This window comes from Setaria viridis, chromosome 1 (genome assembly GCF_005286985.2).
Source record: "Setaria viridis chromosome 1, Setaria_viridis_v4.0, whole genome shotgun sequence".
In the NCBI taxonomy this organism is placed as follows: Eukaryota; Viridiplantae; Streptophyta; class Magnoliopsida; order Poales; family Poaceae; genus Setaria; species Setaria viridis.
In genome coordinates this window covers 5,522,524-5,590,725 of record NC_048263.2, presented here as the reverse complement: position 1 = coordinate 5,590,725, position 68,202 = coordinate 5,522,524, and the positions used below count along the sequence as shown (strand labels likewise).

The following is a 68,202-nucleotide window of genomic DNA, read 5'->3' as shown; positions in this document are numbered from 1 at the left end:
AAAGATGCAAATCTTTCTCCCAGGCTACCGAGCAATCATGCAGACTCGAAGGCCTAGTTTACATTTCATCACTCTTTGGCCCATAAGCCGACCTGCGTGTCGCCGGGTGTGTATCGGGCCAGGCCCATAACTCCAGTACTGTGTTAACTTGCCGTGTGGGTGGTCGGAAGGAAAGGCAAGCATGAACACAAACCCTAAACACTATTCCCCTTTATTCCTTCTCTAGCTCGAGGCGGCGCTGCCGCGCTCACCGCCGTGCACGATGCCGGCTCCTTTCCTCCTACCAGTCGCGAGACCATGACAAATTGGCATCAGAGCAAGGTTCTAACCGTTGTGACTTGAGTCGATTGGGAGCGAATCGGAGGAAAAAATTTTCTTCCAATTCGCCTTCGATCCCGTAAATTCCAGACATGGTGACCGTATCCTCGCGAGGAATTGACACTGGCGCCTCCTCCAGATACCTATCCGCACAACTCAACCTTAAAAATCAATCTCAAACACCGCCAGCGCCACCAGTTCAAACCCTAGATCAGCAACACCACCACCACCTCCACCGCTACCACCGCCACCACCACAACATCGACAACGAGGGAAGAAGGCGAGAACACCGACGTTGACGTTCAGTATGACAACCGCTGAAGAGAAGCTCGACTTGGTGATCACCGAGGTGAAGGCACTGCAGGCAAGCCAACTCAAGCTTACCTCCACAGTGAACTCCCTCGACACCTAGAGCGACAACGCAGACAAGTTTTCTGCCGGGCTGAGCAAAGAAATCGAAGATCTCACCTTGCGCATGAAGGCGTTGGAGGCAACCACCTCTACTGCCTTGCCACAAGCCCCACCGCGTGAGGAAGAGGGGCGGGCCAGCAGTCACCGCGTCGACATACATCACCAGGACGTGGAGTCTCTGATTCCCCACTCCACCCTGGTCAAGGGTGAGCATTGTATCCCAAAATCTTAAGTTTGGTTACTGATATTCCTGACACCCGTACTAGAAGGAATACAATGCTTCTTAACCATCATGACACTGGAGAGTATAAGTTGCCAAATATAGACTTCCCTAGATTTAATGGTGAGCACCCAAAAGTGTGGAGAGAAGTGTGAAAAGTATTTTTGTTATGTACAATGTTCCTTTGCATGTTTGGGTTCCTTTTGCTACTATCAATTTTAGTGGTAATGCTGAGCTGTGACTGCAAACTTATGAAGCACAGCATTCCATTCATAGTTGGCCTGAGTTATGCCAAGGAGAATCAGGAAAGGGGAACAGCAAAGACATCTCCAGGAGAGGAAATATAAAGCATTCCTTCGCTCATAACCATGCTATATATCACGATAACCACAGTTATACCTGACTTAAACATAGCCACACGAGTTAAGGTAGCAAATACCACGTAGTCGATGTTCAGGCGTAACACTACCTGACGGCTAGACTGAAAAGCCAAATGCAAAAGGCATTTGTGATACAAACTTGCTACTATAAACAACTTTGAGCAGGCAATTAGCATGGACCAATCAACAGCCGACCCCCCACAAATGCGGAAAATCTCACACCAAGACTTGATGTAGGGAACTGAAACCAGCTAGACCAGCTCCCAGTCCCCGTCAATGAAGGGGATGCTGTCGTCTGAGCGGTCCTGCATTTAGAGAATTTGGCATGGTTAGAAACAAAACTTTTTAACATTACATTTTAGTTATCATCGGTAGTTCAAAAAAATGAGAGAATAACTAAGTCGTGGAAGAGTAGCTATATGTAAAAACTGGTAAATATTAAAGGCGGGCATCCTGACAGTCTGATTCATTCATGTACCCAAAGATGCTAGGAATAGAAACCAGAGGGTAGACATTCTATTTCAAACAGACATTGTGTGACTGCTTTATGTACTGAAAATGTTTACTACTGCTAGGATGCATCTGTATCAAACTGAATTATCCATATTTGTTATTCTAATACTATTATTACATGGCTGGCATTCTCCAAAAAATTACTGTCAACATTTGTAGGCGTACATCAAAGAAGATAAAAGGATAGGATCATACCGGCCGAAACATGTCGACAACAATGTCATCCAGACCACCACTGAGTCCCCTTTGCAGCCTACTTGTCCCCATCAGATCGTTGTTATAGTTTAGCTGACTATTAACAGCTTGCTGATCAATTCTGCCATCTTGCAAAGGGGGAACACCACCTGAATTACCACCATCCAGTGTCTGCCTCGGAACCATAGAATTGTCTATGCGAAGGTTTGGCAAAGAAGAGTTGATGCCTGAATTACTAAGCGCAAGGTTGTTATTCAGCATGTCTCTTGAGTTGGTGCTGCTTCTGTATGCGAATGGCACCGCTTCCTGATTGAAGGGCATTGGAAGACCGTTACTAGCTAGTGACGCTACCTGGCTCTGCATTTCATTGCCCAGCAAAGGAATCTGACTGGATGCTTCTGTAAAACTTGAGAGAGGCTCAAGCTTGGGGCCATTTGCACGCAGGTTTGGTTGGGGCATGCTGTCCTTCTGACCAAGTTCATGAATGTTCGATGATGAAACTGCAGTTGGCCAGGTGGTGTTGCATCTTCCAAGGTCTGGAAACTGGGGAGACTCACCAACAAATGAGTTAAATGGGTCGGCAGAAGAAGAGTGCATGCGACCAAGGTGTTGCTGGTTGCTTGGCTCAAGAGACTGTAATGGCAAGTTATTCGTTGGAACCAATGCTGTGCTGTTTGATATATTTGGAAAAGAGTTACCGGAAGGACCAGTAGGAAAGCATTTGCTACTATCCTGCAGTGGCATATGAGCACCCCTGATCAGGTTACCACTGTTCATCCCACCAACATTGCCCAAGGAAGTGCTCATATTATTCTGGGTGTGTCCAATCTGAAGTGGCTGCGAAGGCAGCAAACCATGCATCCCAAATGCAGGAGAGTTCATCCTTGCAAGAAGGTTGTTTGACTGTGAATGGTTAGTGGTTGGGACTGGCCGATATCTCCCATATGCGTTGTAGTGCCTGAAGGCTTCGAGCCCCATGTTAACATAAGCAGGGTTCCTTCCTCCAAATGCAGCAGTTAGATTGGCCTGCCGACTCGCATCAGCACTAAGTCTTTTCAGATACAGCCGATACTTCTGAAATAACAAACCAACAAGAAGAGGATTTATTAAATGTACTTCTAGTTGCAAGAAGGGGGGAAAGTAATATGCTGAATAAAGTAAAGAATGTGGTCTTTACAAGGACTGAAGGACGTGAACTATATAACTTGACAAATATGCTAACAGATGTCACTTTTTTGTTTTCTTTTGAAAGTAAAACAGGCATGTGAAGATAAGTTGATATATTGAAATTTTATAGATAAAGTGAAAAAATACCATGAAAGTATAGTTTCTATGCATTATGAACTATACGTTAGCAAAATTGCAAAACAAAACCTCCTTCAAGATACAGTATTCAAGCTTATAATTGAATAATCATAATGTACAAAAACTCGCTCCATAATAAACATTGCAGAAACGTTATCACGTAAAATTAAATGCTAGGTAAAATGTAAGGAAAGAAATTAAACCTGCAAATGACTCGCAACATTCTCCCTTGTGATGTTCTCAACATTCATGAGATCCAATATTTTCTTCGGAACAGCCTCTGCAATTATAGACACAAATACATGCTGTTATGATTCAAGAATAATAGAACAAATCTGGAGAAAATAATTAGTGAACATTCTGATAACTAAGCTATGAAACAAGAGCACTTACTGTCAATGCCAAGCTGGTTCACAGCAGCCACGAACTTTCGGTGCAACTCAACAGACCACACAACCCGTGGCTTCTTCTGGGTTGAGGAGTCTCCATTCTCATTACTGTCATCAGAATCATCACCGTCGTCTCCATTGTCATCCCTACCCTTGCGTGAAGTTCTCTTGTTGCGATTGACGCCACCATTGTCACCTTCAGCACTAGCCAACTGCAACTTCTTGTCAGAATCATCGTTATCATTGCCATGGTTCTTGGCATCAGAACTCTTCCGCCTAACCACATGCTGCCATATTGTCCTCAACTGCTCAATACGCACTGGCTTCAGCAGGTAGTCACATGCTCCATGGGTGATACCCTTCATGACTGTTTGTGTCTCCCCATTTGCAGACAACACTGAATGATGATACACGGTCAGCTTCAGAACTTAGACATTTTATAGATGTATTGAAATTCGCACGGTGGCCAGGTAATCAAAGAGAAATGCATTCACAATGTTCATTGTACATTGAACCAACGGAAATAATGGACCTTCCTGCAGGAACTAATTGGTGTTCATTATCCTTGCAGACTTTTGTCCTTTCTAACTCTTTTTTAGTGGTCACCCACGTTGGGCATACAGATGTTCTCATGAGACACGTCATTTTTTTCCAAAATTAATGAATTCAATGGCACGTTGAGCAAGCCAAAGGCGGTGAAGATGAATTTCTTAGTAGAATGAGCTTTACTCATAAGCCCACAGTTCAGCAGTCCGAGAGAGGTAAACCAAACTAACCAGATACTATACAAGATCTACTCATTCCACAATGATTTTCAAGAAATGCCATTTTTCAGATCATTGGCTGCAATAATGACAGGAAGAGAAGTAGGCAAACAAGACTTACTAATGACCGGGAGGTCCATCTCGAGGCCCACAAGCTCAAGGAGCTTGAAACCATCCATGTCCGGCATGTGGACATCACTGATCACAAGGTCAAACTGGTCCTTCTTCTCCCTCAACAGCTTCAGGGCTGTGGCTGCCTGCCCAGTTGTTGTCACTGCGACATCACAAGGACATCAAATCCGGCCAGATTAGCGCACAAGTGAAAGGCCGCCGGAAGAACACATTATCCATGTGAGTCAAATCTTCGTAAGAATCACTCGCACGCGGAAAAATAAAGCAGAAGAACATTCCGTTGAAGAAAATCCAACCATTGGAAAACTACAGGCAAAAACCTGCAGAACACAAGATTAGAGACCCACAGAAATTGCACAGCTGGAGGTCCAATCGAGAGACCTTACGGAGAGAAACCAAATTAAGCCGTGTGTGGACACATGATAAAATTCAATCCTTTTTAGAGCAGCATAAAAAACCTGATTTTTTTCAATCAAGAAAAAATGAAACTGAGCTTGACATGACATTACAGAGCATAAATATTTCACCGCGAAACCAATAGGGAAAAAAGTGGGGGGCATAAAGTCAGGATTGCTATTTATGTGAATGCAAACAAGGACCTAAACATCTTTGTAACCTCCTTGCTACGCAAACAACGAAAACCAAATCAAGCAAAGGCCAAATCGTAAAGAAAAAAACGGCACTGAAGATACAATTCGATCAGAGGAGCAAGAATCCAAACATACAGGGAAGAGACAAGAGAGAGAAACAGAGGAGACAGAGGACTAGAGGAGTAGGGCATACCGTGATACTGGCAGCGAAGCAAGAGGTTCTCGAGGACCTTGAGGCAGGTGGGGTCGTCGTCGACGGCGAGCACGCGCATGCCGACGGGGAACTGGTCCTTGGCCCCATGCCCACCGTTGGCCTTCGCCTGCAGCTTCACCTCCTCCACGGTCATCTCCTCACCTCCGGCTACACGAATCCAACAGCACCGCAAGGAATCAAGAAACTTAAGCGCCCGCCCGGATCACCGGACTCCTTGTACGCAAGGGAGTTTCTTGGATCCTAGAAATCCAAGAAAAAGCGGGGGGAAGGCGGATAAAGCCAGCAAGGTCAAAGCAGGGGAGAGTAGCAGCACACGAGAGCAGAGGGAGGGAGAGGAGAGAGAAGGGTGAGGTGAAGAACTCAATAATAAGAGGAGGTGAGAGGAGGAGAGAGGAGGATGGTGAATGGATTGGAGCTCATGCAGTGCAAAGATGGTAACCTTTTTTTCGGCCCCCTTTCGTTTCCTTTTACGCTTCCAAGTTTCTTGCCCATTTATTCAGGCCTTTATATGCTACCCATTCCATCCATCCATCCAACCCGGCGGGTTGGGGTCTTGTGCTTGTTGCCCGTGTGGTGTATTCCGCGTGTGTACGCGCCACCGTCTCTTTTGGGTACGTTTGGAGTCGCCTTTTGGTTTTTCCCATTTTGCATTTGTGGACAACGTTCCTGCAACATATTTCTGTCACGGCAATAAACGCACGGCTGCGGTTTTTATTCTCCAATAGCGAAGCTGCTGCATTTTTTCACATATAAAAATATTAAAATAGTATTTGATGTAGGTTCACCTTAGAATTTAAGATATTTTCGCTTCCCTCGCAAAGGAAGATTTTTTTTTTCTTTGTGTGTTTTTACTTCCTGCATAGATTATAGAAAAATACAGATTTGTACGTTCCAAGAAGTAGGTGATGTCACCTTGAGTTGATGATGGATGTGTTACACATTTTCGTGTGAGCGAGAGAGAAAAGAATTGCGCCGTAAAAACACCGATTTCTTCTCAATTGTTGGGTTTTTTTTTTGGAAGATTGCGGCGACAAAGTGGTGAGGGATAGCTCCAGTTTTGGATCTACCCAAATAAATCAGGTCAGACAAGCATTTCTTTTTCGCCTATAGTTGATGCTGACGTGGTTCGAGCTGGCCAGGCTAGGCCAAGCTCGCCGGTTTATGGGGGCTCGATTAAACAAAGCTCGCGATAAGATTGATTAGTGATGCACGACAGCTCGGCGTCATCTCTGGGATGATTAGCCGGCTTCCACTTCGACGGGATCACAGATCTGTAGCTTAGACAACTCTCGCTTGTATCGTAAACACTGCACACCACTGCGATAGGAAGGAAATCCAGATGTTTAATTTAATCCTTTCTACGGAAGGAAAGCACTTTGCTGTTGCCATCAAGAAATCCTTTTTTTTTTGCTCTAGACATCCATTGTTTATTTCCTCTTCCACTCTCTAGAATTTCCCAAATCGAGGCACGGAATAACAGTACATTTCCTATTTTTAAGTTTTTGTTTAAAAAAAACTTAGCATATTCGATCATACTACGTGCTTTGCTAATCTGCCGTCCAAAAACGCTTAATCAAATACGCGCATGAAAATGGCTGCTGGTTTTAAAATACGAATCTGTCCTTGGGGCGTGTGTATTATATGCCCCCAAGTGCCGTCAGGTACCAGTACATCATTGGCTCGAACACCCTGTGATTGTACTTGTGATAATATTCTTTTCCTGCCATTTTTCTTATAAGTATTCCCTGGCAATATTCTGCGGAATCAACACGTCAACAACTTGCATTTGCCATCACGTACGGGATCTCGTGGCCACAAATGCTCGCAATGTTTCATTAATCTTTTTTTAGTAAAGTTAAAATTAAGCAGCTTGTAATGGTATGAGATACGGAAGTCAATGTCAAGGGCAATGAACTAGACGGATCACAAAGTTATTGAGATTCAAAATGGCCTAAAAAGTAGGTAGGGGTGTGTAGGAAGCGAATGAACCTTGTATTTCACCAGTAGTAGAAAGGGAACTCATAGGCCATATAATTCTTCCAAAAAGAGTTAAATCTCATGATTCGCCTCGTGGCAGCGCGTTTGGATTTGTGATGCTTCTCTAATAGTACCAATTAACCAAAAATTCAATTAAAATGAAACCCTATATATTCGGATTTTTTTTTCATCGTACTGATTACCAAAAAAAGGCTAGTTATGATGAACATTTCATTTGCTGTTTCAGATAAACCCAAATTAGGGTGGTGGCACATTACCCTGCAGTGGCATGTGCTACACATGATGCTCCAAGGTATATTTTAAGGAACCCCACTAACCGAACATATCCAGCCTTACATGCCAACAGCAAAAGCCTCCTCCCCATCCGTCAAAGGCTAGTGTGCCAATTGTTAGGACAGCTAGCTCCCCCCAACACCCGCACACTCGATTCCTGATCTTTTTGTGTGCCTTGTTTCCTTGCCCCTGCTTCTGCTTCGCATGGACCACACCACACCCTGATCCGCTGCCCTTTTGCTGAATCAGAGAGACCAAACCACAAACCCACCACAAAGCTCTCTCTCCATCCCTTCCAAAACCTATGCCTATGTGCAGGCAATCTACCACTAAGTATAGCCCAATGGTCACATCTAATAGCCCATATATTTTGTCCTCATCTTTTGCAGTGCACTCATATGGGTGGTAGAGATCCATGCATGGTTGGGGGTCCCTCTCATGTGTTACAAGTTGCGTGAAAGCCCCCCCCCCCCCCCCCCCCCCCCCCCCCCCAACACACACACACACACACACACACACACACACACACACACTGTGCCCTCTGCTCCCAGCATCAACATGAGTAGCTAGAGTGGATGAGAAAGATTTGGCGATCTCCAACAAGATAGAATGATGGTCATTTGCATGGACTCGCTACTACTGTTGCAACGTCGCTGTCATGAATAGATTAAAAGTTACCTCTCTTGCTATGATAACCTAGATCAAGCATAAACATCCGAAAAATTAGCAACCGGTCTCTTCCAACCTTTTCTTTTTTTGAGGAAAAAAAAAAGCTTCATGTCGAATCAGAATCATGATGCTTCCTCCGTGTAGAATCTCTCAAGATTGCTTGTACCGTCCACCTGTTCCTTACAGTAGGCAATAGGCCAATAGCAAAGAAAAAACCGGATGTTTCAAATTGTAAGTACTTTTGGTTTTTTTTCTAAAAACATAGATTTTCTATATACTAGTGAAAGCTAGGAAATGTTACTCTCGGAGCAAATAATTAAATATAAAATTTCGTGGTAGATGTAAATAATCTCGGATCAGTAACTAGATAGCCAGTGAGTAATTACCACTAATGCTTAGGACAGAAGAGATGTTAAGACGACGCTAACCTCGGAACCTCCCTAACCTAATCAATGGCCGCCGAGACGGTAACATCGCAATTATGCCTCATGATCTCCCCATCCTAATGCCGTGGATACCACTCTAATGACCGTCATTACAGCTTGTTTTCACCGCGAATTAACCGGGCATGTAGTCGATCGCAAGCTATCTCGGCCGATGAAATTCATGGCCGGCGTGGCCTTCGCTTCGCTTGCCTTGGTTTCCTTTTTCTTTTTTTTTTACTGCGACGACTGGATGGCAAGGACCGTGTCTCTGGGTCTGACGCTATCGCGGTCGGCGCCCGTGAAGAATCAGAATCTCAACGGCGGCGACAAAGCAACAGCCCGTACCGCACGCACGCCGAGCACGTACGACGGTTACACGCACACCCTCGCCGCGTCATGGACGACCAAGTACGTGTACGTCGCGGTGAACATTTTTTTATCCCTTCGTGTACGTACGGCGGCGTGCGGTAAAAGAGTAAAGACGGCGCGCCCCGCAGTACAGTCGTACAGACGAGAAGGCGAGCCAGGACTCAGAACAGCTTTCCTTGCTTCCGTTGCAGCGTGCAGTTAACTTTGCTGCGGCCTGCTGCACGAGTTAACTCAACTGCTCGCAGTCTGGGGGTAACTGCGCGGTACTTTTAACTTAACTCGGCCTGGGTTTTGATTAACTGCAGTTTAATGTGGGACAGAGATCGGCTGGTTCTGAAAGGGGGTGTTTGGTTGAACGAACAGTTGAGTAAATATAGATTAATTATAAAATTAATTGTATAAATGAAGGTTAATTCACGAGATGAATCTATTAAATCTAATTAATGGAATTACAATTAATTTTGTAATTAACATATATTTAATACTCCTGATTATTATCTAAACATTCGATGTGACAAGGACTAAACTAGTCCCTATAACCAAACACATCCTGCGATTTACATGAATTGATGGGCCTCCATGCATTTATTTCTCCATCCATCATCACTGCACTGCTCTAGCTTCCAGATCCTGCAGGTCCTATGCATGCGGGCACAGCTGCTTCTTTCTTCTTCCTCTTCATTGGTCTGCACCAGGAGTGATGGCCGGTAACTCGTGGCGAGAAATTTATAAGAAGATGGCTTCCAACTTTTTTGTTATGGGGAAAGATGTGATCAAGTTACTGCTGCTTAAAATGTCTCAGTTAGTGGTTGGTGTAGTACAGCATTGTGCTGTAGATGTGTGTGTTTTTTCTTTTAAAAAAACAGTTGTGTTATGCTTCGTTATATTGCATTGTGAAACCTAATTTGTATGAATATGTTTGCTGACTTTCATATGCTTTTTTGTTCTTGTGGCTCCTACAAAGATTCAAGTCTCGTATGACGGTATGAGTGCATCATGACATAGCCAAACGCTCCTCAATTAAGAAAAAACATAGCCAAGCACTAGTTGGTGGTCTTAAATAAATCCCCAAAGAAGATAAAACATGTCAGGCGCTATTGCTATGAGTAATATTTATATTGCACCGCTCAAAGAAGTAGGTTGTAAGAATCACATTTGCAAAAAAATGAATTCTTTCTTCTTCTTCTTTGCGAAATCCACAAAAGGAGTTCTTCACAATACCACAGTTTTATTGGACCTATATCAATAATGTGCATTGTAGTGAGAATTCCAATCTCAATACCAATTGAAAATACTTTACGTTTATCTTTATAGAGAAATAGGTGTTGTGCTATAGTGGTGTATGCTTCTTGTGTGGGTGTTTTTGTTGGGAAAATAAATGTTGTGTTTTGCTTCGTTATATCGAACTGGTTGAAATCTAGCTTGTTGTGAAGAGGAGATGCTTCCCGGTTTTTTTGATACGATTTCCTGCGGCTCCTACAACGATTTAATTAAGCCTCACATCAAAACATAGACAAACACCAGCCTGCGGTCCTAAATAAAGTCCACAGAGAAGATTAAAAAACATGTCTGGCAGACTGGCACTATTGCCATGTAATATTTACATGCACCCCCACAAAGTTGTACGCATAGGCCTATCATAAAAAATCCCATTCACAAAACGATTTCCTAGCATGCTTTTATTGAGCTTCTCGATAGTGTGTTTTATAGGAAGAATTCCAATACCAATATAAAAAATACTTTAGATTTATTTCCATTTATTTCTGATATAGAGAGAGCGTCTAAGTCCAAATAAATAGGAAAACAGCATTTATAAACGGGGGATTGAATTCACCGTTGTACTTGGGCGTACTGCAACCAGAAGCCTGCAGGTGCGAGCGGGAGTGGGTGGTGGGGCCCGCGCGGGGCTACGCGACAGCGTGGGGGCTGAGCGGGGGGTAAAGATTCCGGGTAGCCCTGGGGAAGATTCCGCACTCAAACACCGCGTGTACTTTGGCGCGGAGGGGACCCACCCCGCGTGTAGGCGTAGCCTTTTCTTTCTTCCCTCTGCTGACTGTCCGTCCGTTCCAACGTTTCCACCAACCATTGGCCCGGAACTATTCCTCCGCTACGCGTACGCACTACCGCGAGTTGGTGTACCTGTACTCCAAATTGAAAAAGTTTCTAAAAGTATACAGTATATTCCGGGGCTACATCATCAGTTCATCACTTGCTACGTAATCAGCGTGTTATAAAGCCGAAACAAGAGCTTGCAAACTTGCTACATAATTGCTCCCTCCATTTTTATTTATAAGGCTATATCAATATTCAAACTTTGCAATATTTGATCAATAATTTGACTACTAATTTTTTATTTTTATAATGCAAATTTTATATGGTTGGATTCATAATCAAATATACTCTACAATGATTATAAGTTTATAACCATAAATAATATAATATAAGATATATGAATGGTCAAAATTTTATTTGGAAGACTCTGCCAAATCATACCATGCCTTATAAATATAGATGGAGAGAGTGGTTGGCTAGGCTCTTTGTGATGGTTTGAGTTGTACAGTTAACAGGGTGTTTACTTTTTCAGATTCACTTTTATCAATTAATTGTATTATTTCTCATCCGGCCTGTGCCAAGAGGAATTCGTAAGAGTAGAGTGCGAGTGCATGCATTCATAAGAATAAGTATATGTCCATATATATTAGCGTTATGTCTAAGATGTGTTTAAAAATTACAACTTTTCTAAAATAGCCCCACCCATATTTAAAATACCATTATGGTATATTTATATTCAGAAAGAAGTTTAAGAAGTCTAAGATGTGTATAAACGGGATGCATGTTGCAACCTTAGTCGGAATGTCTACCTCTACCATATGTGCCATTGACAAAAATGTCCTTGGTATGGGTCACATGACCTGATGGCCTCCCCGGAAAAACCCAAGGCCAAATGCGTCATTTATCGCATTGCCCTGTGAATAAAAAGGCACTTGGGGCAGGATGCGGACGCTGCATTCTTTCACACTTCTCCCTCAATTACTTTCAAGCTTGAGCTCCCTGAGAAGAGCTCTTTTGCCACATGACCAATACTTCTTGCTCAAATATTCGTGATCACACTTCAAGTCAAACATGGAAGTTTTTTTTTGTATAAATGGAAAGAGAGACCTATACCATTTGTGACATACTATACCGTCAACTTGAAATGGTATGCTAACAATGAATATTATGCCGGTCGCATATGATCGATCACGCTCGTATGCGTGACCGTTGCCTGCTTCATTTTACCAATGAAATGATGCAAGGGTGGGCTAGCTTCATCTCCATCCAATCCAATTGGTCGGATCAACCATAATTGGGCGTCGCATGTTGTCCCATGCAACAAGAGCCTTGCCAATTGCCATGGTGCGCTTGCCATGCCCCACTTTTCACCAGCAGGGAGATACAATTATTCAGGCCCCTGTACCACATGGCCACACATGGAAACAGTAGTGGCATATAATTGGGACGAGCACTAGGGCCAGGTCACTCACTGGCGCCGCACGTTGACAAAGGGAGGAGGTACTCCACTCCTCTCACTGTTGTTGGATAGAATGGAATCCTTCACTTTACCACCACTACCATATCTGGAACCATGGATGAATACCGCATGCTACCAAAATTGCACACTAACTAGTAACTAGATGATGATGATGATCATGAGAGTATGAGACCTTTTCATGATTTCGTTGGAATTTTCCGATGCATGAAGCAAGTGTCATTTCCACTTAACACTATCTTGTTATGAAGATAATGCATACTGTAGTTCCAGATAAGGTCACTACTAATCTGAGTTGTAAACAAGTCCTAAACTTTTGTGGTAAATAAAAAAATAAAATAACCTGGCTTTTCACTGAAAATTTTCACTTTGTTCAGATGAATGGAATAAACTAGAGAAAGAGAAGTCGATGGTAGAGGAGGTACTACAAGTCAGTAGCGTGCAGTGACAGTAAAGTTGCTGGCTTTGCTCCTTTCCCAGAAGCAATGGTTTTTTTTTTTACTGCTTCCCCGGTCTCGTCCACGCAGAAGCATCCCTCCACAGAAGCTGCATTTCCCGCAGCCACAATGATTAGCAGGCCGCCCCCACAAAAATCCCATGCTACAGCGCACGAATCTCCGTGCAGCATCGCAATTCGCAGCTGCAGATGTACTACTGATAATTCTTTTTTATATAAAAATCAAAGATGAAGACTGGAGTTTATTTGCAATTCCAAAAAAGAAGTACTTGTTCAACGTACTACGCCTGGAGCTAGCCGCAGTAGATGTCTGGCCTGGCCGGCCGGCACTGTTGCGCCATTGTTGCACGTGATACACGCTAACATGGTTTGGACGATGGAAAAGTGACGTGCTACTTCGTAGTTTTGCACGCTAACACGATATACGCGTGCTGTGCAGCCTCTGTGCGATTGCTTATTGGCCTGCAAGAATTTCGTCGTCTTGTGCACCAACAGTTCAACACCGAGCCACGAGCTGTGTGCACGTACTGTACAGAGATGCTCTGATGTGTCTATCTTCGGTTGTGCAATCTACTGCCACGCATGCCAAAATTTTTGCTACCAGCAAAAAGATATTCCTACTGGTGGTACATATATACCGTGGTTGCAATATGCCCGCTAGCAGCTAAAATTAGCTAGCAAAAGATACTTCCTTCAATCGTAGCGTAGTTCTAACGAGGAAATCTAAGTTGGCACTCTCCTAATTTTTTTTTGTCGCCTATGGATGGCCTCCTCTATTCTTGATAGCTAGGTCCCATCCTTTTCCTCTCCTATCTTCCATGTGACGGTATTCTAATCCTAACGAAACAAAGTGTTTTTCCTTAAGGTCCCGTTTGGTTCATTGGAATTGAATTCCATTCTAATAATCATAATTTAGACACAAATTAATTAAGCTAATATAATTGTATGTGGAATATAGTTGTATATTATAGTTGGTGATATGGGAGAGATACTTATATGCTACACTTCTACTATAGATAAGTGAGTCCAAGAGCGTGCTATAAGAATTGAATTCCATTCTAATAACCATAATCTATAGAATCAATTTCCATCTCCCACCTCATGAATTTAAGATAGGCTTATATCTAAACTTTGGAAAGTTGTGGAATGCCATATTCCAACATAAATTAGCCTACTCCATTAAGTAGATTCCAATTCCATCAAAATGAAGGGATCCAAACGGGGCCTAATAGAAAAAGGAAACGGTCTAGTTTTTAAAGAAAAAGTTGAGTCCAGAACCTTACAGGCAGAAGGAAACTTGACTGCAGGACTCATCCGGAAACCACACAAGGATTTAGTTAGAGCTTAACGAAACACTAAAAAACAACCAACTCGAAACCTGTGTTTTCAAGTACGCAACTAAACAAACCTATTACCGAGCAGATGGGCAACTCACGCAAAAAAAAAAAAGAAACCACACCGAAAAAGCACCTACACCGAATGAAAACTCAAACAACAACACTATAGTATTATGGAATACCGTTACTCCAGTACTAGCAATCATCTAATCTCAACGCATAATGGCGTATAGTACATCATCAACGATGCACTACCACTATTGTGCCGCGCAACTTCACACCCCAATCCAGGAAAAGCGAAAGGCTGAGTAACCACCGGCAGATATGGTAAACTAACCACGAGCGAGTGATGCCCGCACTACTTTTCAAACTGACTCAACGACGACGACCGGCAAAGCAAAAGCTAGCGAGCTGATTCTTTTCCCCTCCCTTTCAGGCACGACCGCATTAATTAACCACCGCTAATTACCGCCCATTCTCCATTATTCCCTTCTTCCACCCTCCAATTTTTTTTTTACCTCGGCACCATCCTCTTTTTCCATCCTTTTCAGGGGAACTCCACCGAGGGAGGGAGAGGCCCCCGAGTCTTTTGACGCGCCACGCCGCCACCCCCTTTCGCGTCCGGGCGAGCCGCGGTGCAGGTGCAGGTGCGGCGCGTTCGCGTGCGTGGGGGAGCGCGCGGGGGCTTTCCCGGCGGCTCGGGCGGGGCGCCGCGGGGCCACCCGGCCGGCGGGTTCGGGTTTGGCAGCCTCGCTCGCGGTCGCGGCGGCAGGCGACGTGCCTAAAAAGGCCCGGAGAAAGAGGTGCGGTTGCTTTGCCAAAAAGGCCGGGGGGGACGAGAGGGGGCCGGGATGCGTCGTGGACTCGTTGGTGCCGACGTGCCAAGCTGCCCTGGCACCTGGCGGCGCCGGCGGCGTTCGCAGCAACGGCAGTCACAACCCACAACTCACAAAGGGAGATTCGCAACGGCAAATTCTTTTGCTGAGAAGGCTTTTTCTTAATCATAAAAACAATTCTTTGCTGAACAAGTAAGATAGAGTGCGACTGCAGCATTTCATTTACTTATATTCGTTTGGATAGGATTGCAAGATGCGTACATCATCTTGGTCACACAAAATTTTTTGCTGACGCCAACACCACGCTTGACCAAAAAGATTGGGACATGTTTGAGTTTTGAGATGTTTCCATTTTCGAACCTGCCGCGAGTAAGGTTTCTTGGGTTGATTAATCGGGCCGCAGACAAGTGCCTTCCTTTCGGCCCACTCACTGGGGTTAAAAGGCCTCTTTCTCGGCCTTTTTTGAGATCCAAAATACGGGATTGATTTGTCTACATGGTCTTCTGAAAACGGAAACAACATAAATAAGCAAAATAAAGCACAGAAAACACTCATTACATACTGTAGTACAAAAGATTTTAATCAACAAATCCTGTTTTATTCGGCCCATCAACAAATCCGCGGGCGTCCTATGGCTGGTCTGATAGACACTCAATTGCACGTGAACCACAAACAAACCAAAATTTATTTGGAGAAAGGAAGGCAATGGAACGGCATCCAAATCATCAACGTAAGCTGCATAATCAAAGGTACAGAATCAAGATTCGTTTCACCCACAGAAGATTTCTTAACGACTTGCCTTCTACTGCAAATCCAAATCGACGACTGTTGGCCACCGCCGCACCCTCTCCCCAACTGCTAGCCTTGCCGTGGGCTGCAGCTTTACGGCGCTTCAGCTCGACGACGGACGCGGCTGAGCATCGTTGGGCGGTGAGGGGGAGGCGGCGCTACTGGGGCGAAAGCGGCCGCGGTTCCTGTGCATGCGCCTCGACCTCCGCCGTGCTCTGCCTTCTCCCTGGACCCACGCTGGGAGCAAGTGCGTGAGCAGCTCCGCGCCGGCATCAACGCTGCCCACAGCGCCGCCTCCCAGGATTGCCGCATGCCGCTGGGGCCCCGGCCCCGCAGCCCCCGCACGCGGCGGTCTCCGAGAACCACCGCGACCCTCACTCGCCGCTGCCCCGGTCTCCGAGAACCGCCGCGAACCCTGCTCGCCGCTCGCTGTGGCTGCCCTGTGTTGGCGAGGGGACGGGGGTCACCACAACGACGCTTCGAGCCTGCGAACGATCCATTTTTCCGTTCCATGTGACGAAGGCTCCAGCCGAGGAGACAAAAGATCGAAAGATGTGCTAGGCCGAATAAAACAACAGAAAACGGCCCATCAACAAATCCGCGCGCGTCCCGTGGCTTATAGGGTTTAGGCTGAACTTTAGCCGCAGCTCTAATCAACCCCCTTGATTCCGCGTGACCCCGACGCGAAGCACCGCGGGGTCCTCCCGGAGTCCCCCCGATCCCCATTCCCGACCTCCTCTCGCAGCCTCCTCCGGCGATGGGGCGACGATTTAAGGGGCGTACAGCCTCCAGTATAGGTGAGCTTCCCGCCCGCCGTCATCCTCCTCTCTCAATCTCACCCACGTCGGAAGTGAAAACTTCAGTAGCTATTGAGGGTAGAACGGAAACCCTAGAGCGGATCCTTATAGCGGTGGGGAAACAGAGATCTGGGGAGGCGATTTCCACGTTCACGAAATCAATTTGGATCCGGTCACACAGATCCAGTCAACCTGCTGCTTCCTCTGCATCGGCGAGTTAGAATTTGGGGGCTGTGGGGTTGGAGGCGGGCTTAAAAGAGGTAGGGCAGGGGGGCGGTGGCCGCACCGACGAGCCGCGTGCGGGCACGAGTGCTGTTACGGTGGAGTGGGTTAGCTGTGATTTGACTGCGGCAGCGAATCAGGCGGAGGCAAAGGGTCTTCAGCCTCATGCCCAGGGCTGGCTGGTTTTACTCTTAATACATGAACAGGCGATTCGTCTATGTGCATTTTTTCTTAGCAATCCTTCTTGCTTAAGTTTGCTTGACATCTTGTTTGCAGCTGGCGAATTGAAACATCGTGGGCTTAGTTGCGTACTTGTGTTTACAGGTTTCGAGTTGGTTGTTTTTGTAGTGTTTCGTTAAGGTCTAACTAAATCCTTGTATGGTTTCTTTCAGGTGCTTTCAGAAGATTAGGTATCAAAGTTGATGGATAATGCACCTAAATATTATGGTGTTCTGTCGATGGCCCTTAGCTTGAGAACCTACAAGAAGATTCGGTCTGCCTATCGAGTTAGGATTGAGAAGAAAATATTGTTGGAGTCCTTAATTAGGAAAGCTAAGGAAGCGTGTGAAGCAGAACAAGTCCAAGCGTGTGAGAAGGTAAAGGTGCACGGAGAGTCAACAAGTCCAAGCGTGTGAGAAGGGTAAGGTGCACGGAGAGTCAGAGCAAACTCCTCAAGAGCATGTGATGTTTGCTAATCTCTGCAGGATGATTTTACCTGTGATCTCTGCATCTAAGCCACCTTATGTGAATGAGCTTCCTCTGCTGAAGGGTCTCAAGAGATCCTGGGACTCTGCTTTTGAGCCAAATGTGCTCAATAAGTGAAAGCTTATCACTTGGTGAGACTGGGAGTAGGAGGATTGCAAGAATTTCTGGAGCCCAGCCTTCAACTTCCAAAGCCATTGTGCCATATAAGCCTTTTCCTCATGCTGTGCTGCTGAATCAGAACATTGATGTTGATAATATGGATGATCACAACATTAATCTGGGCGTATCTACACTGCCTCCTCCTTTGACTGAATCTGTAGAGCAAGTTGAAGTTCTTGGGATAGAAGCTAGTCCCTTAGGTTCAGTTGGTGATGGCAAGGATGAAGCAGAACTACTTTCAGCTGAGCATTCAGAGCAGAATATGGTTAATATTATAGAGAATGAATTAGGCAAAGTGATCAGGCGCAGTCCAAGGATCGAATCCTGCTTATCGCATTGGAGAGGTGGTGCAAGGCGAGGGAGTTCACTATGCCTGACCTTTTAAGCATTCATAGATTTTTGTTTTGGTGGTCAAGCCTTCGTATATTGTAGCGGCTTGAGGCTTGTTGGTCAGCTGGACAAAAGCAGACCAGTTTCTGCGACGACATAATCTTTATGAGGTTAAGTTCTGGAGTGATGGTGGTTATACACTTCTATTCCCAATAGAAAAGTGGGGGTATCGTTCTGAAAATTAATGGAGGTAGTAAGAGGTCACAAAAGGAAAACAAGATAACGGATGATAGGGCATGCACACCAAGCAAACAACATATATAACAGAGAATACACCGATAATGGGTTGACAAATTGCACTTTTATATATAATAGTAGAAATGCCCGTGCGATGCTACGGGTCCTTACTTGCTCTCACGTTATTATTCGCTTGTTCCTAATATGTTGGCTTCGCTTCACAATATGTTGGTGCGTTGTACCTAGTAGTCCTCTCTTTGCATGTATAGTAGTAGAAGATATTTATGGGTGGTTTCATACCATCTGTTTATTACGTGGGATCCACACATGGAAATAAAAAAATTCACCGCTTAACCTCCGTTCTATCCATTCATTCGATTTCCTCTATACTCATCGTCATCCAGCCAGTTGCCGTCTCTTCGTCCATCGGCGCCACTCGCATCTTGCCCTATTCTCGTAGTCGCCCAGGCACCGCGCATCTTGCCGTCCTCGCCGTTGCCCAGGCAAGCGCTTATCCTCCCCGTGCCTAGCCTCACTCCCGCTTCGAGCGCTAGGTCACAACACATCTGGCCACCATGAGCAGGAGTGCATCCTCCTCTTCTTCTTGTTTCCATCCACCTCCCTTCTACAATCCACTCCAAATCATTCCAATCAAGTGCAAAATCGAGCCCCCAATTGCTAGATGCCCCCCTCCCTGGCACCATGCCCTCGCTGGCATATGACTCTACTTGGTTTACTGCAAGGAGGCAATCACCTCCTTGTTTCCTTTCCCCTTCCTCCTCTCTCCTTCACCCCTTAGGTCTACGTGGTGGGTAGGGCGTGCAGCCCGAGGGAGCAGCTGCCTGCCAGGGCGAGTGGCAGTAGTGCGTGGTGAGCGCGGGAAGGGTTGGCCACGCGAGCGATGGAGCGGTGGCGCGCGTCCCGCGCCGCCGCCGGCAAGCGCGCTGTGTGCGCGTGACAAAAGAACAAGAGCAAAGGCTGGACCTCGGGTCAATTGCAGTAAAGTTTGGGGACCTTTTCACAAAATTATTAAGAACTATTCCAAGGCCTGCGGGTTGATTATGAAAAAGTTGAGGGATTTTTTTACAAAACAACCATGATGGTCGAAAGAAACAACCGCACTTTAATATATGGTGTGTGTGTATACACACACTGTTTTGCTGTAATACACCTGGGTGCATCTTGTATGTAGAATGCACCCAGGCCGGTGGGTGCATCAGGTTGGAGCAACCAACGCACTGTTAATTTGTATCTTCCACCTACCACGTAAACCTACCTAGCATACAAATTCCACCAGACTGCATGCATGGAATCTTTTGTTGGTTCAAATCTTTGAAACGATTTTTTTTCTAAATCGTAACCTAGATTGACAAACCGTTTGTTGCATCTCACTCAAAAAAATATGCTCAATAAAACTAGATCCAATATGGATATATTTTTTTATCATTTAAGTGAGTTGCATATCAATGTACTACCGATTGCAACTCTATCTACCACCGAGTTGCAACTAGTTATAACTTTGTGTATTATATGCATCTGGTCACCATAATCACGTCAAGTTGCAATTCTGAGTTGCAATCATACGTTGTTGCAACCAGAGTACCAACCGTGTTGCAACCGAGTAGTAACTAGTTACAATCAGTAGTAACTGGTTGCAATTCTATTTAGTAGGAAGCATATCTAGGTGCAATTAGAGTAGCAATTGGGTTGCAACTGAGTATTAAATAATTGCAATCATAAATAACAAGTGCTAAATAGGCTACAATCAAGTTGTAATTGGGTTGCAGACGTTCTTGCAACTCAAAGCACATCTTAGTTGCAATTATATATTTGAAAAAAACTTCATCAAATATAGCCTTCATAGATCTCGTTGTGTTAAACATATTTTTTTCCAACAACCTGCTTCAAACGGATCTAAAATCGGACTTGCAGTTTAGGAAATATCGCATTTTTTGTTTAGAATGAAGAAAAGATTTCCTGCATGCATACTTCCTGGTAGGTGGGTTGAGTTCTGAGGTGGCGTCATGTGATTAGTTGTCTCCATTTAGTTTTGCACGCAGGAGCATGGGCTTTCCTTAGCGCGTGAATTAGCTAGCGCGCGGGACGTAAGGTGGGGGTCTGTGCATTTGTTGTACAGAATGCACCTGGGTGCATTTTAGCCTCGCTACGGCCGGTCATAGAATAGCTTATTTTGTAGCCAGTCCATTCAACGCATTAGAATGGTTACAATAACTTGAATGGTTTCAAACAACAATGTAGTCGACTTACTAGAATTGATATGTTCATTCTTGTATATGGTAATTTACTATATATTGTAAATTATGAACATAAAATAGTTTATTCTATAACTCCGTGACTGATCATAGAATAGCTTATAAAATAGTCAGGCCATCTAACCAGCCACCTACCGAACCGGGCTCATGCTCCTGGCCCGCTGGCCGCGTCTGTTGCATGCGCCAGCTGAGCAGGTTGGAGCCGAGTTGCTGGAACACACATTATCTACGATGATTATGGTAAATAAACACGCAAAGATCCGGTAGTTAATTCAGGTTGATTAGTTGACGGTTGTTTCGGGAATTTTGAGTTCACGGTTGTGGCGCAAAATTGTGGTAACTCTGCATCCTAAAATCCTAATTATCGCCTTGTGACTTCCAAATTCTCGTGACTAATTCATGGTAAATTCGTTTTGTTATTATACTAATTGGTTCCTTGAAAACACACAAGATTGTATAGTAACTCTCCATCCTAATTATCGACTCGTGCCATCCGCATTCTCTTAACGATTTCGTGGTAAATTCAACTCATCGTAATAGTAACGATTTCCTATATCGTCACTCTTCTCTGTATTACGACAGTTGAACATCATGTCTTTTTCGGAAGCGTCTAAATATTTACCATATATTGCACGCACTAGTTCTACATATATATCAGAATGGTCTCGTTCTCTTAACACATACGGATGCTTGATTAAAAAAAAAATCACGTACACACGCAGCACGTGTACACAAACCTTGCTTGCTCACGTATTATCGTAATCCAGACCACTAGCTTGCACGCACGCCACAACTGTGAACTCAAAATTTCCGAAACAACCGTCAACTAATCAACCTAAATTAACTACCGGATCTTTGCGTGTTTATTTACCATAATCACCGTATACATAGTTAATGTGTGTTCCAGCGCCTCGGCTCCAACCTGCTCAGCTGGCGCATGCAACAGACGCGGCCAGCGGGCCAGGAGCATGAGCCCGGTTCGATGGGTGGCTGGCTATAGAATACTCTCCTAATTTATCAGTATCTTTTCCGTAAACGTGTCACCATGTATTAATTTTCCGTCAAGCATTTCTCTGTGTCTCTCCGGAACAAGTACACTCGCGTCACCTTGATCTGATCCGATAAGCTAACAAAAAAATTACGTCGCTGGCAGGAAACGTCAAGCCAGATCTACCATGATGCCTCCAGGATCCCAATGGCTTGTCTTCTGCCGAGTTTCTTATGACGCTGCTGCGCCGTTTCAAGGAGTTGATTTCTTGCAAGCATGGAAGAGTGAGGAGATGATCGTCTTAATCCAAGTGTAAATTATGTTAACTTCCCAGACAGAAGTATCGACAAGACCACTTCTCTTTTGTGCATGACATCATCACTGCCATCAGGTAGACATGAGACATGACAAACGTCAGTGTTTAGTTTTATAGCAGTCTCAAACTCTCAATCCTTCCAGTACGTACGCTATACGTGTGTATTTATACTATTACTTGTGTCAGAACAAGTTCGTCTGTACTACTACATGCTTAGCCATAAATGTCCATGCGTCGCTTTCGATCTCAAAGGCATTTCCTTGTGTTGTGTCTACACACTACAAACAACAGCATTGCGTCAGTATGATGTTCTTATTTTTGATTGATTACTCTTTCATGTTGAATTTATCGTTATTAAGATATGTCGGCTAGATCTTTTGAAGATCCTCGACGTAGGAGGTAGTTGCGTGTGTGTATGTGAACGTTTATGTGTAACCGAAAACATGTGCACCAGGTAAACTGGTCAGAGAAAACATAGAAAACCATGCTGATAAAACTTGTATAGTTTCTTCTGATGAAACAAAATCGATTGCATCGATTCGCTATCCTTCCTCAGATACTTAGGGTCTGTTTGGGACTGCTCCGCTCCAAAAAAAATAGCTCCACTCCAGCTTCATCTTGCCAAACACCTTCAGCTCCAACTATACCAACTCCAAAAAAAATGTGGATCTGGGGGGCAACTCCAAGATTTTCCTGGAGCTCCTCAAAGGGTGCTCTCAAAAAACAACTTTTATAACCCCTCTTGGAGTTGGGTAGAAATTACCCACCAATGCCACCCTTTACAGTACCGTTGAGAAAGAAAAAAAAAACAACCGTGGCTGTTTGGCGCGACTCCTGTTCTTCCCGCGACTCCTGTTCTTCTGGCCGTTCGCTGCCGCCCGTACAACTTCCGGCCTGGGCGCCGCCGCCCGTACAGCTTCCGGCCTGGGCGCCGCTGGTGATTCCACCGCCGCCCTCGCGCCAGACTCGGCTCCACCGCCTGGTTCTCCTCCTCCGTCGCCGGCGTCGAGCGCCCGTTCCACCCGTCGCCGCCCATGGCCGACGGTGCGGAACCCGTGGCCGTCGAGGACTTGGAGGATGCCGGCGGCGACCCTGTGCTGGGGGCGGGCGGCCGTGGGTTGGGCGCGGCCGTCCCTGTCCTGGGCGCGGCCGGCCTGGGCGCCGCCGGCCTGGACGCGGCCGGCCTGGGCGCGGCCGGGCTGGGCGCCGGCGGCCTGGGCGCCGCCCGCCTGGGCGCGGCCGGCGTGGGCGCCGGCCGCCTGGACGCGGCCGGCCTGGGCGCGGCCGGGCTGGGCGCCGGCGGCCTGGGCGCCGGCCGCCTGGATGCGGCCGGCCTGGGCGCGGCCGGGCTGGGCGCCGGCGGCCTGGGCGCCGCCCGCCTGGGCGCCGGCCTGGACGCCTCCGGCCTGCGCGGCTCCGGGCTGGGCGGCGCCGGCCGTGGCCTGGGCGCCGGCCGTGGCCTTGGCGCGGCCGGCCGTGGCCTTGGCGCGGCCGGCCGTGGCCTGGGTGCCGCCGGCCTGGGCGCCGCCGGCCGTGGCCTGGGCGCCGGCGTCCTGGAAAAAATCGGCCGTGGCCTGGGCGCCGCCGGCCGTGGCTTGGCGGTGGGCGGCCGTGCCTATGCCGGCAATAGGACGATGATGGCCGATGATGAGGCTGACTTGGATGAGTTCGTGCCTGTCGGCCAGGCCGGGTTCGGTCGTGCCTTGGGCGTCGCCGGCCGTGGCTTGGTGGTGGGCGGCCGTGGCTTGGTCGGTGGCGCCCGTGCCTATGCCGGCAATAGGACGATGATGGCCGATGATGAGGCTGACTTGGATGAGTTCGTGCCTGTCGGCCAGGCCGGGTTCGATCGTGCCTTGGGCGCGGCCGGCCGTAGTTTGGCGGTGGGCGGGCGTGGCGCCCGTGCCCACACTGGCAGGAAGCAGCCCCTGGCCGACGATGAGGCTGACTTGGATGAGGCTGACAGGATATCCCAGGATGCGGCGGGTTCAGGATAAAATCTCTGCAAAATGTGGATGATTTGACCGTTATGTTTGGTGACATCATTAATGATGAAACAGATCATTGGAACCCTATGAGCTCGAACCCTATCATACCCCAAAATGATGACACTCCTATTGAAGTAGACCTTGATGTTGGTGAGAACCTTGATGGTGGTGGGGATGACATTGAGGATAATGGAGGTGTTGCTGTGAATGACATTGAGGAGGTATCTCCATCCATTGGCAATGCAAAAAGAAGATCGAGGGTTGTCATAGAGAAAGGAAAGAAAGCAAAAACAGGAACAGCACTTGTGATTCAAGAAAAATTGAGTGAGATAGCTGAACAAGCCAAGGCTTTCACATCAAGAAAGGTTGGCGAAGTTACTGTTGAACAAGTAATGGATCTTGTTTTGGATTGTGGAGCGGGGTATGGTACCGATGAGCATTTTATTGCTACTGAGTTGTTTGTGAAGAAAGATCAAAGGGACATGTTCATGACACTTCCAACTAAGGACATTAGATTCGGTTGGCTTACGAGGAAGTTCAACGTCAAATACGGGAACTGAAGATCACCATTTGTTTTTTTCAATTATGTGGACACCATTTTTATTTTTATTTATTAATGTCACTTGAACTTTGTCATCATTGAACCTTTTGTATTAATGTCACTTGAACAATGGTGTATTCATGTTATTTTGTTTCATGCCAAATTGCAGGTGTCCGAGAGTGAGAGTGATAGTAGTGAGGAGAGTGCGCAGTTTTGGAGTTTAGTTCTTGGTGGTGCTCAAGTAGCTCAAATTTATGTCGATCTATATCTAGATAAAAACCCACCAAGAATATCAAACCTTAGTGGCATGGGATGGTTGATGGAGACAATAAGGAATGCAGGAGAATGCCATAGACAACTTCGTATGAATGAGAAAATACTTATGGATCTTCATGATTTATTGGTGGGAAGGTATGGGCTAAAACCTTCGATGCATATGAACACGCTTGAGATGTTGGCCATCTTATTATACACTTTGGGTGGAAATGAGTCAAATAGGAGAGCTCAAAATAGATTCAACCACTCCGGTGAAACTATAAGTAGGAAATTTGATGAGGTCTTATTATGTTTGATTGCTATGGCAAAGGATTTTATTAGACCAAAAAATCCAAACTTCCCTACTGTCCATAAAAGGATAAGAGATGACAGACGTGCATATCCACACTTTAAAGATTGCATAGGTGCTCTTGATGGTACTCATATTCGTGTCGCTCTGTCACCTGAGGAGATGGTAAGATATATTGGGAAAACCGGAATGGCAACACAAAATGTTCTAGCTGTTTGTGATTTCGACATGCGTTTCACTTATGTATCCACGGGTCAACCCGGAGCTATGCATGACACAAGTGTGCTGTACAATGCAATTAGAGTGGACGAAGAATTCTTCCCACATCCTCCACAAGGTAACATCGTCTTCATATGATTTTTGTTTTACTTGTCCTAGTGCTGAACAAATAATAACTTATATTATCTTCTCATTTTGCAGGCAAATACTATGTTGTTGATGCGGGTTATCCTAATCGCCCTGGGTATCTAGCTCCGTACAAGGGTGAAAGGTATCATTTACCCGAATGGCATAGGGGTATGGAACCAAAGACTCCCGCGGAAAGGTTCAATCGTGTTCACTCATCTATTCGCAATGTTATTGAGAGATCATTTGGATTATTAAAAATGAAGTGGCAAATTCTCTACAAGATGCCACCGTACCCTATGTACAAGCAAAAGATGATTGTTGTGGCTACTATGGTCCTTCATAATTATATCCGTGAACATGGAGGTGAAGACATTGACTTTGATCGGTGTGATCGTGATCCTAATTACATACCTACTATCCCGGAAAGGTATAACAAATATGCAGTTTCTCCCTTGGCGTCGGACGGGTCTACTTCGAATGCCAATGCTCCTACTATGGATGTATTTCGTGATGAGTTGGCCACCGCTCTTTCTCTTGCTTGGAACTAGTTAATATTGATGTGGTTAATTTTGTAATTTCATTTGATGTCACATGAAACAAATTTTAATTTTTATTGGAACAAGTAATGGATATGTTATCTAGTACGAAATTTTTTTTCCATGTGAAAAAGAAACATGAGCAGTGCATGACCTTTTGGGTACTGTAGCGCGGCACTGTAGCATGGTACTGTAGCGCGGAACTGTAGCACAGAGCAAAACCTTTGGGCAAAAACGACTATTCCCACTTGTTCCTATAATTTTTGGAGCTGAATTTGGATCCGGTAGCCAAACAGGTACCCAGCTCCCTATTTTTCTGGAGTTGGTGGAGTGGATCTGACAAAAGGTGGAGTTGGTGGAGTGGAGCTATTTTTTTTGGAGCGGAGCAGTCCCAAACAGGCCCTTAATCGCAAGCAGTTGGTACTTGGGAGCACGTACATACACTGTACTAGGATATATACCAAATTGGCAGACCAAAAAAAATTCAAATCTAAAACAAACGTGATGATGAGGCACTAATCAGAGCACTTTACAACGATCACAGCGTTTCATATTCCAAGTTATCTACAAGGCAGACGGTGAAGAGAAGAAGAAATCTGGCAGACTAGCAAGAAAATTTCTATACGTATGTACCAGCAGCATCAGGGCAGGCAGGCTCACAACTTCAATGTCAAATCAAGCTTAGGCATCTCTTCCTGTCCAGCCCCTGGGCTGTCAACGTACCCGCCAGTCAACCACCGCTCGCCGCCGGCCACCGCCACCGGTAGAGGCCGGCCGCTCGGCGCGCGCATCCACTCCAACGCCGGCGCTGAGATTGCCGGCGGCGGCACGAAGGCGCCGTGGACGGCGAACGGCGGCGCCCCGCCATGCGCGCGCGCATGGTGAGCGAGCACGAGAGGCGGCTCCGCGTCGGCGCGGTGCCTGGCCAGCGTGCGCTCGCGCTTGTGCGCGTTCTGGTGCCCGCCGAGCGCCTGCGAGCTATAGAACTGCCGCCGGCAGTAGTGGCACGCGAACAGCTGCGCCGGCTCAGGCTCGGCCGCCGCCGCAGACCGCGCCACGTCCGGCACGACGACGACCACGGGCAGCCCGGCGGCGCGCACCGCGTTCACGCCGACCATCCCCGCAAGGAGGTTGAGCTCAACCGGTGCGGCGCCAGCCGCCCCGCTGCCGTGACCACGGTGACCATTACCGCCGGCGCCGTTTGGCCAGGTCCCTCCTCTCTCCTTGTCAACCTCTGCCTCCATAAGGTGCAGCAAGGCTTTGGAGTTTGGATGCCACCACGATAAGGTCTTGGCCGTCTTGTATTTGTATTTGTGACAAGTGATGATATATAAAAGCAATAATACGACGAGCGTGGTTTTGGAGCAACTCCAAGAGGCTGCTAATCTTACCCCCAATACCTTTTTTTAGGAAAAAAGAGAAAAAAAATGAACTCCAACAATCCACCTAAACCTTCCCCAATTTTTTAGCGACGCTAAAAAACAACCTGCCACCACGTCTATTTTAGCGTTGGCGTTCCCCCCCCAATTCTGATTCCCGCACGCCCACGCGTCCCTTCTGATGGGCCCAGTACGATGACGTGGTCTGTGTTTGAAATATTAGGGGCTATTTATTAGCGATCTGCTGTGGACTGATATGTTTTTGGGGGAAATTTTTTTTGGGAGAACCCCCAATACATAGTTTTGGGGAAGAATTTTTTAGATACTCTTGGAGTTGCTCTAAGGCGACAGCGACGTACTACACGTCATCCAGGCATGGTTACTTGTTTCTCGGCACGCTTTGCCTCCGGCGGGCATGAATGCCGGCTGATGCAACAAAGATTGCCGTTCGTGTGGGGAGATTTCTTTACCATTTCCATGCCGACGTCCATGGATGAGGCAAGCCATGGGTGCTACGGATTAGGACATGGAGTCAATTGATTGTTGAGCAGCTTGAGATCCACATCAGCAGTTGAAGAGGTCGGTGTATACATCCGAGTGTCGTGCGTGTGCGTGTGCGTGTGGATGTGAACAGGCCAGAAAAAGAAACAGGTGAAACTGCCATTCCAAGACACAACGCGTGCGCCAACCAAGCATGTTAATAACGGAAGTGGCACAAGCTCATGCGACTCTAAACTGCGTGTTTGAAAACAGAAGCAGATGTCTGAAGCATAGAGAGATGAACAAGCAACTGCTGGATCTTCCATGCTATGGTCTTTGAGAAGGAAACATCGAGCGCGGGTTTTCCGAATTCTGTAGGCCTGGCAAGGCGACTGACGAAACAATCTCCTACGCGGCTGCACGGCAGAGGACTCAGTCCATCCTTCCCTTCACCACTCTCTCCTGCACTTCAGTGGGTGTGCTGCAACAAGGAGAACCAAGTTTCAAAATAGAAAATGAATGGCGAGTAACCGAGTAAGCATATTCAGTAAAACATTATCATCTTAACGGTAAAGGATTTGATACCACCCAACAGTTACGCAAGTCATGCTGATCAGTGGAAAAGTTGGTCGGACATACATGTATGTATTAGTAGCTAAGGCGTTTGAAAGATGCAGGGAACTTACACAATGACAACATAACCTCCCCAGCCAGCGAGGCAATCACGATCAACAGAAGCCATCAATGCTTGTGAGACTGTCTCAAATAGTTCTTCCGGTTCCTTTATACCAAATAAAAATGTGATAGTACTGTCAAGCCACAGTGATAAGGTAGGTCCATGCAGTACAACCGAAGAAACACAAACAGCCTAGGGCAGGAAGATCAATCTAACTATCTAAGTATTACTAGAGCAGAAAGCAAATCTTTATGGGATGGGCACATGTGATGGCACACATTCCAGTGTGAAGACAAAGCAACGACTCCATTGACCATTGGTGCAGGTATAATGATGATAATTGGTATCTCAGGGTCAGATACAAGTTTGAACCAATCTAATTAATGAAGTGTGCAAACATCTTCATAGCAGCAGTTGAATCCACAAACTAGATTAACAATGAGGCTAGGTAAAAGATGAGCTATCAAAAAAGATCGTTTAATAGACAATTGAATTCATTTAGAAATCAAAAGAATAACTAAAAGTAGACAGAATTTGCATTTAAAGATTTTGATGCACAAAGTTTCTCACATAAAGACACTAACCATGTTTGGCTTATACATGGACTCACAAGCACCATAAAGTGACTCTGAAGAAGTACCAGATACCACAAAATCTTTTGCAAGTTCCCTGCACAAAGAAAATACTTTGATAAGATAGTACAAACAATAATGTCAAGATGGGAAACCAGGATAGGATCTACATGAAAAAAACAGGCAGCCATAAATATTATCCTGTTATAAATAGGCCTAACATGAAGAGATGCAATTGCGAAGGGTACAGTTAGGAACGGAACATGGATCCATTCTATAATAGTAATATGTGTTTGGTTTTTTGGTGTATGTGTTACGGGGGTTCCTGGCAAAGCAGAAAATCACATAAGTAACAATAGGACAATAAATATGTGTTTGCAGCCTCTTTAAATCCCATTTTTGTTCTGGAAATAGATATGATACTGGCAGTATGTTAACAAAAACATAGTGGTACGCACAAAAGAAATAGATGTGATACTGTCAGTATGTTAACAAAAATATAGTGTACAACTCAGATTAACCAGAAATTTCAAGGAACTGAGCTTAACTTGGCTGGCAGGAGATGTGGGCTGTGGGGTGTATATGTTAACTAAAACATAGTGTACAGTAGTTCAGATCAATTGGAAATTTGGAGAAATTGAGCCTATCTTAGTTGATGGGAGGTGTGGGGGGTGAACATGTTAACTAAAACATAAAGTACCATAGTTCAGACCAATCAGAAATTTGGAGAATCTGAGCCTATCTCAGTTGGCAGGAGGAACTAAAAAATATTGTGCAGTCGTTCATCAATCAGAAATTTGGAGAAACTGAGCCTATCTCACTATTTCAGTTGGTTGAATCAGGTGTTTATTTTCTTCTTAAGGCAAAATCAATAATCACCTAGGTCCTACTAAAAAGGAATAGGAAACTAAATACAAGAAAATAACAACAGTGTGTAAAGAGTCCACAAAGAAAATAGAAGAATAGTTGATACATACTTGGCACCAATGCAGTCCATGGTACATATAAATGGCTCATCGTTCTCTCCTAGGCCAGCAATAACTGGTTGACAGAAGTATGGCCCAAACCTGCGTATCAAAGTACATCCATCAGAGGTCTCCAAAGTTTAGCACCATAGGACCTCTCAAGTGACAAAACAGCAGATGAATCTACAAAAATATCTGAAACATTCGTGCCAGTCAAAGATAGGTTTGTGGGTCAGAGATGACAGCCAGACTCAACAATTGCACGATTGCTTCAGCATAACTGAGAAACAAAGCTTTATACCAGCCTACAGACCAGAGAGAAACATTATGTAAAGCACCAATGTTCTCAATTTCCTTATGTGGAGACATTAAAATTACTTCGTAGTTCACACTTCAGTTCACCCATCATTCAGTAAACCCAATTTTCCCTAGATCACTCCAATGGAATAATGATTCTACTATGCCTACAATTGAATCTATCAACAAATTGCCGGTTCTCACCTTTTCTCATAGAGGAGGGCCGAAACAAGGCTCGCAAAGGTCTCGGGCTTCATGTCCCTCTCCTCCCTCAGCTGGTACAGCTTGTGCCTGAACACCAGCCTCTGATACCTGCGCACAGCACGACACAACCACACGCATCAAACCCAAACCCTAAACCAAGTACGCCCCACTGCCCCGCCCCGAAAGGAGGCACCCAAACCAAACCACATCGAGAATCCGAGAGACCCACAGCGTCTGGGCGTCGGTGGCGAGCCCCGAGAGGCCGATGTAGAGCTTGTCGTGGACCTTGAACACCCGCTGGAAGTCGGTGGCGATCGTCTGCAGCTGGACGCCGAGGCGGCGGTCGCTGGCGATCGCGAAGCAGTTCTTCCCCACCATGGCCACCACGGCGCTCCCGTTGTACTCGAAGATCTGGGGAGCAAGCAACCGAGCGAAAAAAAACGCCCAATCAGACGTGGCCACAGGGTAGAAAGCTAGGGTTTCGGAGCACGGGCGCAGGAGGCGGAAGGTTGGAGACTAGGGCTCCGGAGGGTCACTCACCGACATGGCTGGCGGCGATGTGGTCAGCGGCGGCGGTGGCGACGACGGCGAGAAGGGAGGAGGCGGCGAGTTCGGTTGATTTACGCCGGCGGAAAAAAAAAACTTGAAGAAAGAGTGCGGAGTGGGCCTTTGTGGGCTGCCCCTGTACAGACTTCGTTACGGCTTACGGGGAAAGCAGTAGTATACGAAGATACGGATGCGGTCCCACTAGTCAGGCTAGAAGTGGGGATGGATACAATCACGGGCCGAGCAGTCCATCAAGAGCTAACAGCCCAAGGCCTCTTTGAAAAAGGGCGGGCTCATCATATATCCTTAGTTCCTTAATGGGCCAAATGGGTGCGGAGCCCATCAGCGAAGAACTATGTACTGTGCAATCCACTCTGCAAAAAAAAAAAACCAAAGAAGAAATCCACCTCCTTCCTGATCCAAGTAATCATGGGTCGTGACAGTACAAGGACAAGTCAAAGCACACCAAGGACAAAAGTACTTGATTGCAACAGATTACCCAACGTGGTAGTACCAAATCTGATAATCATGTGAAATCGTACGTCGTGAGATCGTGCTGCTATTGCCTACTATTAGTGCACGTTAGCTCACCTTCCAGGTACTGATGGGTGAAGAAGCTCACAAAACTTGTACCGTGCAGTGGTAAGCCGAGGCCTGCAATCCTGAACATGCAGCAAGTACTGCTAGATCAGATCAGATCGAAGCGACACGATCGCGTTCCTCTTCATCACTTCATGTGCTTGAGCAGCCGGGCAGGTAAACAATTTTAACTGCCGCCCAGAAATGCACGGTGCCACTGTCAGCGCACGCGCGTGATCTCTGCAAGTAAAACTGGCAGATGCACGTGACGGTGCGATCCTTGTCAGAGCCGAGTGAAAGATTGTGGTGCGCCGTCACGGTCCACAACGCACAAAACCGAACACGCCGTGCAAGCAAACGCTTGGATTCGGGGCAACCTGAGAACAGCTCGTAGCTCCAAACACGCCCGACCTCACTTTGGTTAAGATCTTTTCAAGACATCTCTCTTAGCAAGAGATAAGCTAGCAAAGACTCATGAAGATAGAGAAAAATTAACCAAACAAGCTGCGTGAAGAAAATGGTTAAACTTATACCATATAACCCTAACCGTAATCCGTAAACTAAGCTCCCTTTGCTTTTGGCACCTGTTTGTTGTCACACCAAAAGATGGAGAAGAAGAAAAAGCAATGTACTAGTGGGGTACCCCCGGTGATCATTGTTCATCCTATGTCTTTTTAAAACCAAAGAGTACATTACCAAGAGAAAGGTGAATAAAGACAACCACATGCACATGCTTCCACGGAATCCAAGCTTTTAGCTTCGGGCAACATGTACACTCTAGTATTCTAAACACATTTTAAGCATGGAGGTTAAGTGGAAAAAAGACAGAAAAGCAAGACTAGACAACTCATGTTAACGAAAAGCAGGATCTTGCTGGACCCTTGCATGCATGAAACACTCTCGGTTGCCTTTCAGGTGGAGTGACACTGACAAAGCGACAATGTGGCATCCCAGTATCCAAGAGAGACTTGGTTGGGCTGGGAGATGTGACCGTGCTGCCGTTCAACGGTCAACACCACGGACAGTACCAGTGCGATGCATTAAGTACCTTCAGTACAAGAGACATCAGTAGTGGTTAACCTAGACACTAATTTCCAAAGCTAGTATGAACATCATCTCCAACTGCCTGATGACGCATCATTAGTGCAAGAAAAACACAGCATTAGTGTTGCATTAACCTACATACCTGCTAAAGCCGGTATGGGATGTATGATCCCCAACAACCTCATGAGCTGAGCATTTTTGGCTATCTCTACGCCGACAAGGAGACAAATGCAAAGCATGTCGCCTTTTGTCGTTGCCCTGCACATTGTCGCCTTTGTCATTGCGCTGCACTTGCTGCTGCATGCATGGCCCTTTTCTTGGAGCCTATGATCACCCAACCATATGAAATGGTCTCTTAGTTTCCTACCTAATACGCACATGCTCACCTGTTCTTGTTCCCACTGCTTTTCATGGTAAGCCTAATTCATAGTGATAGTCTCATAATTGCATTCCATCATTCTGAACATGTCAAGTCACCCGCTGAAATTTGGGGGGAAGTACCTGACAGATTACATTCAAAAACACAGGCACAGTAGATAGTACCGCTGAAAGTGATTTGTAGCTATCAGCTTGCAAGTAGTGCAGAAGGTATGTCTTGCAAGTAATTTGATGGTACAAGCATAATTTCAGAGTCAAGCAACTGATGGATTTCAGTATTGATGAAATGCTTGATCAGCCTTGCTCTTAAGCTCAAAGTATTACGGAAGCTTATGAGGCGGTAATAGATGCTATACATGACAATGACATGATCTCGATTCTGGGGCAGACATTTTTTTTCTTCAGGTAGTACTGAGTTACAGTATGGAAAATCTTTAATCTATACAGCAGTTACCAAATTCAAAAAAAAAATGACGACTTCTTTTTACTTCTTTATACAGCCAGGGCAATACGTGAACCTGCTCCACAAACCCAAAAAAATCTGCCAATTTAGCACCTCAGATTGGCACTCAGACAAACATCATGGAAGGCGATGCAAGCAAGGAACCATAACCCCTGCTCAACATCATAAGTTATCTGGAGTCCTGAACCACTTGGATGAGCCCTACTGCATCACCAATTCCAGTCATGTCCATGTTTCTTTTATCTTAACAAAGGAGAATGCCTTTGAGTAGCATAGGGCGACTCTGGGTTGATCCTCAGAGTTCCTCCAAGCTCCATGGGCACCAGGGGTACCAGAGAGTGGAGTACATCAGTGATCAGGGGCCTGTAACTTGGCTCTGGTTGCACACAGAGCACAGCCACTGCAGCAACCTAGACAGAATGTACCCGTCTGATCAGTTAAAAAGCTAAATACACATGAAAGATACAATACGTTATGATCTCGAAAATGCTTACTTGGTACAAGTGCTTCAGATCCATTGTGTTCTTGATCATGGGGTCAATTATGTTAGGGAGTTTGGATCTATCAGTTAGCTGAGGCATGGCCTGCATTTCAGATCCAAGTATGCCAATATATCAGAAGTCAATGTGTATGTCAAATACAATAGGAAACCTCAATTTGGACAGTGATGAACAAAACTATTTTTGCATGTTGAGGGGGAAGAAATCTTCTACTGTTTGATTGGATACTAGATTCTAGTAACTCAAGAAGACTCCAAATGTCATAACATTGCGTACCCATGTAACAATTGATTGGCACTGAGATTGTGCCGTCTTCTCAACAGGCTTCCTTCCTAGCAGAAGTTCTAGAAGTACTACTCCAAACGCATATACATCGCTCTTCTCAGTCAACTTCCCTGAATTCGATGCAGTTGCACATGATTAGAGTAGAACACCATAGTTGTGAACTTGTGATTAAAGAGTAGTCCACAAATAGGATTGCAAGTGAGACGCAAAGGAATGGAGGAGGACGAAAAGAGCATACCATCTAATAAGTACTCAGGGGCTACATATCCCATAGTTCCAGAAAGCTTTATATTCCCTTTGCTGTGATTCCCACTAGTCACTGCAAGGCCGAAATCCGAAATCTGCACAACAAGAAAGTATTAATGAACTGACCCTTTATTTCTTATTTTTGTCAAATATAAGTTGTGGTCAGTGGTCAATAGCAATATTGAATTGACTAGAAGTAAAATAATAAGGCATACCTTAGCATTGAAGTCTGGATCTAAAAGTATGTTAGATGATTTCAGATCCCTATGGATAATTGGTGGGTTGCAGTGTTCATGCAGGTACTCTAATCCCCTGGTTGGTTCAGATACAGATGCATATTATAAAACAGTCATTAGCAAACAACATAGTTAATCATACTAAGATAAGGTGCGAGAAGGAAACCTTGCCGTGTCAAGAGCAATCTTCATCCGAATGTGCCAGCTTAGAGCTGAACCATGTGACGGACCTATACAAAACCACAGGGATTACATCGAAGCTTCTCTAATCTCTAATTTATTAAAGATTACAGGACGACAATAAACAAAAGCGAACAAGAAAATACAGTTTAAAAAGTCCTTAAAGAAAAAGATACCATGAAGTTGTGAGTCCAATGACCCATTCTCCATCAGCTCATAAACAATGAAACGGTTCTCCTCATGAATACAGAAGCCCACAAGGGACACTATGTTCGGATGCCGAATCCTCCCAAGCAAATCTAGTTCATTCTGCTAATTCAAACAATAACAAAAAATATTAATATTTTTTCAAGAGCGCTGCTCATCAATTAATAACGACAATCCGAGCACAACTATTTAAATGGACAATTTTCGATAAAGATAAAGATTGGAGTAGGCAATCATCACCTCGAATTCCTTCTCGCAATTCTGTGCTCCACCACCCAATCTCTTCACCGCAGCAGCAAACCCTCCATCAAAATTGGCTCTGTACACACACCCAAACCCACCAACTCCAAGCACACTGCTCTCACTGAATTTTCCTGTTGCCGCCTCCAAAGATGTGTAATCCATCATCGCAGCAGTACTCTTCTTGCTAGTCTTGTATGAGTTGAAGCTGTTCAACATTGGCACAAATGCGATCCTCGCGGTATCTGGGCAATGCAAATGAGTAGGTCAGAAGCTAGGTGAGTATCTCACATGGCCTCATGGGGGCAACAAGGCAAGTCAACAAGAGAAGCAAGAACCAGTCAGGCCGAGACCTATGCTCTGGGTGTCCTTGGAGTCCACCAGGCCTCTCCGTGATCGCCACCACAGCACGAACGCATAAAGTGCGGCAAGGACGATCATGACCCCGGCGACGGAGGAGAGGACAATGGCCGCGATGAGCTCCCTGCGGAGGTGGTGGTGCCCCTCCACCACAATGACCACTGCAACAGCAATGCAAAAGCAAAACGAAAAGTGTGGTGTTAGACGCTCAAGCACTGTGGATGTTTATATAGGAGTAAAAGTTAAATATGAACATTACAAGGTCCATTCGGGTGTTGCAAAGAGATGAAATCGAAATCTTCCAAACGAAACTGCAATGGGTAAAATTGCAGTTCCCAAGATGACACAGCTCCTTAAACTCCAAAACAAAGAACATCCTTTTTGCATCTGAATTTAATGCAGTAATATTGGCAGCATCCAACTGTTTCCTTCTAAAATAAAAATTTTCCCCATTGCAATTGGCATAAAGTTTAACAAGCCAATCGAGTGCACATTAAATTCCCCCACAATTTCCTGAGTGGGAAAATCCGGAAGCAAACATTCCAAAGCTCAAACTTGGAAAAAAGTAGGATCCCAATGAACATTTACCCCACCACTCCAAAAGGAAGAACACGGCTTGCCCACCAAATAAGCACTGGTTTTTTTTTTTTTTTTTGAAGAAGGGCAAGTTCGTAGCCAGAAAACGAAATTTTGCAAACGACACACCGTGAAGCGAGGATCAAGAACCCAGGAACAGCACTGCAACAAGAACACACCGAAACCCCATAAAAGAGCAGCAAGCTTTGATCCATCCTACCCAAGGGAGGAGGCGCCGCGGCCGCAGGGAGCCCGGCGGCGGCGGCGGCGCTGCCGTTGACGGCGGGGGCAGCCTGCTGCACGGGCTGGCCCGCAGGCGCCCCGGGAGACGGGGGAGAAGCCCCGGGCGGCGCGGCCCTCCCATTGGCCCCCAGCGGGCGACACAGCAGGAGCAGCAAGACGACGACGAAGGCTGAGGAGCAGCAGAGCAGCGGCATTGACCTCATTACTCCTCTCCCCCCTCGCTCCCCGCCCGCGTCTCTCGCTCCCTCCGCTGGGAGAACAGAGCAGCGCAGACAAGGGCGTTACAACAGCAGGGGTAGAGGAGGAGGGGGCTCACTAAAGTCTGTGCCTTTCTGACCGGATACCATGCGAGCCAGGGAATCCGAAGAAAAAGAAATGCAGATACAGCGCCACGGCTGCGCTCCCTCTCTATGGTCTCTGCGGGCTTGCGGCCCCTGACTCTTGTGTGCACTCAACTCAACTCGTCTCCTCCCACCTCTGGTACGTATCTTGAGCCGCCAGCTGATTTGATGTCGCTCGGTTTCGTCTCGGCCAGTGCAACCCGTTTCGTGATCCCCTGGGTGAGCGAGTGAGAGCGAGACGGAGCAGCACGGAGGGATAGCGATGGCGGCCAGGGAGAGGAGGGGGGGTAAAGTCAAGTCCCCGTGGAGCACGGACGGCAAGGGGGTAGGAGAGAGACGGGCGGTGCGGTAGTGCCTCAGCTCTTGTAGGGTTGGTGGCCTGGTGAGTCGAGCCGAGCAGAGGAGCTGTCATGTGGCAGTTGCAAAAAAAGGCACCGCCGCCTGCAGCTGGGCCTGGGGGGGTGGCCTGTTCTTCCGTTCCGCCACAGGCTGGGGGTAGTACGACGCGGTACCGGCGAGTTTGAGCGTGTTAGTGCACCGTTTGCCCTGTACTTAAGACTTCTTTCTGTGCTGTTAAGTGTTAGATATTACTACTACCTCCGGTCAGATATGGTTTAGGTTCCAGGCAGCAAGAAGTGGTTAACTGCAAGTCTGATTACGTTTTCCCAAATCGTGATTCAGATGTGTGCTAGGAGACGCGTAACTTTGCAACGCGTGATAAGAAAGCAGCGAACGATGGTGCGCAAGCACGGCGAGGTGCGCGCGTTCGTGAACGGGTGCAACTGAGAAGTCAGCTAAACAAACGAAAGAAAACGAAACAACAGGCTACTTATTGATTAGAGCTCCGAGGGGTTAATTAACTTAGACGGACGGATGAGCTTTTTTTAAAAAAAAATTGACGGATGAACTCATGAACAGCACAGTTCTACTGAACGGCACCGTTGCTGTTGGCCGAAAGCAATGTTTCTCATCAAGCGGGGGCGCAGCATGAGTGCCGGCCGGCTCTCGAGAAGGTGGCGTCGTACAGGGGAGGGAGGATCGGGACCGTCGGTGCTTTTCCCCTGCAACGCCGGCAACCCAACAGTGACTGAATTCAATCGGCCCTGCTCCATCTCTTTCTCGTCCGTCCTTCCCAAGTAACGCGGCCACGCAGTGGAGGGCTGGAGGCACCGCTCTGATCCAGTTGGCTTCGGTACACGCACGCCTAAGTACCGATTACTCCCTCTGTTTCCAAATAATAAGTTATTTTAATTTTTTGAAGAGTCAAACCATTTTATGTTTGATTAAAATTATGAAGAGGATGCTAAAAATTTATAGCACCGAATAGGTATACTATGAAATATATTTAATGAAGAGTAGTTATTTGATATCACGAATGTTAGTATTTTATGATATAAATTTGGTCAAACTTGAAATTCTTTGACTCTCGAAGAAAATTAGAATAACTTATAATTTGGAACAGAGGGAGTATTTTTTTGCGAAAACAGGTGAGTGCATGAAGGCATGATGACGTGCGCCTGCTCCATCCGCCACGGTGTTTTTGCTTGAGAGTTGAGGGAGCGCTGGACCCTTTCTTGTGAAAAAGCACAGACCATAAAAGTGTAAGAGGGTAGTACACATCAAGGACACCGCCGTGCTCCTATTAACAAGGCTCGGATAAGGACAGAACAGTGAGAAAAAGCCGAGGTAACCTACGTACATCAAAAGAGGAATTGAACTGGACGGGCTTCATACGTGAAACGAGAGGAACGGTACGTGTCAATACAAGGTTGGGATCATGCACGCTCGAAGACGACGTAGGCTGCTGCCCCCGGCCCCGGCCTCGATGTGCACCGTTTTGGCGAGACCTGGTGCGGACAGCCTCACGGATTCCTGGGCACGGACAACGGCCTGGCGCGCTGCTGTCTGGCGACTTTGGAGCCCCGTTGCATGCGTCGCACATGCCTCCCCTCGCCGTGGTGGTGCTGGTGACCACGGCCCCTGCCCACTAGTTTCTGGAGCTTGGACCATTGGTCCACGGCAGGGCCCAGGCGCGTGCCTGCTCTGATTGGGTGATTGGCGTTGCTACCTGGGGATCGTTGGGCAGCGGATAGCAACAACGGCAATGTGCCGTGGCAATGTCAACACTGGCTGCGATCCAGCTGCCAGGAATGGAATGGCCGAATGGGATGCGCGATACGCACGCACACGGGTAAGGTTGGAGACTTGAGATGCTGGTGGCTTTGGTTGGACTTCGACACGGGCGTTCGAAACTCTGAACTCTGCTGAATTAAGCAGCGCCGCGCACGGCATGCGGCGTGCACACCAACGTGACCGGGGATCTATCCGCACCGACGTGCCCACCGCGGGAGCGTCACGCCACGGAGCACGCGCGAGCACGGCTCCGTTCGCGCATATATCCCGGTTCGTCGCTGGCGGAGAGCGTAGCGCGCGTCCATTGCTTGGCGTGTCGGAAGGGGAGGTAGGGAAGAAGGGAGGGTTTGTTACCGTGTGTTGAATCGGAACGGGTTCACCTCACTTCGACCCGTGTTTGGTTGAAAAGGTATCTGGGTTGGATCGAACCTAGAAGAGAATATTCCTTCTAGATGCAGGTCGAATGCATCTGCCTAAAATAAGCGGACGCACTCGACCCACTTCAATCTCGTCCGTCTCGCATCCGTCCGTGGGAAGCGCAGGTGCAAGTGCCAAGGGTAGGCGGCGGTGCAGCTGGCCACAGAGGCCGCCGGCTGGCGCTGGACCGAGGGTCGGCGAGAGGGGTGCGGAGGCTACCGACTGGTGCTGGGGCCAACGGGATGATGCGGAGTAAGGGCCGTGGAGGCCACTGGCGCTGGGCTGAGGCGAGGCGGTGGGGAGGAGCAAGGCACCAGCGCTGGGGTCGCGGAGGTCGTCGCCGTAGGGAGGAGCGGCGGGGAGGAGCCGGTCGACGGCGTAGAAAGGAGCTAGAGGGAGCGTCGGCATGCACGGGAGCTTAGGGAAGAAGATAAGATGCATGAAAAAAAATATGCCCCACACATGACAGGTGGGACCCATTAAGAACTGGTGTTAATGGTGTTAAAATAGCATCCATCCCAACCCTCTCAACTCTAATCAAACAAAAAACTGAAATGGACCTATCCCTACCAACCAAATACGAGATAGGTTGAACCTAACTTAGAAAAGTGGATGGACCTAACCCATCCCACTCCCAAAACCAAACATACGCTTAATGCAGCAACCAGAGTTCCCCCAGGCCTCAAATGGGCCGATAACTCGTGGAAAGATTGGGCAAACGACTTTCGGCCTCACTCACCCAGTGGAATAGATGCACGAGTATCATTGTAGCGTTATAAAAGGCCCATTAGCCCACTAGAGGAGGCCTCCACTGTTAGGCCGAACGGGCCGGTACCATCTGTAGCAAATTGATGGGCCATTGCTCTTCGAGCCCGTAGCTAAACTAAAGTCCTCTGCCCCCCCGCTCTTCCTCCTTCCTCGTCCACCGCAACCTCAAGAAAGGACCCACCAGGCTTTGGCATGTCACCATCGGAAATCAACGGGCCAAGCGTGTAATCGTGTGCCCTGGAGCTGGAAATTTGTTTGGGTTCCGGATGTTTGATACAACCCGCGCTAAAGTAGCACTAATTAGAAATATTAAATATAGACTAATTACAAAACTAATTACACATATAGAGTCTAATTCGCGAGACGAATCTATTAAACCTAATTAGTACATGATTTGCTAATGTGATGGACTAATTAAGTTTAATAGATTCATCTCGGCGAATTAGCTTAGAGTTCTGCAATTTGTCATATAATTAACTTATATTTAATTCTTGACATTGATATCAAACGCCCCCGAATAAGCCCTTGTTTCCTTCACCCCTAACTCCCAACTTTGGCACTATGCAAAAAGAAGATTCCCCATCACATCAAACTTGCGGTACATGCATGGAGTACTAAATGTAGATAAAATTAAAAACTAATTGCACAGTTTTATTGTATTTTGCGAGACGAATCTTTTGAGCCTAATTAGTCAATATTTGGACAATAATTCACAAATACAAACGAAACGTTACAGTGTGCTACAGTACCGGCACAGTAATTTTGACAACTAAACAACCCTAGGTTACAGCGCGCCGAGGAAGCAGATATCTCATCATCTCGGACTCGTCGTGTCTGCCGTGGATGTGATGTGATTGATACCTTTGCGCCCCTCGGCAGCTGGCCAATGAGCAGTCAGCACCGAGCGACTGCCACCGCCAGGGGGCATGTGACCGGCCACTCGTTTCCGGCCGGCCGTCTGACGCCCCCGCACGACTCGCAAGTCGCGTCCGTCCTTCCCCCGCAGCTCGGCTTCACGGCTCTGCCTCTGCTCGACGAAAATTTGTGCGTCCGCGCCCATACTTCCTGCAGCAGACCGTAGGAATTACTCCATCCGACAGGTCAGACAAGTGCAACGGGGTCGGGGAAATATCGTGAATTCCGTAGAACGGGCGCTCTCGGATTGTTTATATTTGTTGGCTTCTACTGGCATGGGTTAATGGGCCTGTTCGGCTAGATTTATAAGCTGATTGAAAAGCTGAAACGACTAATTTGTTGTGAGAGAAAAACACTGTTCGATGACTGATAAGCCGGCTGATAAGCTGAAGCGAACATGACTGATTGTGGCAATACACTACTCCTGACTAAATCTCCGACATGGAATCACCGAATCAGTGCTCTTTTCCGCGTCCAATACTAACTAGCCCTTCCCTTTCAAAAAAAATACTAACTAGCCCTGCCCGAGATCGAGTTGGTCCGAATTGAGCGAGCTCGGATGGACGGCGACTTTATTTCCAAGGGTTGTGCCGTGTTGGTTTGCGAAGCTTGGGCATCGCATCTAGCCACCGCCCCTTTTCCTACTCCTTGAGGATTGCTTCTTGGCCCTATATGTTTGCCACAGATGCTGTCCGCCTGTTCTCCACCCTCGACTCTTTTCACGAGAAGAAAGAAAAGTGCAGAGTTATGGTCTAAACTCCCGATTAGGGACGGGTCACAAATCCACCCCACAAGTTCCGTTCCGTTCCGTTCCATCGCATCACTGACTGACAACTTCCTCATTTGGACGTTGATTGTGGTACCCACGAACCGCTTGTTACCTGCACTTTCTTCTCCTGACACAGTAACACGTACTGTAGCTACGATCATACTGTACTACTGGTGCTGATCAAATACTACTACTGGTACTACCGATCATCTTGCCACAGGATCGATCACCCAAGAGGCAGCTACCGTATCAGAACGTCGTAAAGAAAGGCATTTGTAGAACCAGATACGGTGGGTAAAAACGACATAATCAGGGGTGTTTGGATCTTCGGACTAAACTTTAACCCGTGTTACATCGAATATTTTGACACTAATTAGGAGTATTAAACATATGCTAATTACAAAATCAATTTCACAACCTCTAGGCTAAATCGCGAGACGAATCTATTAAGCATAATTAGTTCATGATTTGACAATATGGTGCTACAGTAAACATTCGCTAACGATGAATTAATTAGGTTTAATAGATTCATCTCGCGATTTAGCCTAGGAATTCTGCAATTAATTTTGTAATTAGCTAATGTTTAGTCCTTCTAATTAGCATCCAATATTCGATGTGACGCGGATTAGGGGGTGTTTGGATACAAGTACTAAATTTTAGGAGGGGTCACATCGGATGTTCGGACGCTAATTAGGAGAATTAAACATGAGCTAATTATAAAACTAACTGCAGAACCCCTATACTAATTCGCGAGACGAATCTATTAAGCCTACTTAATCCATCATTAGCAAATGGTTACTGTAGCACCACATTGTCAAATCATGGACTAATTAGGCTTAATAGATTCGTCTCACAAATTAGACTCCATCTGTGTAATTAGTTTTATAATTAAATTATATTTAATACGTATCTAAATATCCGATGTGACATGTCATAAACTTTATGACCTCACCTCCAAACAGGCCCTAAACTTCATATCCGAACCACCCGAAGTAACCAGCCAGCCGCTGCAGCAGGGACCTCTGGATCTCTGACGAAAACTTTCACCGAACCGTCGCGCCCCGGCCGAAGCTGCCAAACCGCAGGCCCCTGTTGCAGCCTGCTCGCGCGGCGTGGGAATGCACGCAGTAACGGCGCAGCAGCTACAGTCGCCGAGCTTCTTCTCAACAGTGGCGCACACAAGAGTCAAGGCCCAGCGACTCCTCACTCCTCGTCGCCCACTCGTCCCCCATTCTTTGCAGCCAAGCCACCGCCACCACCGCGGGGCCCGCCGCTCAGAGCAGGCGCGTCCTGCTTCCTCCTCCCCCCTCGCACGCGGGGCCCCCCAGGCCGCTGACCACCTCGCTGCCCCTCCAATTCGTATCGTTCCTTGCGTCCGAAGCCTCGCCTCGCTCTGGAGCCGCTGACACGGGGCCCCGCCGGAGGGTGCCACGGTCATTTCCGCGCGGCCACGCTGCGGGACGGCGCGGAAAGGCTCCTCCGCCTGGTCGGGTCGCGGCAGGTGACCGCGAGCGGCACGGGGAACCGCGCCGTCGCTGACATGCGGGCCAGGAGAGTGCGCCGGTCCCGCAGGTCAGTGTATGGGAGGTGGAAGGGTGCCCGGGGCCAGCGAGCTGAGGCGTAGCTCTCGTAGGTGGAGGTGTGTGTGTGTCGTGTGGGTGTGGGTCAGGCATTGTTTAATCCGCGGTTTTATTCCGCCATTTAAATACGCCCGGGGGCACCACGCCGCGGCTCTGGCTCGCCTCCACCTCCACCTCCACGCCCCCCACATCCCATTCCTTCCTTTCCACTCGCCTCCCTCCCTCCCCACCCACATCTCCACCTCCTTCCTGCCCTCTCCGTCTCCGGTCGGGTCGCTTCCTCAGTCCACGAGCTGAGCTGCGGTGAAGGGAGCGCGCCATGGCCACCGCCGCTGACGTGGACGAGATGGCCGCCGCCGACATCATCTGCTCGCTGCGCGGGGCGGACCTGGCGGGGTGGACGCCGCCGTGGTGCAAGGCGGAGCAGGCGCCGGCACGGCGGGAGGGGGAGATGATCTGGCCGGCGGTGGCGCGGGGGAAGCGCTCGCGCCGCCGGTCGCCGTCGGCGGGCTCCGCGGGGACGGCGAAGGGGAGGTGGGGCCGCGGCAGCCCGGCCTCGCCGCTCGACTACAGCGGCGGCTCCGGCTCCGGCTCCGCCGCGTCCACCAGCGGCGGGGAGGACGGCGGCGGCTCCTGCTCGCTGACCCACCGGCGCGCGCCGGCGACCAAGGTTCGTGGCTCCGTGCGTTCGTCTCTTTTTCTTTCTCGCTGCCGTCTCTGTGTCACCGCCGACGCCGCCGTGCTGCTTTGGGTTCTTCTCCCTGCCCCCACCACCAGTACCCTCCCTCTCTCTCCCATCCCCTGTTTTCTTTCCCAGTTTTCGTTTGCCCTTTTCCCTTTTTTGGTTAGCGTGACGGAACTACCCCTATTGGTCAGCAAAAATCCCTTCCCTTCGTCACTCCAACACAGCCTTCTCCCGTTCACTTTCCCCTCAAATCCACTCTTCCAACTTCCATCCACTCGTCTCGTTTCCCCATTTCTTTGAATTTTTGGTTTGCTTGCTGCGGACGTCAAGCTCTGGCAGCCCACGTCTCGCTTCGCAGATCCGCATTCGCATTTCTCTGTTTATCCGAAATTTGACGATTTTTTCGTACGTTGGATTTGCAAAACTGACGCAGAAAATGAGTCCGAGTTTTCTAGCGTCTTTCATGGTGTGCGTGTGTTCCTTTATTCGCCGGTGGTTGACTACTACTCGGGGAAGGGTAATTCCGGAAAGTCGCGGAAGCCGGTGGGTGCGGCCGGAGCTGGGCCTTCCATAGCTTACGGCTTGCTGGCCGAGGTGCCCCGAGCAGGCGCTTCTTTCCCGAGGGCAGTGCGGTCATTTTCGGCCGGCCTTTATCCCCCGGTGCAATTGCTCGTGTGGTGGGAGCGTGGAGGCCGGTGGGTCCCTCTACCCCGGTGGAGAGTGGAGACAGAGTCAAATGCGGGAGTTAAAACGCGGCGCGACGGGGTTGGTGGGGACGGCGCCGGGGCCGAGCGGGACACGTGGGCGCCCGGCGGCCGGAGCCGCCGTGTGTGGCTACGGCCGCGGCGAGGCGTACGGCGGCGGGGGAGCCGATGGGTTGTTTCGGGAGGCTGGACAGGGACCCCACCTGTCGGATGATCCGCTGGGGGTGGGCCCCTTTTCTTTTTGAAGGAGGAGGCCCTTGCGCGCGGGGCCCACTTGCAATGCTGGAATGGTGGGGAGGCGTGCGGTTTCCGTTATGGCGTTGCGTCGGATGGCAGTTTGGCCGATGTGTTTCATGCGGTCTTGCCTAACTAAAAATGTGCTCATCCATGGAGGGGATTTTTGGGGTTTACTTTTGCGGCTGGAGGAGGAAGAAAGGACAATAATGGACGGGTGTGTGTCTCATCTCATCATGTGGTTCCCGGATTGGTGGGTGGATGGGAGATATTCATTCTAGCTGGGAGTTAGGAGGGGAGGAGGCCGGAGAGCGTGGATTGGGAGCCATTCCCTAAGCAATGCTTGTGTCGTGCCTTTTGTTTTCTTTTGGTGCCACTGCCCTGTGATTTGCTCGTTCTGCATTGTTTTCTGCGATACCCTGTGCGATTCTGAATCCGTGATCTTGTTCGCCAGCTGTTGTAGGAGCTGCCGCCCTCCGGGTGGCCTGCCTTGTTCATGCCAGCATCGAGTGTGTGTTGTGTTGCGTTGGATTTGTGTGATGATTGATTGGTTATGGACTTATGGATTGCTTCCTTCCTCTCACTGCAGGTGGGCTCCATTGGACGGCCGCAGCTGACCTTCCCGACCCTGCCTACACGGGCCAGCGGTCAGCGACCTCGGAAGAAATTGGTAAGCTTCTGGCTACTTCTCTCGAGTGATGCACTCAAACACGTCCATCTGCGTATGATTTTGCGTGGCTGACGGGTTGGCGCGAGGGGACTCAAAAATTGTTCTCGAAGGGTTGTTTTGCAGCGGAAAAGTAGTATAAGGTTTGCAAACGCGCTTTACTGGTCTTTAGCAAAAGAAAGCCTTGACCAGGTCGGAGTGCCACCCATTCAGAGGGAAAAGGGCTGGTTTAGTGGTTGTTGAACTACACCTGCACTTGTTTTAGAATAAAGCAGCATCTGCTATATATCTGTCTGGGGTTTGAAAGGGTGGGAGGGGAGGGTGAACACAAAGTGGAATCGTAAGGACAAAGCCACAAAAGGCGTACTGGCCGAAAAGATCAACCTCATCATCAAGATGGTCCTGTAACCTAAAAGCCCAAAATTCAGACATACCGAGCATGTCCTTCGTGGTTCTTGTCCTTGTGGCTTAATCTGGTTTATTGTTTGTATCATGCAGAAGCTGCCGGAGATCCAGCAAATGGTGCGGTCGCTCTCGGTGGAGAATGAGAGCCTCCGCGAGGTGATAAGTCGTTCTTCACTAAGTACTTTCAGAGCATTTTAATGGTGGTTTTACTGACTGCAGTACGTTCTTGTTTGTCTATGTGTGCAGGAGATGCGAGCTTTGCAGAGAGCTTGCAGGGTGCTGTCAAAAGAAAACGACAAGCTTGAGGTAACATCATCTTTACTAATCTGTTTCTCTTGTTCGTTTGTATCCCAGATTGGTATGTGGGGCCACCATATGGTATCTGTTGGTGGAATGGCTTATCAAAAGGCTGTCTTGTTTTGGCTTAAAGAATAAGTTAAAGATTTTATATTGCTAATATAAGAGTTGTTTAAGCCGCCAAAGGTAGTGGTCCACATACTCCTGCGATAATTTTTAGTTGCTTTATAAGCTATCCATGGGTAAGGTGCTAAACGGTATACAAGGTTGCGGCCACCATCCTTTTCTCCCCCTCATTTGGCTGATGAGTAGGGTAGATGATGGGCTATGCTAGACGTAGCTTTCTCATGTTTTTGAAGAAAAAAAGTAATTCTTTGGATCTTAGCAGTAGATGAAAGTGATTGCTAGTAACTCAAGTCCACCTGTAACTAGATAGAGTGCTGCAGCCTACCTACAAGGCTGCAACCACTCATTAGCGTGTTTGAAAAAAAAGGAAAAAATAGAGAGATTCCCGACCCTACATCTTGTACCAAGAGACCAAGAGGTCTTTGCAACAAATGTATAGACTACTATCTGATTCTGGACGTTCTTAGCAAAGGATGGCCTAAATTATAGCTCATCCAACACTTATATTTCCTTGTGTTTTATGACATTTGGAAATCATGATATATGGATAACTATCAATGGCCCACATTAGCAGTGTGGTTATTGTGATGTGTCCAGTTGTGTTGTCAATTTTCTTCATGCAAAGTTGCACCTTGAAAAACCCAATATGTCTCTTGTTCGGTGAATTGACACTCAACGGCATAGTATGTAGCTGTTAAGTCAAGGATTAGGACATCGTGGCAAGGTGTCAACTTCTGAATAACCTGTATTCCTTAAATGTGGAGCTTGACTGACATTTCAGAACAATAAATGGACTGATTGATCTGTGGGACCAGGGCAGGTACAAATGGTCTCACATCCAGAGTCAGAGTAACACGCCCATGATACTCTCAGTTTCTCGGTAGTCAACAATTTGTTGGCCATTGACAAATTCTGTGTCATTAGTCTTCTGCTGGTAAAGTAACCATATAATTACTATTTTTTTAAGATAATCAGATAAGCCATAGTGTTATGGCCACAATAAGGTTATGAAGAGCACATTTCTCCTGATGGAAATGGGGGCTCAACTAAATTGTCAGTTTAGTATTGTGTGGTATTTTTATTAACTGCATGGGTACCTAGGTTTTGTCATTCCCATCCCTGGTTTGTTTGATGTTGCTTTGTTTTGCTGCTTGCATTTACCTGATTCCAATCCTGGCTACTAGCTTTATTTGGGCTACAGCTACCCATGCGTATCCTAATTGATGAGTGATGGCATGTGTATCCTTATTTATAAATGGGCCAAGATTTGTTTTTTCATATTTTACACCCGGAAGCTACCTGAAAACCACTTCACAGGATTCCCACAATTGCTGAGTCAGTGTGTCTGTGTCAGTGTGTCTGCGTCTGCTTGAAGCATTGTGTGTATGCATACAGGAAAAATGCAAAGCTCGGCAAGGATTGAATAAACACTTAAATACATTCTTAAAATGGATGTAATCTGCTTGTTAAACGGTCCTTTCCGTAGGGTTCCAGTTTGAGATTTTGGTATGGCTTCCTTGATACTTCTGTGGTTATTTCATCTCTTCAAAACAAACATTCATGATAATATTATCTTCACAACTCACAACTTCAAGAATGGTAACCTTGTGTCCTTCGTCTTTAATGTTGTGTATAGATGCAATGATAGTAAGAAGAAACTTCGGTACCCAAAATAAAATAGCCTGCTTGCCTATCCTATTTGGTTCAGTTGAAAAGTTGTTGCAACCAATCAGCAACTTGTTTTCAGTGGTGTCCCTTTGCCTTCTCTCGTATCTTTTCTTCCATGAGATAGTTCTGGATCTGTCGAAGGTGTGTTTGATGCCCATTAATTCCTATTCAGTACATGTCAGAAGTCCATGGGGCATTTACTTTTACTCAGCTGTGGTTCTCTGCTGGGTGGTGGGGTCACCATGCCGTTTCCAATTATACAAGCCATTGCAGCTTCAGCCTTCAGGGTTGTAATCGATAGCCTAATAGGTAGGTCATATCTGGCTTCACCTTTTGCCAGCTCAACATGTAGGTATGTAAAGATAAAATAGATGTGAACATCAAAATGAAAATGCTTCTGAGCAATCCTTTTCATGAACATCAGAGCAGGGTCAATGCTTTTCATGAATTATCAGCCAAAATTTGATTCCTGGCTGCAATCTCCTTGCCTTTGAACTGTTTTTTTTTGTTCCTACATTATTGCATATAAAATAGACTATTTCCTTTTCAAAATGTCGCCATATGTTTACATTGTATTTCCTTACAGTTCTCTGATTCTGTGTGGTTGGGAATAATAGATACCTAACATAATGTTGTTGTCATTATGCAGACAAGGTTAGGGCAATCAGACTTGCAGAATGAAATCATATCGAAGGACCCGAAAGGAAAGGAACAGATTGATCGACACTCAGTTATGCAGTCCACACGAGACATCTTCGTGCTACCAGATCTCAACCTTCCCCCACAGGACAATGCCAATGTATCAACAGTTCATTGATCACTCCAGATTGCTGCAACCTTAACTGAATAACAAGTGTACATAGAGGAAGCATGGTAGCAGTCTAGATGGCAGGCCACCACGTCATCATTTGAGAATGACATATCACACATATTGGATAAGTTGTTACTAGATCACAGAGTTCACTACCACTATAGTTGTAAGTGATAAGTCGCATCTGTAGCTAAAGGGAAGTCTAATCTTAACTTACCTGACATTGTTTTGCCTAGTGCATCTGCATATGGTAGAGCTGAAGATAGTTTCAGCTCAAATTGATCTCCACATTAGTGGATTTAGATGAATTTATCCATGTTATTTCATTCAATTAAGTAAAATGTTACATGTGAAGATCTGACATTTGTGAGAAAAATGGTATACTTATTTCTGTCTGCTTTGTTGATTTGGAATTTTCTTTGGTTGGGCAAGCGAGTTCTGTAAGGCTAAACTAGTTGGCTACTCTGGCCGATAAGGCAAAGATTGATGGGCAGAAGAATGTAAGGTTGGGCTTGATCTTGGGAGACTAGGGGCGAAATGTTTGGCCTGGTGTGATTTCAACATGAAAAGCTGGGATTGCAGTTCGGATCCTGGTAAGGTGTAAATATTTTGCATGTGATCGACAAATAATGAAAATATATAGTTTTCATGCAGCTCCATTACAAGCATACTCCCTCCGTTCCAAAAAAACAAGTTGTTTTAGAATTGTTCTAAATCAATTTTTTTTAAGTTTGATCAAGATTATAGAAAAAGCATACTCCCTCCGTCCCCTTCCGTTCAAAAAAACAAGTCGTTTTAGAATTATCCTAAATCAATTTATTTAAGTTTGATTAAAATTATAGAAAAAACTACTTATATTTATGGTATGAAATAAGTGCCATTAGATTTATCATGAGATATATTTTTATAATATATCTATTTGATGCCATAAATATTGATATTTTTCTCAATAAATTTGATTAAAGTTGATAAAGTTTGATTTAAAACAAACATAGAATGGACGGAGGGAGTATCCATTATTGTATGATGCGATATTGAAGTCTTTTATGGGCCATCTTCCATGTGCTTCCTATTCTTGTACACGAGTTCAACAAAATGTTTGTAAAAATTGCAGTGCTCTCTTCCTATAAAGCGAACATGGGTGGAACTGGTGCTCTTCAAACCGTGCTACTTTAGCTACTGACTTTGGTCGCTATCATACTGGTTTCTTTCGTTTTCCAACTTTGTAAACTTGTAGCCTTTTGATGGTTGATAGCAAATGCCCTAGTTAATGCCATTTCCTCCGGCACTCACCTGAATTGGAAACGTGCACAAGTGATAATATTACTTATAGCCATATCAACGTGACATAAAGTTTGGCTTGTCCTCACCCAAATGGTGGTGGTGTTGGTCTTTTCCCAGTTATTCTGTGAATTGTGGTGGTGGCGGTCTTTTCCCAGGCATACCTTTTCATTTCGCAGTTATACGCAATGTTTAGAATCAATTTTGATAGCACGACGCTGGCCGAGTACCACGTAGCTTTTCCTTGTCCGATTAATTTTTCATAATACAAGATTTTTTCTATTATTGATGGCACAATTTTAGAAATCCTGCGCACCAAGTTAAAAAAAACTATATGAAAGTAGAAATTGTACCAGGAAAGAACGTTTACTCAGGTATTCTCATGCTAATTCTCCTTTCAACGTCTATTGGGCCAACATGCTATTCATGACATGTTAGTTCTTTGTCTTCGCTAGATATGGTTGCAAGGAGGTGCTATTGGCCAATTGGCTATAGACAAACAAATATATTATCACCATTTTCTATTGGGGAAAGCTCTCCTCACACTAAAAAATTTTCTTGAGCACGCGTGCTGTCAGCATCGGAGGAGAAGCTTCGTCTTCTTGGACGACGGTGATAACTCCAACGAGGTTAGGGTTATGATTCGGGGTTGGGGTTGGGGCTCCAGCGAGTTTCTCCATTACCGGGCTTAGAGGGAAGGTCGGGGGAGGCAGGTTGGCCCGGCGGAGGTGGCTGGCGCCGCTGGCCTGGGTGGTGGAGGAGGCTGGTTGGGCTAGGTTGGGGGTGGGGGTACCATGCGTCGATTAGTTAGCGAGGGAGCGGGTGGCGGGGCGAATCCGGCGGTGTCAAACGCTGGAGACGCGGTAGAAGGGTGGGCGGGGGCGAGCGCAGCCGAAGAATCGCCTGTGAGAGAGAGGAGCATGAGAAGAAAAGAAACGATTGAAGGAAGAAGAAAGCAAATCCACCGTTGGATCATGATCCAGTGGTAAAAAAATCGAGTGTGGGGAGGAAAGAAACACTTGAGTGTGGCATAGACAGGCCCTTTCTATATCATACTATGAAGATTTTGATGGCCGTCTTTTATCTTATTCATACTGCATCATCTCTACCGTTAGATTATGACCACTGTAGCACTACCTCTCACTTAGCTACTACTTAACTCTCTAATTAACTCTCTAAATCCAGGAACACAAATTGATCCCTTAAATACCTCCACTAAACGTCTAAAAATCCCATATCATTACGTCAGTTTATCAAAATACAAGTTAGACAAAAGTCAATCTTACCTAACTAAAATTAAGGGGGTGTTTGGTTCCTCCCCCTAAACTTTAGCCCCCATGACATCGAATGTTTAGATGCTAATTAGAAGTATTAAATGTAGACTATTTACAAAACCCATTACATAAGTGGAGGCTAAACGGCGAGACGAATCTATTAAGCCTAATTAGTCCATGATTTGACAATGTGTTGCTACAGTAAACATTTGCTAATAATGGATTAATTAAGCTTAATAGATTCATCTCGTCGTTTAGCCTCTATATGTGCAATTAGTTTTATAATTAACTTATATTTAGTTATTCTAATTAGCCTCCGAATACTCGATGTGACGCGGACTAAACTTTAGCTAGAGAAACCAAACGCCCCCTAAGGGTGTCATTTCCCTATCCGAGGCGTAAGTGTAGCAATTAGCACACACCCCCTTTGACAAGTGTCGGCCCCCACGTTGCCGCTTGTGGTCAGTGGTCACAGACAGCTGCCCTGCACAGCTGAGCTGAATAGCTGATGCGCCTGCGCGGCGACGAAAGAAAAACCAACCCAACCCAAGTCGTAGAGCCTTCCAACCAAAACCAACCCACACTACCATCATCCGTCCATCCATCCATCCATCCATCCGCTTGTCCCTCCCACCACCACCAACCAAAACCTCCAACCGCCGGGGTCGTTGCGCTCGCTCGCTTGCGCCGCCCCCCCGCCTCGCCGGCCGGCGACTCCGCCCCGTCCCCGCCCCGCGGCGATGTCGTTCCACTACCCCGACCACGGCCTCACCATGGACGCCGCGGCTGCTGCTGCTGCTGCTGCGGCGGCCGCGGCCGCGGCCGCGTCGTCGCCGAACCCTAGCGGCTTCTCCCCCGGCGGCGTCGGCGGGGAGAGGGAGAAGGCCGCCATCGCGGCGCACCCGCTCTACGAGCGCCTCCTGGAGGCGCACGTCGCCTGCCTCCGCGTCGCCACCCCCGTCGACCAGCTCCCCCGCATCGACGCGCAGATCGCCGCGCGGCCCCCGCCCCTCGCGGCCGCAGCTGGGGCCGCGGCCGCGGGAGGGCCATCCGGCGGCGAGGAGCTCGACCTCTTCATGGTATACGGCTGGAACCCCCCTACAGGCTCCTGCTGTACTGCTTGCTTTTGTTGCTGGGCGCTGCAGTTGAATTGCTATAGGCTTGGGGAATTGCGGTGTGAAGGATGGGAAATTCGGGATTGAAGGAAGGATTAGTTGTTTGGCTGACCTATGCGCGGGTGTTGTCATATTACAGCTCCGCTTTTGCAATAACTTCCCTGCTTTCCCCATTTCTGCTGCATGTTTGAGAAGAACCCTGAGCAGATATCTCAAACTGATTCATAAGCTGTGATAGAGAACTCGTGAAGTAGGAGTATAAGACTCATGGGGCGGAGCTTTATGTGGTGATGTTTAACTACTTATTAGCTGACCCGTGGACATATAATTATCAGACCTCCATGGTTTCGATGAATTGCATCAGCTCGCTATAATCTACAACCTTTCCCTCTTTTGTTGGAGGGTGACAAATGAAGCAATTGCCAATTTTTGTGAAGGATGTGAATTGGCTACTAAAGGATAGCAGGTCATATGCTGCAACGGGTGTTTCTTGTTGCATGATTTGTGCTGTTTTAATCTCGTCTGCTGACACAATTTGTGTGTTCTTTCCATTTACTGGAGTAAATAAGCCCATGTACTGATGATTCTATCTCATGCCTGTTACTCCTCAGTCTTTTCAATGGCTTTGCATTACTTCACTCAAAGCAGAAGTATTATTTTATTTATGATTTTTTATGCTGTTGATATTGTGTCATTTTTTTCATTGGTACATTCCTGCTTTAGATTCTAATACTTCGAATTTGATTGGTTGCAGACACATTACGTGTTGCTCCTTTGCTCGTTCAAAGAACAACTCCAGCAGCATGTACGTGTTCATGCAATGGAAGCAGTGATGGGTTGTTGGGAGCTTGAACAATCTTTACAAAGCCTCACAGGTGGGTATTTTTTTGCCTTTTGTCTTTCTTCATTAACTCAGAAACGCTGCTGAAATTTTAAGCTATACACTACTTGCTTTTATACTTTCAATAATTGCAGCTTTGCTGTCAGATGGCAAAGTAGTTTCGATATTAATTGCAAGGGCTAGTTGTTTAGTAATTGAATGAATGGAAACATCAGCATAAGCTATAAAAGAAAAAGATTTTGTTAAGGTATTAATTTGTGACTATGAACATAAATTTGTTTCATTGCATGCCTTTACAACCGCGTCTTAGCTAACACTCAAGAATATTTTTTTGGAATATGTGCAGTACCTTCATAATGAATTCCCAGGCTTCTATAGCCACACAGAAAAGGGAATGCATAGCTTATAAGCAGCCATAAATTATCGATGATCACTCATAATATTCAGTGCTGTTCATTTTTATTTGCTTCGTGGACTCTACATATGTGAATTGTGATTATAATCTGAAAAGACGTGTGAGGCCTTGGCAACAGCTTAGGCTATGCTAAGCATGCACTGAGATGAGGATAGGAGTGCTGTCCCATGATATGAAAAAGCAAAGTTGTTGGTTGCATGATAAAACAATTTACTATCCTAATTTGAGTTGTACACTGAGATTTTGGTGACAGCTTTGAGTTGTTGATTTTGCTTCAACTTACAGAACATTTGCCTGGTTTTATGCTAAATGTTGGTTAAGATGGTTGTCTTCATATGCTGCACATGTACACCTTAAATGAACTTGCAGGGGCAGCTGTTAGAGTAGTATTCTGCAAATCATCATTGTCAGGCAACACTGAGTGATCCTAGGATTGGTTATGCAGGGGCATCTCCTGGTGAAGGCACAGGAGCGACCATGTCTGATGATGAAGATAACCAGGTGGATAGTGAGGCCAACATGTTTGATGGGAACGAAGGATCAGATGGTATGGGCTTTGGCCCCCTGATGCTGACAGAGGGTGAGCGATCCTTGGTTGAACGTGTACGGCAGGAGCTTAAAAATGAGCTTAAGCAGGTTAGTTATCATCCTCTGAAGTTTTTCATTTCATCATTAATGATGGATTGTCAACTAACAAAAGATTTTCTACCTGTAGGGGTACAAAGAAAAGCTTGTTGATATCAGAGAAGAAATTCTCCGCAAGCGCAGAGCTGGTAAACTCCCTGGGGATACCGCATCTATATTGAAAGCCTGGTGGCAGGCTCATTCCAAGTGGCCATACCCTACTGTATGTGACACCATGTTAATACCATTTCCGAGCTTACATATGCCACTAGTTTCTGTTCATGGTGAACAGCTCTTTCCTAACTGATACAGGAAGACGACAAGGCTCGACTGGTGCAGGAAACAGGATTACAGCTGAAGCAGATCAACAACTGGTTCATTAACCAGCGCAAACGGAACTGGCACAGCAACCCAACATCCTCTGGTGAAAAGACCAAGAAGAAAAGGTTATTATAGTGAAAGCAGCGTTGCTGTTACTTCATAGGCTTGCCACCTTTTATGCTTATTGCTGCTCTGATTTTAACATGTGAAAATGGAAACATTGCAGGTGATGACGACCGGCCCTGAGCAGTCTTGACGAAGCTAGACGTACACTATACCTTATTGCCAAGTACATTCTCCCTCCCACTCTGTAGCCAACAAGTATGGAGACCGACCTGTTCGGAGGGAACTTTATGAAGTAATGAAGATATGCGTCACCGGGGGACCTTAGCGGGTCACCTAATGGCCCTAGTTTGACCACGTGGTGGAAGTGGGAGTTGGTAATGACTTTGCAGTATAGCATTTGTGCTAATGTGATATGTGGATCATGTGTTGTATGACCGACGAAGAACGGGAGGGAGTAAGTTATGTTGTATTGTAATTGCGTATCCTACCATGTAATGATATTCTAGGGAGGATTCCAAGATTCAGATTGGCCGTTTACAGTACTCTCCGGTGTTAAAGGTGCTGGTTCAAAGTTTACCTGAAGGGAATGTAATGGTTCATACGTTGTACGCCATGTAAGCAGCTTGCTCTTCGTGCGACTCGTGTCTACTCGATTGGATTCGTAGGATGCTGTGGATTAACCTTGGGTGTGTGGGTCCAAATCCTAATACGCCGTTTAATAAGAAACGGAGGAAAAGCTAGGTAGTTGCCTGTAGTTTTGCAGTATAGTTGAGGGATTCTTAAAACAAATTGTATTTGGACGAAGCTGAAGATGTGAATTTAGACGACAGTTGGTGGCATTTGGTATATGGCCAGGCGCGGAACGAAATTGGTTGGCAGGGAAGCACGCGAGTGGTCCGAGAAAAAATGCCGAAGACCAAGTCGAGCGGCGACCGAGCAGGTGAAGTCCAACCACGCGGCCCCAGGGCCAGGACAAACGATCACCATCATCCATGATACATCCTTTCGCTTGCTGTTACTGCATAGCTTCCTCCTGATTTTCCCCCGAGCTCGTCGTTTCCGCCGAAAAGACGCGGCTGGAGCACAGATTTCTTGTTCACCTTCCACGGCGTCTCCGTCGCCTCGAGAGCGAAGCTAGCTGTCCCAGCCCCAAGTGACGAGTCCTTGGCTAGCATCAATCACTCACTCGCCAAAAGCTACATCTACATTCAACAACACCAGAACTTTTTTTTTTTTGCGAGACAATACCTGTACCTTTTGTGGGACCCAAGATGCATGTATTCCAAGGAAAATAAATAAACAGATATTGAAATAATTAAGGGGATTTTTCGTGCGAAATTCGTCCGAAAAAAACTGAAAGTACGAATCAATAATCGAGCACATATGGATAGCTAAGTCTTTACACACTAACACCAACAACATCGATTCATGATCTATCACCAACAACCTAGCATAGCATCTATACTACTCTCGATTCTGCAACGCGTGCATGTACAAAATACAACAAAATCTGATAGACGAACGCAAAGCATCTGCACACTGATTAACGGTATATCCGTGACCTCATCGATCCGAGCCTCTCCGATCTCAGCTGGCGGCCTCGATCCCATCCCAGCCAGAGCCAGGCGCTACGCGCTATACGGCTAGGCGACGTCGATGACCGCCGCCGGCGTGGACAGCCGCGACGAGAAGCTCTGGTAGAGCAGGCCGTCGCCCCGCCCGACATGGGCTTCCTCGTCCTCGCTGTCGTCGGCGTCGAGAAGGTCGCCTTCGTCGAAGTTGAGCGCGTAGCTGAGCGGGTCGTACCGGAACTCCCCGACGCCCGCGCGCCGGCGCCACCGCATCCGCTCGCCGAGGCCGCCGCCGCCGGTGCCGAAGCAGCAGAACACCGTGGCGCGCAGCCTGTGCCGCAGCGCGCCGCCAAGCGACGACGGCGCCGGCGACGACGCCTCCATCTGCACCGAGCAACACGGTCAGCTGCGCTCAGCAGGGGTCAGGCTCGCGAGCGTGATTAGTAGCCTCGCTTTCTTAATGAGCGGTTGGTTACCGGTGGGCACGACGAAGGTTAAGACCGGGCGAGGTGGCGATTAAGTAGGAGGAGGCGTGGGGAGTGACGGAAAAGGACATCATGCCGGGGGAGGGGGGCCGGTGGCGGCGTGCGTGGACCGTGGACGGCTACTCCGTGTCTCCGTGGTCTGTCCATCCGTGCTGTCCCTGCCGTAGACCAAAGCGTAGCAGGTGGTGGGAGTGGGAGTTGAGGGCGTGACACGGTTAGATAGAGGTTGCAGTTTGGGTTGTGCTTAAATGATTTCTTTTGTGAAACAGGATTTACTAAAAAGTCCTCCTTAGATCTTAGAAGTACGCCACCATCTCGATTCTATGAAATTGAAGTCCAACTCGGGGCGTTTTAAAGTTTTCACACCATCCCACACTCGCACGACTGCATGAGCAAACACTTCATACGCACGCTAGATCTACTTACTATCCGCTTGCAAAACATCTTACTCCTAAAAAAACCAAACAAAATCGAAAAGGAGATTTTTTTTTACGGTCTCATCTATGAAAACCCTCCGATGATCGTCCCTCTAGGTGATTCCAGCCCTCCGATCGCTCCATCAACCTCCGCTCTCTTCTCCACCGTTCATTTTTTCCCATCAACCGCCCATCCTCCTCCACCCTCCCCCACGAGCTTTTTAAAAAACGCTACTAGAGTTGAAACCAAATTTAAGGGTCTTCGAGGCAAGCAATATTATTTATTTTTAACCATTGCAACATGGACATTTTGCTAGTAAGAACAAAACACATAGTAAGACAGCAGGACACAAACCTACTATTACTAGTGGAGTTAATCAAGTCTGCCACATCATATATTAAGTTAAAGACCACATAGTAGATGACATAACACAAGTTTGAGATGTCACAGATACACAGATTAAATTAAACTGGAGTAACTTTCTACAGCTTCTGCTTCTCGGTGGTATGAACCATCTCGAGCAAGAACCCACAATAGCCGATAGTAGATGATACAATCAGTTTTTCCCCTGGCCTCAGTGGTGCCCAGTACCTGCACAGGAATATGCAGACATTAGTAACCATGAAAATCACAAACATTTAGCTCACATCAACATAATTAGGAAAGCAGATGTCAGTCAGCATCAGCGGATAGTGTACTACAAATTTACCATTAGGCACTGATAAACTAGGGTACACACAAAAGTCAGTTGGGAATCCAATGGGAGACTGTGATAGGGGATTGCATTTTAAATTTAACTTGCTCACCTTTCTAGAAGTTCTTTGGTGAGAACTTTAACTTTCTCAACAAAAGGTTTCTTCTTGCTCGACTCCTTGGCGCTTTCAGTTCCGTTAAAAGCGTTGCCATAGTGACGATGTCCATGAAATTGCAGATAAATCAATGTAGATGCACAATATGAGCTGACTAGCATGCTGGAGTGGTAGATAAAACAACTGACTAATATCATCACTGCAAGGATCTAAAGCTTACATCAAACAGAGTAGGTTAAACAGCAGCTAAACTATACAGCATCACCCCCTTCCGCATACAGCATAACCCCCTTCCGTGCAATCTCCTAAAATGATGATCAAAGCACTACCAAAATTTGTGACTTTGTCCCATTGAAAATCAACTTTTGGGGATTAAAAGATCCTAGGGCAAAAGGGTTCTATTATCAGCTTTTGAGTGCAAAGGTACAATTTGGACAGAAAATTAAGGCAACAGCGATGCGATCCACCGCGATTGAAGATATCCCAGAAAACATCCTACCGGAAACAGTGAAACTGCTGAAATTCTGTGAAGACAGTCAATAAGACAGCAGGCCTTGCAGCTCTCTGATCTGCTTTACATGAATTGAAACTCCTAAGAGTGCAAAGGTACAATTTGGACAGAAAATTAAGGCTACAGCGATGCAATCCACCGCGACTGAAGATATCGCAGAACACATCCTAGGCAACAGTGAAACAACTGAAATTCTGTGAAACGGTCAATAAGTCAGCAGGCCTTGCAGCTCTCTGATCTGCTTTACATGAATTGAAACTACCTTAGGAGACAATATCCTCTCAAAATCCAAATCCAAACTGGGATCTCCAAACTGGATGGATCCCTACACCTTCTATGCAGTAAACAATCCACTCCAGCATGAACATGTCAACCATGAATTGAGGTAAATTGAAGCTACTGGAGGGAGACGAAATCCTCTCGAAACCAAAATCCAAACTGGAACCGCACACCCTAGTCGAGATACACGAAACTCAATCATGCAAAAAAAACATACGCAGAAACAATCCGGTTCAGGATGAACATGTCAACCATGAATTGAGATAGGCATACATCCAGGCCCGGCAAGCATAAAATTTGAAGAAACATAAGAGCTGTCATTAGGCCCAACCATCAACGTCAACTGTTACATGACGAATAGCGTGAGAAAAAACTTGCGAGATTTCCCAAACCTAATTTGGTCAAAACAAATTCACACTGGACATGATCCCCTCCTAACCACCCAGGCAAACAAAACGTAAGCGAGCTTGAAAGCGAACAAACCTGGATGATGCTTCGGATCGGGGTGCCCTTGATCCGAGACGCAACGCCGGCGCCGGACGAGGAGGCCAGGAAGGTGACCCCGAGAGATGGGGGAACCATCGCCTTCCGGGACGCCGACAGGGGTGCGGCGGAGCGGCGGCGATGTCCGCCGAGTCCGGATCGGCGCAGCAGCATCGCCATACCTCCCTCCTCTCACGCGTCCGGTCGATTCGTAGCAAGACAAGATTGGGGACTAAAACTAGGCTCCGTATGGAGAACAACAGATTCTCAAAATCCAAAATTCAGAATCTGGATTGGCCTCCAAACATAACAGATTCTGACCTAGATTCTACAATCTAGATTTTGGATTCTGAAAATCCCAGAAATTGCTCAAAGGTTGATTCTACCAGATTTTGCATGCATATTTGACCATTTTGCTCATCAACCTTCTAGATAATTATCCAATCTGCTATTGTCCACTCTTTTGAGTAAAAGAGTAGCAAGGGCATAAAAACATCTATTTAACAAACTACCATATAATCAGATTTTGGAATCTATGATCCAAACAACACCATCCAGATTTTGCTTAGAATCTGGATTCTCGAAAACCATCTAAAATCTAAATCCACAATTGCATCCAAACGTGGCCTAGGTCACGGTGGGCTGGTTGGGTGGGAGGTGGTGGTAGGCTAGTATATTCCCAACCCGTCACGTTTCCTCACCTACCACGTAATAGGGATCTGCATCGGACGGTTGACCTAATAGAACACGGATCAGTCCAGCTAGATCATGGGTCGGTTTGAAATAATTCACCTCAGTGTGTTCGGCCTCCACCGGCCCAATATGCGGCACATGCCTTCAACCCTCAGTGTGTCGGGCCTCCTAGCAGGTCCCAACAAGCCACCCGGGCTATTTATTATTGGAGTTCCTGCAAGTTGGTTAAACATTAAATCCAAAATTGAAGATCTACATTCAACGTATTCAACATTTTGACAAGATCAGATTCACATTTTTCAAGACTAGATTCAGCATTTACAAATTTTAGATTCAACAATTTTTAGAAACGCAAATCAACATTTTGAAAAAAATAAATACTTTCAACATTTTTCTTGAGATATTCCAACATTTTAATAGAATGGATTCAATATCTACTAAAACCTATATCAACATTATGAAAATAAAAATCAGCTTCTCCGACGCCGGCAATATGTGTGGCGGCAGGGGCAACGCTGGCATGCATGGCCGGGGCGGCTCTCGGCGGCAGGCGTGGCCGGGAGGTGCGCGGCGTCTGGGCGCACGATGACGGGGCAGCTGGACCCTCGTGCGGCTCGACGGCAAGCGCAGCCGGGGCCACTCGTGTAGCTGGCGTGGCCGGGACGTTGCTCGGCTGCAGCGTAGCTAGGTGCACGGCAACGGATGGCTCGACGAGGGTTGGAGGAGGCGGCGAACGGCACGGTGAGGGCGACACGTGCGGGCAGCGGCGGCGGGTGAGGGTGAGGTAGGGTTGAAGAGACAAGTCACATCTTACGGATGAAATCTATTTGCACGAATAACAAACACCAGAAGCCACGTAACATGCGGGCTTCTGGAAGATCCATGGTTATTTTTAGTTGCCTGGTTATGTCTTTTAGCATGCTCTAGCTATGCAACAAATCCCCCTTAAACCGCCGACTCCAGGGAGCGTTTGGTTGGGTGTATGGGTCAGACCCGTGGGCTGCAAAGTGGTGTGTTCGCTATCCTGAATAACGTGGCTGGAGCCTTCATCGCATGGAATGGAAAAATGGATCATTCGCAGGCTCGAAGCGTCGTTGTGGTGACCTCCGGTGTGTTGTTTTCCCCTCGCCAACACAGGGCAGCGACAGTGAGCGGCGAGCAGGGTTCGCGGTGGTTCTCGAAGTCCGCCGCGTGCGGGGGCTGCGGGGCCGGGGCCGGGGCCGCAGGGGCATGCGGCAGTCCTGGGAGGCGGCGCTGCGGGCAGCGTTGATGCCGGCGCGGAGCTGCTCACGCACTTGCTGCCAGCGTGGGTCCAGGGAGAGGCGGAGCACGGCGGAGGCCAAGGTGCATGCACAGGAACCGCAGCCGCTGTCACCCCAGTAGCGCTGCCTCCCCCTCGCCGCCCAACGATGCTCAGCCGCGTCCGTCGTGGAGCTGAAGCGCCGTAAAGCTGCAGCCCGCGGCAAGGTTAGCAGTTGGGGAGAGGGTGCGGCGGTGGCCAACAGTCGTCGATTTGGATTTGCAGTAGAAGGCAAGTCGTTAAGAAATCTTCTGTGGGTGAAACGAATCTTGATTCTGTACCTTCGATTATGCAGCTTATGTTGATGATTTGGATGCCGTTCCATTGCCTTCCTTCCTCCAAATAAATTTTGATTTGTTTGTGGTTCACGTGCAATTGAGTGTCTATCAGATCAGCCATGGGACGCGCGCCGGCGGCTGTGGACATTACCATCTACGCCCAGCAAGAATTCCACCATGACTTCACATCGCTGAGTACCGCGGCCGCCTCAAGAACCTCTCCGACACCTTGTACGACGTCGGCGCCGCCGTCACCGACACTGCCTTGGTCATCAACACACTGCGCGGGCTGAACTCCAAATTCAGTGAAACGATCACCGTGTTGGGTGCCCAGAAGCCGCCTCCCTCCTTCCTCTACATCCGCTCGTACCTCATGCAAGAGGAGAAGCGGATCCGGCACACGCTGCAGATGGAGGCGTCGACGGCGCTGCTCGCCGCTGGCTCCAACAGCAGCACCGCCAGGAAGTCCTCCACCAACCCGCCCTCGCCGCAGCCCAATGGTGGAGGCGACCGCCGCAAGAAGCGCAAGGCGTACAACTCCCGCAACAAGACCTCCGGCTCTAGCAGCTCCAATAACAGTATAACACACGTCCGCCTGCATCTCCGTCGTCCACACCGCAGTGGGCGTCCACCTACAACCCATGGACGGGTGTTGTTCAGGCGTGGCCACTGAACGCATGGCATGCGCAGGTCCCTGGCATCCTCGGACCCCGTCCTGGTGTCGCACCTCCGCAGGCTCTGACGGCGTTCTCCACGTCACCGTACCTCGACGGCCAGCAGTTTCAGCCACCAACGCCGCCCATGCCGCCCGATCTGTTCTCCGCCCTGCACGGCATGCCAGCCCAAGCTCCACAAGGCGGAGGCAGCGACTGGTTCTTGGACACGGGTGCGTCGACGCACATGGCCTCCCTCCTCCTGTTCCTCAACAAATTGCCATCGGCAACGGCAGTGTCATGCCCGTTTCACACGCTGGCCGGGTATCCCTGCCTACCTCCACTTCCGCTTTGCATCTTTAATAATGTTTTAATCTCCCCTAACCTGATCAAGAACCTGATATCTGTCCGTGCTCTCACCCGTGGCAACTCTGTTTCTGTCGAATTTGACCCGTGTGACTTTTCCATCAAGGATCTTGGAACCAAGACGGTACTGCTCCGATGTGATTCGTTTGGGATCTCTCCCTGCTGCGGTCCTCGGAACGATCCCCTGGCGCGTCATCTGCTCTTCTCGCTGCCCACAAACACCAGCTTGTGGCATGCTCGACTTGGACACCCCGGCGATGCCTCTCTTCAGCGCATTTTGCATTCATTTGATTTCACTTGTGCCAAGGACGACGATCATACATGTCATGCCTGCCGTTTAGGCAAACATGTACGGATGCCTTTCTACACATCAAATTATGTTTCTTCCACTGATTTTCAAGTTTTGCACTGTGAGTATGGACATCTCCAATAATGAGCAATTCCGGGTTCAAGTACTACCTTGTTGTTGATGATTTTTCGCATTTTGCGTGGACGTTCCCACTTCGCCGCAAGTCCGATGTTCTAGAACTTGCCGATCATGAGCTTGCAGACCGATAACGGGAGAGTTCGACAACGCCGCCTCACGCACGTTCTTTGCCGCTCACCGCATTGTGCAGCAAAATAATGGATGTCCTGAACGCATTCTACGCACCATCAACGACGGCGTTCGCTCTACTCTTCCATGCATCGATCCCACCCACATTCTGGCCCGATGCGCTAGCCACGACAACTTACTTGCTCAACCGGCGCCCTTATCATCCTCTCCACAATCACACCCCATTTGACCTCTTTGGCTTGTAAGGCTGCTAATGGTCTTAGAACCGCCTCAAAACTAAACCAAACCATATATAATAGAAAATTAATTTCAAACCATACCAACCAGCCCATTACTCTTATATATCTAAACCAAACCAACTAAGTAATGTAAAAGACCAAAAACCAAACTAAACTCATATCTCAAACCGGTTCAAAACCACTTCAAACCTATTTTCCATATATATCATATGGTTAGCTTTCGACGTGGACTCACATGTAGATCTAGCATTACCAATTTGCACGAAGTAGCTGACTGTCATTTTGAGACATCTCTAACAAATTTGAACTGGTTTACATATGTGTTAAAGATGTAGTTTGAACTGGTTTTGCAAAATGAGGGAGTTAAGTAAACCTTTTGTTACTTTAGGGGGTTATTTGGACAAAGGGGTACTAAATTGGACTTTTTCCTAGCAATTAATACCAACCTGAGATATTGAGAGAATAGGAGACACAACAATATATATCTACTGGTGCAGAAAAGAAAAACAGAACCGAGTGTAGGGGTTTAGGTAGCCAAATTGGATTAGACAGTGAAACTGTAAACTTTCTAATAATGCCAGACACACAGCAAAAGTACTCATCCCATCCCTCCAAACCAAGGCAAAGGCTAAATCATCAGTCAGTTGCATATGCAGGCACGCAGCTATGTACCTCCTGCACACAATTTCCAAGAGACTGCTCCTCAAAACTTTCTTAACAACAACCTAAAAATAGGTAATAACATATATGAGTATATGACTGTCCTGCTGCTGTGGTCATTAAACAGAGACCTTTTATTAGGGAAAAAAATGAAGTAGGCGATAAATTGTGTGCATGTCTTCAGGCCGACCCATTTTCGTGACTGATCAACAGAAAAAGGAAGGTCTGAGCAGCTTGACGGGAAGATCATGTTCCAGTAGAAACACATAAAGATTTAAAAAATCAGGACCGAACCACTTAACAGCAGGGAGCTCCTTACTGCCCCTTTTTTCTATATATAAAAATGGTTAGGTAAAAAAAGAGAGACCCTAGAGCTATCTCAAAAAGAACCGCTTAACCTACTTGCAGAGGGCTAGCAATGTCCACCAGACCATATAATTTATTTCTCCCCAGATCTTTTCCAGATATCTATGCGTAGTGTCAACATGTAAATTCCCATGTACAAGTCATGCATTTGGGAGGCTCATAGTATTACTTAAAGAAATAGCTAATGCATATATCAGTGACACTAATATCCCTCGTGCCCATAAAGAAAAAGAACATATATAGAAAAATATACAAAAAAAGTTACATGATGTGTGACCAATTTTCTGCAAAAAATTGACCATCTAGATTTTGATATATAGGTCGCAATGAATGCCTAGACCCAGATATATCAAATCTTAAAAAAGAGATAAGATAATATGTATCACACAGACTGACTGAACACATCTTCACTGTTTGCAGTTAGTGGTTGTGTGACAGAAATCCGAGTGTTTCTGTGTCCTAAAGGATAGATAGCCGATTCAGTGAAAGAATGCCATGTACAAAACCTTGGGATCTTTCAACAATACAAAATGTGCAGGCAAAGCGGAAGAGAGTAAATTCTTGACAGAAGGGCATAATACAATGGCGTTGTAGTTACTGCAAGATCCCAAAATTTGCTACTAAATGTGATGTGCTAATTACCATACCAGGTAAAGCGGGGGAATTTCAGGATGAAGTTTTACTCTGAAGAATCCATCGACAGCAAACACGCACTTGTAACCACTAATGGAGTGGTGTTCACTGTTACATATATAAGAGATAGAGCATTTAAGCATCACGATGTGAAATCCATATCAAATATATCAAAAGTACAGAAGTTGGTGGGAGCGTTAAAAACTTGTTAGCTGTCCAAAATGATTGAAGTGTTGATCAACTAACTATTAAACTCACTTCAGTAGATAGGTGAATTCCTTTCTTGCAATTCTGCAATGGAAATTTCATCGTCCTTAGAATATCCGCCAAAGAACAAAAGATTGATTGTGCAAAATTAAAATAGTGTTAGAATTTTGATGTGAAGTGATGAAAGCTCAGAAATGGTGGTAGAAAAAATTAAGAGGGATGAAAAGAATGCACAGTAATGAACAAACATGACAAAAAGACAGATGTGTCACGGATCCACATATTCACCATTGAAGAATAGAAGACCAATCCAAAAGTAATAGGCAGTGCTTCTGAATATAAATTAGTATGCAAATGTTTCCAAATAACACAATGAATTAAAAATGTCTAAAAAACCAAATATTATACAACTTAACTACAAGTACAGCACTACCTTAAAACCTCCTTATAATTGAAGATGGCAGTGTTCGACCTATGGCTACGCGCTGGGGCAAAAACATTAACACCTATTGTCTGTCTATGCGACTCCGAAATTTCATGTGCCTGACTTTACAATATGATTATAATTGCCCAGTCAGATTCCAAAAGGTCTACACTCAATAAAAGTTGGGAATACTAGACCAGTGGACCATATAAGACAGACGTATCATAGAGATATCTAGTGAGACTATTTTGCCAAAAATATTGAAAGTGTACTTGGCAAAGAAAGGTAAAACATGCAAAGAAATCAGTGCATGAATAGTTGCGGATTTAACTGAACCACGCCCGGTAATGTTCATGCACTGATTTCTGTTTTTTTTTCTTCTTGCACATTTTTTTTGTTCATCCTCAATTTTTGCATGATGGTAGAAGATAGTAACAAGTATCCATTCAAATTTTTAGATGGATTTTTGATGCACATTTAGAGGTGCATCCACGGGTTGGGGGCACGGTAGCACCCCAACCCACGGAAGCACCTGAACCTTTCTCAATGCATGATTCAGTACTCAAATAATCTGAGTATGCTACTCAGGGAGTAGCAAAGAAACATGCCTGATTCAGTATTCAAATAATCACATCCTACAATGACCAACACTGAGAGAATACTCAGAAAACTAATAACACTTAAATTTATCATATAGGAATTGATAAGGAAAGATTTTTTCTTGATAAGAACAAACAACAAACTAACTTTATCATATAGGAGCACACCTCAAAATAATATGTAAGTTATCGATGCAAAATGAGCTATGCCATTCCAAAAACGGTTACACATTATAATCATCAAGGCAGAACTATTCTACCTGACAAGAAAGGCACCAAGCACTAGTAGAGAATTGGCTTTCGATGCGCCCCCTTTTGTCCCGGTTTAAAGTTAGCCCGGGACAAAAGGTTCACCAACCGGGACTAAAGCTCGGTCACTGGTGGGGGGCTCACCAACCGGGACCTTTTATCCCGGTTGCAAAGGCTAGTGTGAAAAAAAGATCCTGAGAGGCATTTTATCCCGGTTTGAAACACCAATCGGGATAAAAGACCCCCCCCCTTTTATCCCGGTTGGTAACACCAACCGGGATAAAAGGATCGAGAGCCTTTTATCCCGGTTTGTAATACCAACCGGGATAAAAGGGGGTCATTTATCCCGGTTGGTGTTTCAAACCGGGATAAAAGGGTCTCCAACGAGGTCACTGGAACAGGACTAAATCCCTCGAACCCTTTTATCCCGGTTTGTAATACCAACCGGGATAAAAGGGGATCTTTTATAAAAGGCCAATTCTCTACTAGTGAAGCTTAAGAATACAAAGTAAATTCCACTCAGTTTTCTCAGTTGTTATATTAAGAAATGATGAAATAAACAAATATTAGTGGTATGACACTTGAACATGAAGGATTTTCATAAAAAAAAAGGTAAAAAATGATGCTAACACTCCCAGCTTGAATTTGTTACTGTTGAAATGGTATGAAAGAGATAAGACAGTTGCTCAGAGTCTGCTAGCTACTAGATAAGCAGGCACATTAAACATGGGAAGACCAGAAGCATGTATGGTACTATCCTTCTATCAAGAAGGGCCCCAACCTGAAAGTAAACTATAAGGCTTGGTCATATGGAATCATATCCAGATAAACGCTCTACCTCATGCATACAAAACAGAAAGTACGGATCGTACAAATATTTTAAGAAAACAATGGACCAGATATCATAGTGGTTAAATAACTAGCAATCATGAGTGTGCTTCCCCAAATATTCAAGCCCCAATTTCGCAAGACGCAAGACGCTGTGTGCACTCATCTGCCCCGAGTCCTGAGCACAATTTAATGTGGCGCGACAAAAAATCCAGCATCTCTGTGGCCTAAGCTAGCTTCCCTGCAAGCTTCTGAAGCCTAGTCCAAACAAGCTTCTGATTCTCTTGCGCAAAGGGTCGTGGGAGGGCGCTGCGTCGCCGGCAAGGAGAAAGTTGGCCGCATGCTGGGCCTTCAACCAAACGACATCC

The 68,202-nt window shown here is 46.7% G+C and overlaps 8 protein-coding genes and 3 long non-coding RNA genes across 12 annotated transcripts; 5 read left to right on the top strand and 6 right to left on the bottom strand.

Annotated features, from left to right (window-relative positions):
• Positions 1–1,291: 1,291 nt before the first annotated feature.
• Positions 1,292–5,913, bottom strand: LOC117843690 (two-component response regulator ORR24). The gene is made up of 6 exons (XM_034724358.2): positions 5,411–5,913; positions 4,617–4,769; positions 3,736–4,128; positions 3,546–3,622; positions 2,038–3,111; positions 1,292–1,634 (listed from the first exon to the last, which is right to left on the bottom strand). The coding sequence occupies exons 1-6, from the start codon at positions 5,562–5,564 to the stop codon at positions 1,581–1,583; spliced, it is 1,905 nt and encodes a 634-aa protein (XP_034580249.1). The 5' UTR covers positions 5,565–5,913; the 3' UTR covers positions 1,292–1,580.
• Positions 5,914–15,916: 10,003 nt separating this feature from the next.
• On the top strand, positions 15,917–18,505 carry LOC117837453 (uncharacterized). The gene is made up of 2 exons (XR_004636359.2): positions 15,917–16,910; positions 17,525–18,505. It is a non-coding gene; the product is annotated as an uncharacterized lncRNA (long non-coding RNA).
• A 5,272-nt stretch (positions 18,506–23,777) lies between these two features.
• On the top strand, positions 23,778–26,152 carry LOC140221520 (uncharacterized). The gene is made up of 3 exons (XM_072291275.1): positions 23,778–24,123; positions 24,198–24,514; positions 24,836–26,152. The coding sequence occupies exons 1-3, from the start codon at positions 23,778–23,780 to the stop codon at positions 25,586–25,588; spliced, it is 1,416 nt and encodes a 471-aa protein (XP_072147376.1). The 3' UTR covers positions 25,589–26,152.
• Positions 26,153–26,598: 446 nt separating this feature from the next.
• On the bottom strand, positions 26,599–27,997 carry LOC117853146 (uncharacterized). The gene has a single exon (XM_072291623.1). It carries the CDS (start codon positions 27,357–27,359, stop codon positions 26,772–26,774), a length of 588 nt encoding a protein of 195 aa, XP_072147724.1. The 5' UTR covers positions 27,360–27,997; the 3' UTR covers positions 26,599–26,771.
• A 137-nt stretch (positions 27,998–28,134) lies between these two features.
• LOC117855190 (proteasome subunit beta type-3) lies at positions 28,135–31,389 on the bottom strand. The gene is made up of 7 exons (XM_034737523.2): positions 31,229–31,389; positions 30,918–31,099; positions 30,689–30,796; positions 30,200–30,289; positions 29,235–29,319; positions 28,661–28,755; positions 28,135–28,455 (listed from the first exon to the last, which is right to left on the bottom strand). The coding sequence occupies exons 1-7, from the start codon at positions 31,232–31,234 to the stop codon at positions 28,407–28,409; spliced, it is 615 nt and encodes a 204-aa protein (XP_034593414.1). The 5' UTR covers positions 31,235–31,389; the 3' UTR covers positions 28,135–28,406.
• Positions 31,390–33,612: 2,223 nt separating this feature from the next.
• On the bottom strand, positions 33,613–37,431 carry LOC117841523 (probable receptor-like protein kinase At1g80640). 2 transcript variants are annotated; one of them, XM_034721915.2, is made up of 10 exons: positions 36,749–37,431; positions 35,946–36,113; positions 35,593–35,837; positions 35,322–35,457; positions 35,132–35,195; positions 34,945–35,041; positions 34,722–34,824; positions 34,475–34,593; positions 34,193–34,282; positions 33,613–34,108 (listed from the first exon to the last, which is right to left on the bottom strand). In XM_034721915.2, exons 1-10 carry the CDS (start codon positions 36,972–36,974, stop codon positions 33,938–33,940), a joined length of 1,419 nt encoding a protein of 472 aa, XP_034577806.1. In that variant the 5' UTR covers positions 36,975–37,431; the 3' UTR covers positions 33,613–33,937. The 2 variants fall into 2 exon arrangements, with proteins under 2 accessions (XP_034577806.1, XP_034577807.1); XM_034721916.2 differs by having other exon boundaries at positions 35,322–35,454; positions 36,749–37,428.
• Positions 37,432–43,838: 6,407 nt separating this feature from the next.
• LOC117864361 (uncharacterized) lies at positions 43,839–49,682 on the top strand. Its single transcript, XM_034748441.2, has 5 exons — positions 43,839–44,364; positions 45,907–45,987; positions 46,483–46,545; positions 46,636–46,695; positions 49,130–49,682. The coding sequence occupies exons 1-5, from the start codon at positions 44,014–44,016 to the stop codon at positions 49,295–49,297; spliced, it is 723 nt and encodes a 240-aa protein (XP_034604332.1). The 5' UTR covers positions 43,839–44,013; the 3' UTR covers positions 49,298–49,682.
• Positions 49,683–52,417: 2,735 nt separating this feature from the next.
• On the top strand, positions 52,418–55,841 carry LOC117860918 (homeobox protein knotted-1-like 2). Its single transcript, XM_034744353.2, has 6 exons — positions 52,418–52,925; positions 53,716–53,836; positions 54,663–54,853; positions 54,933–55,064; positions 55,154–55,287; positions 55,389–55,841. The coding sequence occupies exons 1-6, from the start codon at positions 52,587–52,589 to the stop codon at positions 55,390–55,392; spliced, it is 921 nt and encodes a 306-aa protein (XP_034600244.1). The 5' UTR covers positions 52,418–52,586; the 3' UTR covers positions 55,393–55,841.
• Positions 55,842–56,566: 725 nt separating this feature from the next.
• On the bottom strand, positions 56,567–57,450 carry LOC117860926 (uncharacterized). Its single transcript, XM_072291614.1, has one exon. It carries the CDS (start codon positions 57,181–57,183, stop codon positions 56,872–56,874), a length of 312 nt encoding a protein of 103 aa, XP_072147715.1. The 5' UTR covers positions 57,184–57,450; the 3' UTR covers positions 56,567–56,871.
• Positions 57,451–58,073: 623 nt separating this feature from the next.
• On the bottom strand, positions 58,074–60,658 carry LOC117860242 (uncharacterized). Its single transcript, XR_004641455.2, has 2 exons — positions 58,508–60,658; positions 58,074–58,292 (listed from the first exon to the last, which is right to left on the bottom strand). It is a non-coding gene; the product is annotated as an uncharacterized lncRNA (long non-coding RNA).
• Positions 60,659–61,205: 547 nt separating this feature from the next.
• LOC117842094 (uncharacterized) lies at positions 61,206–63,528 on the top strand. Its single transcript, XR_011897406.1, has 2 exons — positions 61,206–62,007; positions 62,167–63,528. It is a non-coding gene; the product is annotated as an uncharacterized lncRNA (long non-coding RNA).
• Positions 63,529–68,202: the final 4,674 nt, after the last annotated feature.

Excerpts from the sequence above, each read along its gene's own strand:
- LOC117860918 (XM_034744353.2), top strand. The coding sequence starts at position 52,587 with ATGTCGTTCCACTACCCCGACCACGGCCTCACCATGGACGCCGCGGCT. Across the intron at positions 53,837-54,662 it reads ATCTTTACAAAGCCTCACAG|GGGCATCTCCTGGTGAAGGC; the intron begins GTGGGTATTTTT and ends TTGGTTATGCAG. Across the intron at positions 55,065-55,153 it reads CCAAGTGGCCATACCCTACT|GAAGACGACAAGGCTCGACT; the intron begins GTATGTGACACC and ends TAACTGATACAG.
- LOC117855190 (XM_034737523.2), bottom strand. Across the intron at positions 28,756-29,234 it reads CCATGTATAAGCCAAACATG|GAACCGGAAGAACTATTTGA; the intron begins GTTAGTGTCTTT and ends TTTGGTATAAAG. Across the intron at positions 28,456-28,660 it reads GGAGGTTATGTTGTCATTGT|CACACCCACTGAAGTGCAGG; the intron begins GTAAGTTCCCTG and ends TCCTTGTTGCAG.
- LOC117860926 (XM_072291614.1), bottom strand. The coding sequence starts at position 57,183 with ATGGAGGCGTCGTCGCCGGCGCCGTCGTCGCTTGGCGGCGCGCTGCGG.
- LOC117843690 (XM_034724358.2), bottom strand. The coding sequence starts at position 5,564 with ATGACCGTGGAGGAGGTGAAGCTGCAGGCGAAGGCCAACGGTGGGCAT. Across the intron at positions 4,770-5,410 it reads GCTTCGCTGCCAGTATCACG|TGACAACAACTGGGCAGGCA; the intron begins GTATGCCCTACT and ends GTGATGTCGCAG. Across the intron at positions 3,623-3,735 it reads GAACCAGCTTGGCATTGACA|AGGCTGTTCCGAAGAAAATA; the intron begins GTAAGTGCTCTT and ends CTATAATTGCAG.
- LOC117841523 (XM_034721915.2), bottom strand. The coding sequence starts at position 36,974 with ATGAGGTCAATGCCGCTGCTCTGCTGCTCCTCAGCCTTCGTCGTCGTC. Across the intron at positions 36,114-36,748 it reads CGCGGCGCCTCCTCCCTTGG|TGGTCATTGTGGTGGAGGGG; the intron begins GTAGGATGGATC and ends TTGCTGTTGCAG. Across the intron at positions 34,594-34,721 it reads CCCTGAGTACTTATTAGATG|GGAAGTTGACTGAGAAGAGC; the intron begins GTATGCTCTTTT and ends CATCGAATTCAG.
- LOC117864361 (XM_034748441.2), top strand. The coding sequence starts at position 44,014 with ATGGCCACCGCCGCTGACGTGGACGAGATGGCCGCCGCCGACATCATC. Across the intron at positions 44,365-45,906 it reads GGCGCGCGCCGGCGACCAAG|GTGGGCTCCATTGGACGGCC; the intron begins GTTCGTGGCTCC and ends CTCTCACTGCAG. Across the intron at positions 46,696-49,129 it reads AAGAAAACGACAAGCTTGAG|ACAAGGTTAGGGCAATCAGA; the intron begins GTAACATCATCT and ends GTCATTATGCAG.
- LOC117853146 (XM_072291623.1), bottom strand. The coding sequence starts at position 27,359 with ATGGAGGCAGAGGTTGACAAGGAGAGAGGAGGGACCTGGCCAAACGGC.
- LOC140221520 (XM_072291275.1), top strand. The coding sequence starts at position 23,778 with ATGGCCGATGATGAGGCTGACTTGGATGAGTTCGTGCCTGTCGGCCAG. Across the intron at positions 24,124-24,197 it reads GATATCCCAGGATGCGGCGG|ATCATTGGAACCCTATGAGC; the intron begins GTTCAGGATAAA and ends ATGATGAAACAG. Across the intron at positions 24,515-24,835 it reads GCGAAGTTACTGTTGAACAA|GTGTCCGAGAGTGAGAGTGA; the intron begins GTAATGGATCTT and ends GCCAAATTGCAG.